Below are 72,089 nucleotides of genomic sequence, written 5' to 3'. Positions count from 1 at the left end.
CTAGGATGGATTCAATGGAGAAAGGACCCCTGAACTTTGTTTCGCATCCCGTCTTCAGGGGTTTGCAGAGTTGAGGGAAGGGGACGGTTGTGTCTTGCTTCCACCGTCTGGCCGCCGACTCCGTTTCCAGTTTGGAGGCCAACTCAGGGAAGCGGTGCAGGACTCCTCCGAAATGACGCCGCACCATGCTCGCTGTGATTTTACTGAGGTCTAATTTCCAATAGCACCTGTAGTTTGGCTTGTCTGCGCTCATCGGAATCTGAAAGAAAATTCAGCAGATTGTGGAAATCAGAGGTCAAGCAGGGACGGACGACTTCTCTCATTGACTACACGAAGGCGTGTGTCATTTATTCTTCCGTACGAAATCACAACGACAGCATCATGGCGCTGCATCAGACAATCTTGGTCGTAGCCCCGCCCTGTCAACCCGGACACTGTCTTAAAGGGCCCGTGTCCACGTAATGGGTTTCACACTAGAACCACCCGGATTTCACTCCCCTAGCATGTCTATTAGCAAACGACGGACCCCAAAATTTTAACAACTATGATACGAGTTTTACTTCAGAGAGACATGGCCGAACTTGAATAGCAAAGTGAAAATATAGCAAATTTGCAAAGTGAAAATATAAATGACAAAACGGAAAACACATATTGCTAATCTAACAAACGTAACAAGGCCTATAAAACGTGAAATGCAAAAAAATAAGAACTGAAAATAAATATGTAATAATAATAAACAACGATCGCAACGTAAATACTACTACTACGACCGTTAAACGCGGCGTATTCGATATGGGGTGTACTGCACCACAAGGCGACATCACTAACCGCTCGGCTAAAGGGTCGGACCGGTTAGCTAGGGGCTAACGTGTCTTATTAGTAGTTTACAGTAATAATCAGACTATGACTGCACTGGAGAACGCTGCTTGTTTCTAGGACAGAGCATGAACCTCGAAGGAAATGATGCGACCAACACACGTCGCAAATAGTGACATTTTTAAATGCAAAAATATACAATTTTAGGGGAATTTTAGGAGATTTTCCCCCCCACAAAGTTGTTAAATTTTGAAAATCCAAAACGGTCTTCAAACTGCTTCTCCTTCTGCATTTGCGACCCAAATCAATGCAAGTTTAATAATTTGGGTCTCATATCTACCTTTTTAAAGCACTCGTTCGTCGATAAGCAGACTCTGATGCTGTTCGTGATCACTCTTTGGTCTCGGGAGAGAAACGGGCACACACGGTCCCTCAACTGCAAACGAAAACGTAACCATCAGGATATACAAGTCATCAATTCACCACACAATGCAAGATAATAAAAGCAATTAAAAACTTCTCTGCACTGTCTCGTACCTCAGAGAACGTGAGCATTTTGGTCGGAGAGTCTTGCAGGATACAAGAGATCAATGCTAGGTAGGTGCCGCACTTTTTCTGGCTTCTACTCAGGTTAGCGCTGCGTTGAATGCAGAGAGACGGATCGGGTCTGGAGTCTGCCATCTTCTGTATAGGAGCTACTGCTGGCTGTGTAGAGTCAAGTCAGAGACGGAGACAAACCTGCGTTCTGGATCCAGAGTGGTAGTGGTCACCTCTGTAGTAGAGGGCTTATAAAAGGTCTGCTGGAACAATAGGACATGTTAACGTGGACCCTTCCTGTATTGAAGAAGTGCTAATGGTCGGGGTGGGGCAGATAGCCGTTAGAAGATATAATGTATACAGATCGTCCTCTGAACATTCATTGTCTGGATGAAATGAGTGTCTAACGTGCCTTTGATATTGGGCTATAGAAATGAAATTGACTTGACTTGTGCTTTGTTTTCCAAAGGTCAACATGTTACTTAGAGGATTAAGTATTAACTCTCAGATGTATGTCGCTTTGGATAAAAGTGTCGGCTAAACGAAATTGTAATATTGTAAATTCCCACATAGATATCAATTATTCGACATTGTGTTCTTACAACGAATTTTATTCATACAACGAAATTTGTTCTCTGCTTTTAACCCATCCTATTGGAAGGACCTGGGATGGCCTTGCGTTCGAACCCAGGACTTTCTTGTTCAACTAAGTCTCATCTTCCGTCTAAAGTGAAGATGAGACTGAAGATGACTGAAGATGTCACTTAGTTGGGTGATGAAATGTATCTGTCAATAAACGTTGTGTCCAGATGAACTGATTCAACCTTCTTTGACAGGTGATCGCCAAGGGCCCGGTGATAAGGACAACAGACTATTTCCAATCTGTGATTCTGGTCTGCTGCTTTATTTGTACAAAACTGAGTTGTAGTCTTCTTTTCTGTTATTAGAAATCACATTGTTTTGACTTCCTGAAAAATATATAAAAGTATAACTCTTGTGGTGACTTCATTGTAATGTGTATCACAAAGTATATGAAAATTCCTACCAAAGTAGGAGTAAACAACCGTTTTTGAGGTACACATTTAAATTTTTCAATGATTAAGACATGTTTTTCTTAGTGCCGGTCCCAAGCCCGCATTAATGGGGAGGGTTGTGTCAGGAAGGGCATCCAGCGTAAAATCTTTGCCAAATCAAATATGCGGATCATAAAAAAAATTTCCATACCGGATCGGTCGAGGCCCGGGTTACCAATGACCGCTACCGGTACTGTTAACCAGTAGGGTGGAAACTATGCTACTGTTGGGCAAAAGAGAAGGAGAGGGGGAAGGGTAGGAGTGTGGAGGTGAGAGTCGGAACTTTGAATGTTGGCACTATGACTGGTAAAGGGAGAGAGCTGGCTGATGTGATGAAAAGAAGAAAGGCAGGCATATCCAAAGGAATTGAATCAAGTGCAACTGGACTTGGTATATATCCGTGAAGACGTTTCGCCTCTCATGCAAGAGGCTTCATCAGTTCGTGCCTTTCTGACTAGACCAAGCTAGTCTGACTGGCTGGTGATGAATCTCAGATATTTATCCTCTTTGGAGTTGTTATCAGAGCTATTGATGTCCGCCCTTTGTGTTCCGATGTTTAGCAACGCCCGTCGTTATCAGAGGTATTGATATGCGTGGCTCTTTGTGACGGTCGTTGGGGGTGTTAGTTTCGACTTCGTTAGTGCTCCATTCAGTGGTCATGAGAGTCGTTGGAGCCGTTAGTGACCGACTGTTGTTCTTGGAGGCTAGGCTTCTTGAGTCTCCTGGGTAGAGATGAAAGGACGGCATTGTAAGTGGGAGATGGGTGGTGTCGCAGACCTCCTCCTCTGTTGAGGGATGGTTTTTCCAGTTTTGCATGGATGGCTTCCTTCACCCCTCTTTCAAACCCTCTATCTTCCCTGTCCAAAATGTGTACGTTGCTGTCCTCGAAGGAGTGTGTCTTCTCCTTTAGGTGTAGATAGACTGCTGAGTCTTGTCCTGAGGAGTTTGGCCTTCTGTGTTGGGCCATCCGTTTGTGTAGTGGTTGTTTGGTTTCTCCTATGTATAGGTCAGTGCAATCCTCATTGCATTGTACAGCATACACCAGATTGCTTTTTTGCGTGTGTGGTACACGGTCTTTGGGATGAACCAGTCTTTGTCGGAGTGTGTTGCTGGGTTTGAAGTATACCGGGATGCGGTGTTTGTTAAAAATTCTCCTGAGTTTCTCGGAGACCCCAGAAACATACGGGATAACTGTGCTATTCCTTCTGTTCCTTTTCTCCTCATCGCTCACCTGGTTGGTCTTTTTGGAACGTGTTGCAGTTTTCACAAAGGTCCAACTGGGGTAGCTGCAGGTTTTTAAAGCTCCCCTCAGGTGTTTGTGTTCTTCTCATTGGGCCTGAGTGCTGCTGGGCACATTGTCAGCTCTGTGTTGCAGAGTTCTGATGACGCTCAGTTTGTGTTCCAGCGGGTGGTGTGAGTCGAACAGTAGATATTGGTCTGTGTGTGTAGGTTTCCTGCCCCAATGTGGAGGCTCCTGTCTTCCCCAATGTTGACGTCACCGTCCAAGAAGGGCAAACTGTTGTTCTTTACATTTTCCCTTGTGAACTTAAGAAAGTTGTTGATGGTATTGTGAACCCACCAACTTACTTCTGCAACCTCTCTTTCAAAACTGGTACATTTCTTTACAAAATGAAAGTGTCCAAAGTCATCCCACTTTATAAAGAGTGCGATAGACATCAGTTTACCGATTACGGGCCTGTATCGTTACTTTCACAGTTTTCTAAAATTCTGGAAAAACTCTATGCTGGAAGGCTGGATAAATTTATTGAGAAACACAGACTGTTGTCAGACAGTCAGTGGGTTCCGATCAAACAGATCAACATCTATGGCATTGATGGAGCTGAAGGAAGATGTAACTAGCTGTATTGATAACAAGAAGCATGCAGTGGGTGTATTTATAGATTTGAAAAAATACTTGTATGTTGAAAATTCAAACGTGCCAGAATTTCACTGTTTTGGGCCTGTCGCCAACCAAGACTTTTTAACTTCCCCTCACTAATAAAGTAATAAAAATGGTTAAATTCATTAAAGCTTTACTTTGCATTTTCTCATAATAATCTAAAGACATTTCAAATTCATATGGATTCAGATTCAGACAACTTTATTTATCCCAGAAGGGCAATTCAATTCCACAGTCCACCCAGACATACACAAACTCACAGACAAGTGGCAATCATCACCATGTCAGAGACAACAGACAGATCAGTACACCCTCATGTGGCCCTGCATGCAGACTCACACCAAGACCAGGCGAGGGGCAAATATCCATATAAGTCAAAAGAACGGAACAATACATAAACAAATGAAGTATTCCAAGATGCATTGCACGCCACATTCCCCCACTACAGTCAGTGAACGCACAGGCCCACAAGCCATGCGAAAAACAGACAAGGTATAAACCAACTGTTGTGGTTTAAAACAATTGGATTCCTGATATGGTTTATATATGTGCAATTTGCACATTTTTATAGTTAAATATCGCTGTCCCTCGCACATCTGTCATTACCATCACACCGAACATTTTAGAGCAATAACGTTTTTTCAAACAACAACAATGTGGTTGTCATGGAAGTGAGAAGTGCCAGAGGCGCGTGACGAGTCATGGCAGAAGCATGACTTCTTCATGTCCACAAATGTCAGTAATTTGAAGATTCACATGTCCTGAGCTGAGAGTATGTTTATTAGGCGTCATTACCAAACAAGTTACTATTTGAGTATTTTAGTTCATAAATAAGAAAATTCACTTTATTCACGTATATTCATTGTACATTATATGATAACTAACAAGTCGGGTTAGCAAATCTAAGACTTAACCAACTTTTTCTACAAAAAGTGAAAATTGTCATTACAATCACATTTTTAAAAAAAGCATCGTAATATCAAACTTATTTTGTAGAATGATCAAAGCTTTGCTAAGATATTTGTTCCAGACCACTTAATAGAGCTTTTGAAAAAGAAAAAAAAACAGATTTTAAAGAAATTTATTTTTTATTTTTTCAAAATTTCAGAAGCCAAAAGTGCCCAAAATTGAATAAGAATCTCTCTCATATATATATATACTGCTGGGATAGGCTCCAGCATCCCATGACCCCGACTGGGATAAGAAACTTATAATGGAATATATATATATACTTTATATGTGTATTTTATATCAAAACATTATATCTATCTCTACTACTACTACTCCCGGCTGCTCCCGTTAGGGATCGCCACAGCGGATCATCCGTTTCCATTTCTTCCTGTCCTCTGCATCTTCCTCTGTCACACCAGCCACCTGCATGTCCTCCCTCACCACATCCATAAACCTCCTCTTTGGCCTTCCTCTTTTCCTCTTCCCTGGCAGCTCCATATTCAGCATCCTTCTCCCAATACCCAGCATCTCTCCTCCACACATGTCCAAGCCATCTCGATCTTGTCTCTCTTGCTTTGTTTCCAAACCTTCCAACTTGAGTGGTCCCTCTAATGTAATCATTCCTAATCCTGTCCTTCTTCATCACTCCCAGTGAAATAACAAAATGATCAAGTACGGTATCAGAGGGGTGGGGCTAAACTGGCTGAAAAGTTATATGGGGAAACAGACAACAATTTGTACAGATAAGTGATTACAAATCAAGATGCATGGATATTACTTGTGGTGTCCCCCAGGGGTCAGTATTAGGCCCTAAATTATTAAATTTATATATCAACGACATATGTAAGGTATCAAATCTACTGAAATTAATTCTATTTGCAGATGACGCAACAATTTTATGTTCTGGGGAGACGTTACAGGAGCTTTTGGAGTTGATCACAGCTGAAATGAAAAAGTTAAAAATGTAGTTTGACAGAAACAAATTATCTTTAAATCTGAACACAACCAAGTTTATGTTATTTGGAAATCGCAAAATAGACAAAAGTAGATATAATGATCGACAATATCAACATTGAAAGACTATATGAGAATAAATTTATGGGTGTGGTTCTTGATCACAAGATCTGCTGGAAACCTCATATAAGATTTGTGAGAACAAAAATGGCAAGGAGCATTGGAGTGCTGGGAAAGACAAGGCACATTCTGGATCATAAAACTTTGTACTTACTGTATTGTTCACTTGTACTGCCATATTTAGATTATGGATTGGAGGTATGGGGGAACACTTACAAAAGCAACCTACAACCGCTATGTGTACTGCAAAAAAAAAGAGCTATAAGGATAGTGAACAATGTAGGATATCAGGAACACACCAACAAACTGTTTTTAAATTCAAGGGCCATGAAGTTCATGGCCCTTGTAGAATACAAGACTGCACAAATGTTGTACGACGCAAGAAATAATCTACTTCCTAGCAAAATACAACAACTGTTCTCAGATAGAAAGGGTGGGTATAATTTAAGAGGAATATTAAAATAAAAAAAGCAACAAAGTATTCGCACCACTTGCAGAAAAAAGCATGTGTATTTCTTACTGTGGAGTTAGCCTGTGGAATGGTTTAGATCAAGAACTCAAGGATAGCACAAGTTTCAATAATTTCCAAAAAGGTACACAAAAAAAGAGGTATAAGGATGAAGAGGAGACCTTGCTTCTCTCATGACAATGGTACCTTGGTGGTGGCTATTATCGTTTTTGTTGTTGAGGATTTTTTTTCTCCCCCCCACCCCAGTATGTTATTGCTGTCACCGTTTCTTTTTTTCGGTATTTTTATTGCTTTAATTCCTTTGCTTACACACACACACACACACACACACACACACACACACACACACACACACACACACACACACACACACACAAACGCACACAAATCAATTTAATTTTTTCCACGATTTTTCTTATTTTTATTCCTTTTTTAATTTCCATCATTACTAATGTTTTTTGTTTTTTTGATTCTTTGACAAGGTAAATCACTGAGTAAGGCATACTCTGATGAGTAAATAAAAGTTTATTAATGAGATTGTATAGATTGAGCATCAGAGAGGGGGCCGGATATTATAAGTAGAAACTTCCTCCTGCTCCTTTTCGAACATGTAAGGTTTGTTTGTCTGCTGTGTTTAAAATAATTACATTTGCTTTCTATGTTCGAAATAAAGACCTACCTACCAATTTTTCAACGATTAAAAGATGTACTTTGAATGTAAGGTGGATATAAGTTATATATATATACACTCACGGTAATATATTATATAATATAAAATCATATAATATAATATATGTAATGTTAGTTTGAATATAAGGTGCCAGTGTGCATAAAAAGCATCAAAATAGAGCTTGTTTATAAAAATAAAAAAACAATTCCCCCGGAACCCCCCACAGAAGTGCGGGCTAAGCCCCGAATGTCTTCAAATCCGGGAAACGCCCCTGGTTCTCACACGTCATGTCAAAGCAGATCTTTAACGACGTCACACGACCATCCGCGATTTGGACGATAAAAGTAACACAACATAGACACTAGAAGTAAATGTTCATTGTTTGATCCTACCTGGCACGGGCTGAATCGTGCAAATGAAGTTTTACTTTGAGACATATCGAAGTGAAAACAGTGGAATACAGACAAAGACGTCAAGCACAGGAAGGGAAAAAAAACCACACTTCCAAAACAACCTTTCTGGACGTCTTGATGCTCAATAATCCAGGTAAGAAGATCAAAGAAAGTTGAATCAGTTCATCTGTGTACGTTTATTGACAGATACGGTTCATTACTCAGCTAAGTGACCTCTTCAGTCTCAGCTGACTGCATGTACCCCCCCCCTTATAAACAATACAGTGGCAGAACGACCGAAACAAACGATCGGTTTCATATGCAAATATGGACGTGAGCATTAACTAGAGTTACAATGGCCATGTGTACTGTTCACAGGGGATTGGAGAATAGTTGCAATCATTGCATTGTAAGACAAGACAAGACAAGACAAGACAAGATAAGATAAGATAAGACACTTTATTGTCATTGTGTACACACAACGACATTTCGTTTGGTGACTCCCAGACTAGCAACACTAGACAAGGTAAACGATTAAAAAAAACACGAAGAAACAACATTTAGTATAAATAAGTGAGGTAGTAAAAATAAGTGAGTTAGCAAAAAATGATGATGAGACAATAAAAGAGAGCAGCGGCTTTTAAAGTTCAAAATAGTGCATGGGGTTATTGCACACAGTTGTCCATACTGCAGCGGCTTTAGTACCAGTTAGTCCTCAGCAGCTATAGGTAGGAGTGTGTGTGTGTGTGTGTGGGGGGGGGGGGGGGGCTACAGCTCTGGGGAAGAAGCTGTTCCTCAGCCTGTTAGTCCGGGTTTTGATGGTGAGGTATCTTTTCCCCGATGGCAAGGGAACGAACAGACGGTGACCTGGGTGTGTTGTGTCACTGCTGATGTTGCTGGCTTTCCTCTGTAGGCGGCCAGCATACACAGCATCCAGGTCCGGGAGCACAGCTCCCACAATCCTCAGTGCTGTCTTTACCACCCGGGCCAAGTCCTTCCTATTCTCTGCTGTGCAGCTGGCATACCACACTGTGAAACATTGACAGAGGATGCTTTCTATTGTGCTTCTGTAAAAGTTGACCAGCAGCTGAGAAGGGAGGCCAGCTTGTTTAAGTTTCCTGAGGAAGAAAAGCCTCTGTTGTGCTTTCTTCACCAGGTGGGAGGTGTTGAGTGACCATGTGAGTTCTTTGGTTATGTGGATTCCCAGGAATTTGATGTTATCCACAATATGCACCTCTTCACCGTTTATGTGCAGTGGGGGTGGGGTGGTCTTCCTGGATCTCCTAAAGTCCACAATGATCTCCTTTGTTTTTACTGGCGTTCAGGACCAGGTTGTTGTCTGAACACCACCCAGCCAGATGTTGGACAGGCTCTCTGTAGTGTGTCTTCTCGTTGTTGGTTATGAGTCCCACTATAGTGGTGTCATCAGCAAACTTCGCTATAGTGTTGGAGGAGTGAATAGGGGTACAATCGTTGGTGAAAAGGGTGAAGAGGGCTGGACTGAGCACACAGCCCTGCGGCACACCTGTGTTCAGGATGATGGTTGAAGATGTATAGTTGCCTATCCTGACATTTTGTGGTCTGTGAGTGAGAAAGTTCATAATCCATGAACAGAGTGAGGTGGTTAATCCTAGGTTGCTGAGTTTGTGTACCAGTTTATGGGGGATTATTGTATTGAAAGCAGAGCTGAAGTGTGTTTGGATGCTTCAGGTGGGACAGGGCTGTATGAAGTGTAATTGAGACCGCGTGCTCTGTAGATCTGTTCCCCCGATAGGCAAATTGGTGGCTGTCCAGATCTGTGGGGATGATGTCCTTGATCTAAGAGAGTATAATCCTCTCAAAGCACTTCATAATAATTGGGGTCAGGGCAACTGGGCGATAGTCATTGAGGCATTTGACTGCTGTCTTCTTGGGTACAGGTACAATGGTGGTGGATTTAAGGCAGGTGAGGACAACAGCCTGTTGTAAGGAGAGGTTGAAGATGTTGGTGAACACCCCTGTTAGTTGGTCAGCGCATGTCTTCAGTGTGTGTAAGATGGTGACAGATGTACTCTTTGCTTTGAGATCTTCACAGTACACAAAAGGGAACAGGTGCATAAAATATATATAATATATATATAAATATATTATATATAATAAATAACATAATATTACAATAATATAATGTAATAAATAATATAAAAAAGAAAAAACATCACAGATAAGAGATTGAAATATCACATAAAACAATCATATCAAATCACATTCTTCTATTATACTAGAAAGTGTCACTGCATTCTTCTTTTTCATGAATTTCAGGGCTTTTATGGGAGAAATCTTCCAAGGATGAGCTTGGTGTTAACCAGAAGGTCATCTTCTTTGCTGTCCATGACATAATGTCCTTGCGAGAGAAGTTTCCAAGTTCAATCCCCTTTGGGAACTGCCAGTTATGTGTTATCAATCCATAAAGCTTCAGAATACATACAGTGGAAAAATAAATGATCAGTCGTTTCGATATCGCCGCCCCCTTCACATAGATGGCCTCTTTGACTCCCCGTTCAAACCAGCGTTCCTCCCTATCAAGGAAGTGCACATCCTCATCCTGGAAAGAGTGGCCCCTGGCCTGTAGGTGGGTGTGGAGTCCTGGCCTGTGTTGTGCCATCCTCTTGGCCAGTGTCCGTTTGGTTTCCTCAGTGTACACGTCACAACAATCCTCCTGGCTCTTCTTTTCCTTTCTGGCCGTTTCTCACTTATTTGTGGCGTAGGGCCATTTTAAGAAACGCTGTCACAAAGTTCATTTCACACATGTCCCACGAGATGGCGCCACTATATTTCACATCTCGGTGTGATGTCACGCCTGTCAGTTGCCCCATGTGCAACTTGGTTACGGTTTAATTTCATCCCGATGTATTATTTCATAACATCTCCTCAGTAACATATACAGAATTTTACCACAAAGACGTTTGTCACCCTTAATGCATTAGCACTTATTCAATTATGTACTTCCAATTCATTTCGTCTTGCTTGAGAAAGTATAATTCCAGTTGTCACCTTGATGATACCTTCAAATAGAAGATGGCAGGGGTTACTTGTGACAGGAATGATGTGTGTCTGGGTTTGATCAGCCCACGTGTATGATCATTTACCTATGTGCTGGATAAGGTGTAGCAGTCCTCCTGCTGTACTCCAGTGTGACCATTCACACAGTAGGCTGATCCAGACAACATGGTGCCGCGTTAATCCATGTCCCGGCCTGATGTGTCCCGATGTCTCAATGGTTACCAGAGGGGACGTCAGGGAACTCTGTTACCAAGTCAACTCACCAGCAGTATCACAAAGTTTGAGCAGGCAAGACAAAAGGAGACGGAGGCAAACCGGTGTTAAACGAGATTGACTAATTAGGGAGCTATATAGTAATTGCATTGTGGTGGTAGTGTGTGTTGGGGGTATGACTTGCTTTGTCTAACGCTGCAGCTCCCAACCGTGTGACCATGTGTCATCAAAGATGAGGGCATATGGGTTTGCAGATAGTGCAGCTGACTGACACACCACCCGACCTCACTTACTAGTGGCTCGCCCTCGTGATGTTTGAAAGGATTTGTGATTGGTGGGGAGGAAAACCTGCAGCTATTTCGCCCACCCTTCTAAATCATGATAAAAATAATGCAATTCGGAGGAGATTATGTGTTTCGAACTTTCATCCTTGGTCTCTTCTGCTCCAGTCACCCGATTTGGTGATATCATTCTGGGTTGACTGACCACTGTGAGATTAGGCTGAGCAAATATGTAGCAGCAGAAATCTGTTTACCTGTCTATTAACAGCATGTCCGGATGGTACATGATCTGAACTTTGTCCTACTGAGCCCCACGTGAACTCAGATGGGTAAAGCCAGCGCTTATACTTGTGACTTGTGGCTGACTAATTTGGAGATGTTTGAAAAAAAAATCAAAAGGTCGAAAGCAAATGGCTCTGAAGTCTAAAATTGGACTAATTTCACTGTCATATGTCAATGCAAAATACAGCACAGTGCCCTATGCATGTTCAAATGTTGAGATTTAGGGACTAAGTGGGATGAAAGTCACAAAATCTTGCTATTCAGAAAGAGTATTTGGTCAGGGTATCAAAGAGCCGGGAGTAAAGGCTAGTAGGAACTAAACATGCATCCCCACACAGCCACCAGACAATCCTTTGTACAAGAACAAACCTACACACCCTGAGACAACTCACCACCCATGCATACTAAATAAGTGGATAGGTTAGGACAGGCAAAGTGACAGGTTGTTGACAGAACAATTTATGAGCCACACAAGCAACTTGAGCAAACACAACTGCCTCACAGACCCATTAACGTGGTACCAAGAAAGAAAAGGAAATCAGCTAATGTTGTGCACTATAACGAAGCCATAGATATACGCATGGCACGGTGGCCCAGTGGTTAGCACTGTCGCCTCACAGCAAGAAGGTCCTGGGTTCGAACTCTAGGCCGCCCCAGGTCCTTTCTGTGTGGAGTTTGCATGTTCTCCCCGTGTCTACGTGGGTTTCGCTCCGGTTTCCTCCCACCATCAAAAAGACCCGCAAGTTAGGGTTAGCACTCCTGTCTGTGCCCCTGAGCAAGGCAATGGAAAGAAGAACGGGAGTTGGTCCCCGGGCGCTGCAGCTGCCCACTGCTACAGTAGGATGGGTTAAATGCAGAGAACACATTTCATTGTAACCTGTACAATAACAGAATAGAGTGGCTTTCTTCTAGATTCACTGTGATAGTTGTAAATCAAATCTGAAAAAGAGAATTCACACTTGGAGCAAGTGTGTGGTGATTGGTGGTGACCGAAGAGGACAGTCTTGAGGAGACCTTCTTCATGAAGAAGGGATGTCAAGCACTTGAGAGAGGTCAGGTTTTTCAGATTGATATATTGGCTATTACCCCGGTGCATGACACCCCCCCACCACCACCACCCCACCACCCTTATCATGACCAACAATTTGCAGGGCTGAGAGTGCAGTTATGTGAGACTGGAAGTCAGTAGTCTGTGGGAGGCTGGTCATGAGATGAGGATTTGGCTGGAGAGAGGGTGAGGAAGAGGAGTTTGGTGAGCTCAGCACTTGCCATCGAGTGCCCACGGCATACTTCCATTCTATGGGACTACTGATGGCCGACCTAGATTGTGACAGAGCCCTCCCTCCACCTCCCTCCATCCACTGGCTGCCCCACAGAGATTACAGCGAGCGAGAAGCCTGGCAGTCTGTCAGAATGGCGGAGCATGTGACTGAATGAGTGGCATGGAGCAAGGAGGTGAGGGACATAAAAAAAAAACACTTGTCTTTAACATTTTTTAACTGTTTGCTCATTTTCTTGTTTCCCCCATGATCTATATGTAAAGTTGTTTAATTCACTCATCCCCAAAGCGGGCTAAACTTGTTTTGCTTTTTTAACGGCGGCCCTGACACGCATAACCTTGCTAAATACAGTCCAGATTTTATAAGTGATGAAAAGGATTTGATATTTTGGTGTCAAAGCAGAAAAGTGAAGTGTTCACAAAATGAATATCAAGAGACTGAACTAAACAAAATTGGGTTCTTTCCTCTGTGTGAACAATGGGAGGAAATGGAAGTTTGTCTTCTATGTCCACTATAAAAAATTGCCTTGATTTCCTGGCTTGATCTTACTGTAATGGTGCAAACTAGTTTCGGTATTAATTCCCAGAATAATACTGGATACCATACAGGTCTTTACATAATGTAATCCTATCTCACTCTGTGCTGTGTGTGTGTATGTGTGTGTGTATGTGTGTGTGACTACTTCAGATTAAGTATTCCGATTAAACTCATTCCCTAACCTCAAATCTAAATCCAACCCTTGCATTTAAATTTGACCCTCTTGCCTTTTACTGTTGAATACCCCCTCACAATCAGCAAGACCATAGCGCGCAGGCAGAGAGAGAGAGAGAGAGAGAGAGAGAGAGAGAGAGAGAGAGAGAGAGAGAGAGAGAGAGAGAGAGAGAGACTTTGATGAAGTGTTTAGTGCCTTTACAGTGAATGTTACTACAGCCTGCGTCTGACTGGGCTAATCTGGGGTCAGCTGTTGTTCCTCATCTTGTTTACATGTTGTTGTTTACATGTAGGCCGCTGGTGACCACACGGGAGGCCGCGCTGTACTCGCGTCACACATACAATTATTTTGGGCACTGAATTATACTTCTATTACCACTCTTTTTACATTTATATGACCTCTTGAAGATGTTTCACGGGGGTTAAAAGGGTGACATCGATGGTTCCTACGATCAAACCTACTGTAACTACGTCTTCATTTGAGGCAGGCTTTGTAGAGACGTGTAAGGGGGGGGGGCTTTGATTTGAGGCACATCCGCTTCCGGGAGGCACGCCTCGCACATGCTCAGTGGGTGTCATCCAGACAGGCGTTGCGACAGGTTGTATGATGGTCTGTTTGAAGGACCGTATCGCTGTTTATGCGTTTTGTTTTAGCTCGCTTTCTACAATTAATTTTACATTACTTCAGGAGTTGTTGTTTTTTATCGCTTTATTAATTTTGGGTGTTTTTTCCCCCTCAGCCTTGCAGTGAACGTCGGGGCTAATCCATCACAGTGAACAGGTGGCCCGTTTTTTTTCTTCTTCTTGTCATAACTGCCTCGTTGTTGCGGTAAAACGCATCAGATGAATCCATCCTCTCAGCACCATCATCCCGCTACAATAACACGACTGTCCAAAAAGTAAAGGTGGTTAAATGTTCGCTGTGATGGATTACCTATCTCAAATAAGTTTCTAGTCTGTGAAAGATGAGTTCCGTACTGTCCCCGCACCAACATGGCTACCTGGAAGGTAAAGGGAAAAAGAAACCAGGGTCCGAAATTAACTTTTTGGCTTACCGACCAAGAGGACTGGTAGATGAAAGAATCTACCGGCCAGGTATCTTGTAGTGAATTCGGAGGGCAGTCTGGGAACCCGTGGCTCCCACTCCGCAAGCGTTAACTAGCCGACTAAAGGGTCCGCTCCGTTAGCCAAGGACCAACGTGTCTACTTATCCATGCACGTTACAATATTTTTTTTTTTACCGGCCAAAATAATTAGTAGCCTTTTTTGTGCCATACATACGTTTTCAGTACATATCAATGAGAGAACAAGGTATTGTGTTGGATAAGAGCTTTTAAAAATGTGCAGATTTGAAGCAAAAATATTTTTATGTAAAATTAGTCAATGGTTAAATGATAAAATGTTACAAGTATGATTTCATGTTTTATTTGCAGTATTATTGTAACTACTCGAGCGCTTCACATGCCCACCCCTAGCCCCAGAGTACTTCTCACTCTACAGCAGCCACTCTCTTTGCGCCGTCCATGAAGTCTGGCCTCCTGCTCCTGACAGAGTCTTGGTGCCACAGATCAACAGCACTGGTTGGGTCATACTCCCTGATCTCGGGAGATGACCGCTGCACCATCAGTAGATCCGAGAGTGTGACTGAGTTGAGTTTTTTTTTTTTACAACATTTTTATTTCTGATTTTCCCCCCCTCCCAATTTAGTGGCCAATCGATCGCCATTTTAGTTCAAACACCCACCTTTGTACTGCATGCGTTCGCCAACTGCATCTGTCCGGCCGGCAGTCTCGAAGGAGACGCCTCGCGGCGAATCAAGGCCGAACCACTGCTTTTTCCCCACACACACACAGACGCATTCATGTGACGAACACAAGCCGACTCCGCCCCCCTCCCGAAGACAGCGTCGGATCTGATGAGACCGGGGCGCAAACCCCAGTCCCCCAGTGGGCAACTGCATCGACACAAAGCCGATGCTTAGACTGCTACACCGCCGCGGACCCGCCATCCAGTTTTAACCTGTTTCATGGTGTTGAAGCTAGCACACAGCTAACGTTAGTGCAAGCTGGGTATCACATACTAGTGCTAGCTGGCTAACGTTAGCTACAGCCAGCACTTTGTTTACGCTGTATAAGGATATTTTGAGATGACAACTAAATTCACTTACTCGCACATCCTTTCGAAGTCGGAGGGATTTTCCTGCTGGTCTGCTCGGACATGGCTATTAGCGCCTTTACGGAGGATGTTGCGAGGACAGGCTCCGATTGAGCCGGAGGGACATTCACACGCTGCTGCCGTTGTTCCTCTCGAGTGTGTGCGTAATGCTACCCGCCAGTAGCGTATAGCAACATTCTGATGCACTTTGATTGGTTAGTTTCTGTTATTGTTGTTGCTATGTTATTGCTGTTGCTAAGGGGAGAGAGAGCGAGAGAGATGGGGGGGGGGGGGGATTAAGTGGTTGGGTGTCACTTTTTTTGTTACTCGCCATCTGGCGGGTAGGCTTCTGAGATTTACTCGCCAATCAGAAAATCTCGCCTTTGGCGGGTGGCGAGTGTTAATTTCGGCCCCCGAAAGAGAAACATTAAAAACATCTTAAAATGCACAGTCCTTTTGGAAAATGGTCAGTTCTGCAAAAAGGACATTTTTTTTAGGGAGTAGGAGGGACATGCTCGCCTAACATCATCTTAAAATGTAGCTATAATATCAACATTTTACACTATTTCTAAAAATTTTTTTTAAAGTAATCAAATAAATATGAATAAAATGTCTTCATTAAGTAGATAAATTAACAAGCCCTCATAATGAAGCTCCCTATCATTTAAAAAAAAACGTATCGACCGCTACTTAAAATATGATTCTCAAATTTAACATCACCCAGCACCTGAATTAACCTTATACTTCAAAATGTTTGCACACAAAATGTTTCAGGAAGACCCTTGCTATTCAAGAGTAATATTGTTGGAGTGATACTTTGACCCTATGACCTCGTTACAAATTAATAACTAAGTTAAAGGAATACATGTTAAGGAGAAAAAAAATAATTTACAGCTAGGCTATCTAGGTCAAAAACCAAGTCTGAAATAATTATTAACAAAGATAAAGCCAGTGATGAGCCAACCCTGGGAAAACAGAATATTACAGTGCTTGCCCCCCCCCCCTTGAATTCCCATGAACGATCTTTCTTTTAAGCACTGCATTGTGGTTTTGCTTTCAGCTGAATATTGGGTTTACAGTCAAATCATTAGTCTTCCTTTGGGTTTCACTGTTAAAATTAGGACAAGCTGAAGCTGAACTGTCCTTTAGGGCTTATGATTAAACACACATACAGCATGTTGGAAGGCCTGTAAATCCCCCTCTGCTGTATGTATTATCCCAGATATACCTTAATGTGAGTATTACAACTGCTGTAACAGGACACTCCTGCCAAAGATCCACATTTATGTGTCTCTGCTGTCTTTTTGAATGTGATGATTGGTGAGGTGCTGCCAAAAAAAAAAAATTAACTCTTGACGCTTTATTCCAACCCTGTGTCCCACACTCCCACTGGGTTCCCCCTTTGCATAGTTCTGATGACCTACCTCATCATGCGAACACTGTTCTAGCATGTGCCCCCTCTGCTCCTGCCAGCCTATAATATACCCCTCTGGTCTTCTAGTGGTCTGCTGGGGGCGTGCAACCCCTCCCCCCCGCTCATCCACTTCCCTCCTCTGACCAGCTGTGTCCAGTGTTTATATCAGAACTCTTGTTTTTCCACAGCCCATCAACTCACTTTCCTGTGTGAAGGATGAGTAAAAACAGTGTCCCACCTGCAGCACAGCGGGATCTATTATCAAAGTCTATCCTCTCTACGTCACAGTATGCAGACTGCCCCTTTAATTGATACAGGATGGGGCCCCATCTCACAGGATGAGCCTGTCTGCCCATAGATACATAATACTCTAATAATACTGAGGAGGTGGCCACTGATGTGAACTCTCAATCAGCAGTCAATCTGCAACTGGTTTTCAAAGCCACCCAGGTCATGCTTTTGCAAAATTATAATATTTTTTCAACATCTGCCATGTAGCTTTGGTTTCAGTTCAGTGTGGAATGAGCGAAGGGAGGTTCATCCGCTGGACCTTGAGCTTATCATCCCATCTTCAGATGTTTTCCATTTAGATGAAAACACAGTGTACTGAGCCTCAGCTCCCACTTGGTTAATTGGAAGGACCTTATCTGCGAGAATGTCAATGCTACTGACAGGTCAAGACTATTTATTCCTTCTCCAGTTTAATGAAAACAACCTTTTCTGGTGGGATTTATGGAAACATAATTTTAGTGGCATATAAATGCCCATTGGATGTGTTTTGTGTTGTGTAGAATTCATTCAAAAGGGGCGTCCGAGTAGTGTAGTGGTCTATTCCGTTGCCTACCAACACGGGGGTCATGGTTCGAATCCCCGTGTGGCCTCCGGCTTGGTCGGGCATCCCTACAGGCACAATTTTCCGTGTGGGAAGCCAGATGTGGATATGTTTCCTGGTCGCTGCACTAGCGCCTCCTCTGGTTAGTTGGAGCGCCTGTTCGGGGAGGGGGAACAGCGTGATCCTCCCACGTGCTGCGTCCCCCTGGTGAAACACCTCATTGTCAGGTGAAAAGAAGCGGCTGGCGACTCCACATGTATCGGAGGAGGCATGTGGTAGTCTGCAGCCCTCCGCAGAATGGCAGAGGTGGAGCAGCAACTGGGCAGCTTGGAAGAGTGGAGTAATTGGCCGGATACAATTCGGGAGAAAAGGGGAACCCCCCCCCCCCAAAAAAAATTTCATTCAACAACCTGCATAAAAAGAAGAGCGCGTGTCAGTTTGCTCTTTGCATCAAACGGGAAACTAAAGTTTATACATTAAAAGGTTTGCCAGTCAGCACCAATTCTCCATCTGTACCCAGCCACAGCACTCTTTTGGTTCTGTGTGCCACCGCTTTGCCTACCTGTGTCTTTGGCATGTTAGAAATTGGGACTAAAATTGGAGATGAGGAGGACATCAGCATCCAGATAGTAACAAGGGAGAACCCTATTTAACAGACTGTAAGCGCTGAGAGGATTAAGCTGGTGGATGTCCACGCACTGTTTGTTTACTCAGTTCTCTTATTAGGATGCCTTATGCAACACAGGGCTCACTATCGCTAAGCACGATGGCCGGTGATCACTCACAGAAACACCAAACCCCCTCGGTGTTTAACTCGGGAGAAGTATGTGAGCTCTCCTCCTGCCATTTTTGCATATTTGCTTTTCTCTTAACGATTAAGCTGACGTTACATCAGCATCCAGGGGTAACTCCTTATTAGGAAGTTGCATGACAGCTGCTGAAACAGGATCCAGGACCTCCCAGATTGGGACCGGCACCTCCTTTGTCACTATCAAAATATGTAAATAAATTTTGTGTGATATTTAATTTTATCTCTTCTGTCATTTATTTATTCCTCGTTGAAGTTACTCATAGATCGCTTGTTTGCCTATATGGATGCATTTTAAATCTGATTAAACAAAGGAGAGAGAGCAAGCCGTCAGGTCACTCAGTGATGCTGAAGCGTGAGTTTTATACACGTCACGTGAGCTAATGTCACTGCGATTTGAACTAGGATACACTCAGCAACAAGGAGGAAACTGGTAAAAGTTCAATTGGAAATCAAATTTGTTGAATTCCTTCAAACCAGTAGGTCAGTCGGACCCTAAGCAGGCTTGGATCGCCACCTTGCCGTGGTGGATAAGCTTGCGTGTACCAATGATCCCAAGAGCTATGGCGTCTGAAGCTTGGCTCCTGGTAGGGTCACCCAAGGTGGATAGGTCAAGGAGGAGGTTTCAGACGAAGCATAATCCAACAAAGACCTCAGCAGTGGAAATGGTGGAAGATGTCTCCAGGTCACAATGGCAGTGAAGGCGGATGAAGGCTACAACTGAGGGTGGTCCCCAATCGTCTTGGTTCTCCATGCCATTGGATTCTGGCCACCTCCTGCCAAGGACCGTGTGGTGGCTTCAGGCACATCAGCCACTCCGCGTAAAAAGCTGTCACGTGTCTGTGTCCTCCCATTATGCGGCTCCAGGATCAGCCTCTATGCCCACCTGAGGACCCAGAGGGAGGACGGTCATACTTGACCCTGAGTGACTGCCGATGATGATGAAGTAGGCCAAAATTGTTTCGGCGTATCAACAGGGTGGCGATAATGGCGCTGTCGATAGTATCAAAACGGAGTGACACAGACAAAGACCGACAGAGAGCGAAAGAGACAGACAGACAGAACGCGTCACTTAGTTTGGTTTCTTAGCCTGTTGCCTTTCGGGTTTGTCAATTGAACTTTTGGCCCTAACTCCATTTCCCCCCATTGTAGCAAGCCACAGACAGCAGGGAAACGAGAGAACGAGAGCGCTGCAATTGTGAATGCTCTGATTAATCAATGTAATTGAATAATGCTTTGTGAGGACAGTTTTTGTGTAGCTTTAATAGCTAGCACCTGGGCATTGTCCAGCATACCCCAGGCACTGTGGATTTTTTTGATGCCTTATGTGACTCCCTGCCTGACCGGGACCTCCTGATTTACAAATTAAGCACTGGTTGCATCAATACAACTGTTTGGGCTGTTGTAAACAAACAACCTCACATATAGAAATAGACATGGCTGCTGGGGGTAAATGAATGGACGCGCTTTGACACAACCCCATTCTTGTCAGCCCACTACTCCTGTCCAGTAAACGAAATGCTATTATACCCCCTCACAAAGAGGGCTTTAATAATTGGACAGAGATGTCATTCCCACTTTCTAGAGAATGTCTCAGCTGACTGGGTTAGGGGTAAGATGGTTATGAGATTTTTTTTGACGATATGGTTGTGATAGAATAGCATTCATGCAAAAAATAAATATGCTTTTGCCAACATGACAAATTTAGCGTTAGCGTGACTTTTGGAATCAATGTTATCCATCTCAATATCTGTATTAGATTAGGAAATGACTTAATGGAGTCAGTGAATTGGAAAGACTGGAGAAAAGCGGCCACACACTTCTGTGGGTGGGGCGGTATGTTATCTTGACCTTTGACTCCAGCAGCTCACAGACCACACAAATTGTTAAGACTTTACTGCTTATGAGTGTCATAAACTTGTAAAAAAAAAAAACATTTCCAGGGCCATCTCATCCACATGAATAGAAAAGAGGGCAATGCTATCACAGCTGCGGCGGCCTTTTGTTAAGGGGATCAATATCAGAAGCGGGTCAGCCAATTCAGACGCGGACCGGCAGCTAACACTAGGGCTAGAATAACCAGCTAGCATTAGCATTAACACTAGCATCGTGTATTTACTTTACTTAACTGTAAACGTGCTTCGATAACAAGATCTGGTTAAACGACACGGGCGCTGTTGCTGGGTGGAAGCAGCGACTCGTGTAAACTCTACATCCACTAAAATCCTTTGACATGCTGCCGGGGTGGGGGGATGGGGGGGTCTGTTAACCTATTAGGACAATATTTATGATCAACAGAGCAACATCAGACTCATATTAATTCTACAAAGCCTCACCACCCGAAGAGAAAACTGCCAAAAATATTGTGACGGTCAGTTTGTGCAGAAGTGCATCATTCACCATTAATGTCCTTATTGACCCACATAAAACCAAACCGGGCCGCAAACGGCATCTAATGATTTATCCGGAAACCAAAGGTGGTCTGGAAAATGACTGGTTCTCGCCGTTGGTACCTTTTGAACAAGGTCTACACAGATCTCTTGAAACAGGCCAACTTTTTTTTTTGGTTTTCTTCCCTGTGAGGGATTATTTACAGTGTCCTTGTAGGTGCAGCTATCAGCTCCTCACAAGGAACTGTTTTCAGGACAGCTTGACAGGCACGTACCGCAGTGGATTAATCACATCTAAAGCACTGCGAAAACATTTTACTACGTGATGCAGGGAGGCGTGTGTGTCATGAGGGTGTGAATCACCCTTTGTCATTACACCGCGTTGCATCATTACAACCAAACGGGGCCGGCCGAATCTAGTCTCACACCAGTGTGGTGTCAGGAAGCTTACTGTATGGGCTGGGCATGTTTACACGGTGATGCATGCTTGTGTGTGTGTGTTTTTGTTTTGGGTTTTTTTTCCACCGAGGAAAATAAATGGACTGTAAGAAATTACTGTCTTGTATAGATTGTATCGGTGTCCTATCTGGCCCCCTAGTTCACTTTAGTATAGGTAATGTTATCACTACTTATTTCATGTTGACATTGAATATCTTACTATGTTTCCTCAGACAGTAGGTCACGTTGATCAAATACACTTGCCTGGGTGGTCCCTCATTGAGAAAGATGCTCATAGAGGCAGAAGATGAAGAGGATAATGAATAAGTTAAACACACACAGGGATCAGGGTAGCAGTCGTGTACTTTATTGTTTGTCCGATTTAGTTCCAAGGAAATCTCAGTCGAGAGTGTAATGTTTACACAACCCACATGGCTTTCCAGCCAATATTCAAATGATGTATCACTCACTTAGTGCAAAGCTCTTCTGACTTCCACCGTTACTCTTATACAAACTTTTACACAGTCAACAAAAACAAAAAACAAAAACAAAACAAAAAACGTGTTATTATCACACACTTGGCCTACCTCTTTCCACTACACGCCAAGTTACCAGAAAATACGGCATGTGGGCTGTTGAGGAAAGGCCTGCACTTGATAAACTCTGGCCTTGTTTTCTAATGTGCCCTGCAGAAGCTGCACCATGAGCTAGGTATTGATAGCCTCCACCACAAACACTGTAATCAGCCAGAGGAAAGTCCACTGGCCTTATCAAGTATTGAGACACCCTGTGACCCACATCTGATGCACTAAAACTTCTGCAGCCCCCTAAGCCCACTTTAGCTATTCTGTACACTATCTCCCTCTCACAATGCAAGGCTGTGGAGCCTGGTGCACATGTGCACATATACATGTACATATGTGCATATGCACAAGCATACATATGGGGATGGATGCATTCCCAACAAACACACACACACCCCAAGTAAGTTAAAAATCCAAAGTGTATATTCCTTGTACTGAAGAATGTGCCCTGACAACTAAGGGCAGAGTTATTTACACCCTTCCCGTCAGCATTGGGCCCAGTGCTCTTATTCAGCTTGCATTGTACTTAGTGACTGTCTTGAAATTAGCATAGTGGCTATATTTTTCCTTTCCAATGCCTCCATTGTCAAATGTGTTCCTATTCAAGGCCTCACATTACAAGTGCACAGTGTGGCCATTGTATATTCACAAGGACCGCACACACACAAAGTCATTCCCAATACCAGGGCTCATTGGCAGATCAACAATGTGACCGTCAGTTTTATGACTATTGGAAAATTCCTTTCACGGTCCTGTATACAGTGATGCATGTGTGACTTGAAACACACTGGCGTCCACATTCATACACATAAACCTCAAAACGAAATCTTTTTTAATGGTGCTATGTGCTGTAAGGAGCAGGCAGGGCCACATGATATCCAATGAGATATCTGAAGTGACCTGTAAGTCAATAATGACTTGCATGTCAACTTGCACGTTCTCCCAGCTTTCAACCCACCCACTGGCGACACTCTCGGGTGAGAAACCTTTGTGTCGGCCCATTGATTGAAATCTGTTCAGGACACATGATGGATCAATAGATGTAAACAATCAAGGAAAGCCAGCAGATCAGAGAAGGAGATGGGAAGAGTGTCCCTTTGTACGGTCTCATCTGCCCTCGGAATCCAAACCAAGGTTGCAGGCCTGGCGGCATTCCTAGCCATGAACCCAATACGGCCTCAACCAAACTGTTGCAACTTATGAAATAAATAAATGGCTGTGTGATTATGAGTACTCCCATGACACTTTTCACCACGCTGAAGTTATATTTCGGCGTAGATTCATGTATAAAACACAACCTTGCCAAGACCCCAAGTGCACTCCCTCTCCGCAACACCCTGCTAAGAGTGAAGCTCTGTTGGAGCACAACAAACACCTCGTCACCATTAAGGGTAGAGAATGAAACGTGTCATCCGGTGAAGGATGCCACATTAGAGAAGCCCTCACCACTGACCCGTGCAAATCTATTATCTGTCTGTGCGTCGCACTAATTCGTTCCATCACACTTTCGAAGTGAAACGTGGTTATCTGCACACACAGACTATGTGTCACCTCTCTCTCTCTCTCTCTCTCTCTCTCTCTCTCTCTCTCTCTCTCTCTCTCTCTCTCTCTCTCTCTCTCTCTCTCTCTCTCTCTCTCTCTCTCTCTCTCTCTCTCTCTCTCTCTCTCTCTCTCTCTCTCTCTCTCTCTCTCTCTCTCTCTCTCTCTCTCTCGCCCCCCCCCAGCATGCAGAGACAGAATTACCCATGCAAGGCCTATTGCCCAATAGCGGCTGCAGAGAGGAGAGTGGGCCGGTCTTCACGCCCCAAGGGTTTATACATTTCCCACATGCATCCGCCTTTAGTTGCGAGTAATTAATAAAACAGGGCTTTTTCTCCGAAGACACTTGGTGGTTCGAGCTGCTGAGACCCGTCGAGTAGACCTTTTTGAGGACTTGGTGGCAGTTCAACTCGAGGACAATCAAAACGTCAAGCTAAAGGTAGGTCACCAGTTCAGATGAGGAAGTTGCATTCATTTATCTCCTTTTCCCAAACAGTGCTGCGGATTGGAATCGGTATGCCAGATTATTGACGTCTTTATTTATTCATTGTTTATTTATTTATTCGGTGGTTCATCAGTATTTCACCGCAAAAGTTTGTGTGGTTTAGAATTAAAGAATAAAAATCTCACTCATCAAAGAAGTTTAAACCACAAAAACCAACGTAAACTTGGGGCCAAGCAATCACTTCAGTCGTGTTTTTCGATGTGTGTGTGTGTGTGTGTGTGTGTGTGTGAGTGTAAAACCTAAATTGCATGTCTAAACACATGCGCTGCTCTACGCTGCCTGACAGACGGGCTCAAAACACGCGCGCGCACACGCGCTTTACACACGGCATGCTCTGCACGTGACTCCCGTGGCACTAACAGAGGCAGCGCTTCCACATAAACACAACACACAGCTGATCAACACACAGTTTTGAGGTGCTTAGCTGCACAACAACAATCTTCCTTTTGCCACCATCCTCGTGTGTTCTCGTTGTTCGCATTAAGAAAACAAACACAAACTTTCACAAACCATGTGGGGCGGGGGGGGCTGAGGGGGCGGGGGGGGCTCAGCATTAGCAATAGATCAGATTAAGTTGTAATAAAAATGTGTTGTTTATTCTCTAAAGGGTATTTTCCCCCCGCTGGTCTGGCAAATGTTGTTTATCTCCATCCGGCTGCTGAATACTAGTGAGACTGCACACACAACTACTTTACTCTGAGTGCAGCGTGGCTCTCAACACAGATATATAGTATTCAGTCATTTTATAGTGGAAAAAAAGGTATATATTTTAGATTAGATTCAAATCCATAGCAATAAATCATCCACAGGATTATGCTTTACTGTAGGCGAATAACCAAAACAACAACAACAGATGTTATTGTTCTGGTGTAAAATGATGAGCGGGAGTCCTCAGGACACGGAGACTCATCAAGCTGTAGAAGGAAAGCTTACGGTACCACTGCCAAAATATCAGCAATTGTGTGTGTGTGTGTGTGTGTGTGTGTGTGTGTGTGTGTGTGTGTGTGTGTGTGTGTGTGTGTGTGTGTGATATTGTTGGGGATGTTTTTGCAATTATGGCTCTCGTAAACTGCTTTAACTCCCCTCCTTCCTCCTCCTCCCCCTCCCCCAACACACACATGCACGCACACATGCACGCGTGCACACACACACACACACAGTTCAGGTTGTTTACTTGTGTATCAGACTTTATACCTACATTTTGATATCCTTTACAATGTGAAAATGTAGGTCTGCAGCAGCTTAGCGGAGCCGGCCTGTCCGCACCGCTGATATTTCACAACCAGGGATTTGACAGATTAAGCGAGTCTCCCAAAGATTAGGGAAGCAATCATTGTCTCTGCAGATGGATGCTGTGGGCCTGTGGGTTTAAACCTATACGGGAGAGAGGAGGAGGGTCCGGCCCCCAGCCTTAATTCCGGCCACCTAAAATGCCGAGTCTGCGTCCCGAAAATCTCCTCGGTACACACACGTTTCCCTCGCCGGCCAACAGAAAGACGTGGGGCCCGGTGTGAAGCAGAGGGTTTTAGTCCTGGTGGTTCAGATCTGAAGTAGTGTGTGATAATACACACCCCGATAACATGAAACTGCTTTGATGAAATGTTCCTGTGTCGGGTTTGAGTTTGACCCCCCTACAGCTAAAACCACATTTTATGGAGTTTGTCTTGCATGAAAACGTCTTTTCAAAAGTTAGTTTTTCAAAAACCAGACATGGATGATCCTCGTGTCATATTATATTATGTTTACTATTCCCATCGCAGTGGGTTGAAGTAGTCTGGCTGTGTTGCTGGGACTGGGGTTGCCGGGTAATTGTTCGGGTCAGTGACGACCTTGCCTTTTCATTTATTGACATTGTTGTTAGTGCAGCTTATTTTAGACTATATTTTGGTGTGGATCTTCCGAGTCACGTATCCTTCCAGTATTTCCTGTCTGTGATTGCATAACCCAGTTTCGCTTCTGCTACGCCAGGGCTGTTCCAGCAAGTCCGCTCTCCTCCCCACCCCGTGATAATCCCTGCAAACACTCAAGTGTAGATCAGGAACATACGTGCAGGAACTGGTTTGGCGTGGGCCTTGCATATGCGTGATGCATCACTGGTGCCTGTTTGCTATGTAGTCATTTTGAAAAAAAATTTTTTTGTGTGTGTCTGTGTGTAAGGGTCACAGAGGTAGGACAGGGGAGAGTTTCGTGACAGGTTTGAGCTTTAGGTGTTCTGGATGTGCTTGGGATCGGAAGAATGCAGAATTAAATAGAAACTGGTCCGAGCGCCAGGCGTCTTTCCCAGACACATTTAGATCAGCCCGAGGCATCCTGACCAACCCCACCGCGCACACACACACACACACACACACACACACACACACTTACCTACTTGAGTCAGCCAGGTAGAAGATTAGGCTAGAGACATGAACGGTAACAGGAGCAACACAATTGGTGTAAACAGGTGACCTAGTTGTCTCAGCCGCCAGCTTGCTAAGAGGTGTTACTGGCCAAGTGACAAGGAAGTCTGTCTGTTTCTTTAGTTTGATAATTAGTTGGTTAATTAGCGAGCCCTGCGGTCAGGTGTATGTGTCTGTGTTGGCCCACATGCTTGCAATGGTCCCTTTTATCGATGCATGATCAACCATTCAGATGTGGTTATCTGACACGCCCTTCCCCCTTTCATCCTTGGACGCCATTGTGGACATGGCCAATCTCACGTGGTGTTGGAATTTCAGCGGGGGGCTGATTTCTGGTCCTTCTCACCAAAGGTCCTGCATTGCAAAGGAGACCATTATTCTGAATGCCCCCAGCACAAAAATGAACCTGTTGTTTGATACTCCTCTTCTTTTGTGCTATTGTGTGCTCTGGCTAGCCCTGGCCTCTGTTCTCCCAGTGTGTGTGTGTGTGTGTGTCTGTGTGTGTCTGTGTGTGTCTGTGTGTGTGTGTGCGTGTGTGCGAGTGTGTGCGTGCAGGGTGTGTGCTAGAAAGATCTGAGGGCCCCGTTCAGATGTACGTCATGTTCACATTTGAACTCTGATGAGTCCCGTCCTTCTTAAAGACTGCTTTGCTCTCAGGGCTGCCCCTCGCAACACGGCAGGAGCGATGGGAAGTAGCGTCAAACGGAGCTCCGCCGTTTCCATAGAGCGTCGCGGAGTCGGAAGCGAAGGGGAAAGCACGCAGAAAGAGGGAGCCAAACAAACGCACAATACAGTGACAGATTGCCACCGAGAAAAACACCCGAAAGTGATGGACAGAACGATGCACAACCAGCCAGCTGGGGGGTGGGGGGCTTGTAAAGTCTTTGGGTGCCCTGGTGGGAAGCTATGGTGTCGGTATGTTGGATGTCTTGTGGGTCAGGGCCCGCTTTTGCAGAGCGGGGTGGGGTGGAGGGCTCGTCCCTTAGCTCTGGGAAGCTAGCAAGTCCAGTGGACAAAGAGCCCTTCTTAGCTGCTTGATTTGATTTGCATGCACAGCTGCAGCCCGCCTGCTCTTCTCCAAAACTGTACCATGATCCATGGCACAATCTGATGCCTGGTCTCTGTTTAGACGCCCTCTTCTCTTTCTTTATTTCTTTCTCTCTGAAGGCCGTTGGGGTCTCTCTCTCTCTCTCTCTCTCTCTCTCTCTCTCTCTCTCTCTCTCTCTCTCTCTCTCTCTCTGCAGACATGTTCGGTAGGGCTGAGAATGAGGCGTTTATCACATTACCTCCGGCTTCATTTTCATCCCTGTACCTCTCTGCCGGTCTCTTAAATCAAAGTGTCTGTTAGTCCACTTACCTGCACGTCTCTCTGCCTGCCCGTCTACCTACCCATCCCCCCTGTCTGGCTGTATGTCTTCAACAGTCTTCGGTCTTTTCCCGTCTTTCCATCATCCTTACCAGTGTGCGTTCCCGTCTGTCACTCAGTTCCTGTCGCCGGCGGTTACTGGGTGCGGCCCGATATTATTTGGTCACCGGTCTGTTTGCAGGATCAGAGTGCCAGTCTCTGCTTGCCCCTGCGCCGCTGTGCCTGTGTTTTGTGGAGCCAATATTGTCTGGTTTGGCAACTCGACTTGGGAGAGAAGCGAGGAGCGCGGCGCTCTCCTTTACTTCCACGTCGCCCGCATGTTTTCTTGTCTTGCATGTCAAGTTTTTATTCCCACGGACTCGCTTTGTAAAGTCAGTAAAACGGCTCCTCTCCATATAGTGTTAACTGAGTGTTGATCATTATTACATGAACTCTGAGATACTCTGCAGGAAGCATCCCGCCAAGGTCTGAAAATGATAATATCTCATACCTCAGGCTGTGTAGGAGGTCGGGGCCAGAAGTCCTGGAATTTGTTGCAAAACATGGTATTAAAACAGCTTTTTCCACAGCCACAATGTGTGTTGTTTCTTGTGAGTAACCTGATATGGCCTCTATATTGGAGGGCTGTTAGGAAACAATGGTGAAATGCCTCGCCACTGCTGGACCAACCTGTCTGGCTTTGCATTGTCAGTCGCTTTCTAACACTACCCTGCATTCTCTCTCTTTTTTTTTCTTCTTCTCTTCACCCCCTAGGCTTTCTCAGCTCATTGAAATGGATGACATCCAGGTTGTCGAGTCCAAGCCCCTGCTGGTGGACAGGGAGCTGCCGGTATGTGGAGCTCTTTTGTTTTCTGGAGGCTTTCAGAACAGATGAGAAGTATTTACGAGTTCCTATCAGTTTGTTAGAACGCGCCTCTCTCGCCACACGGGGAGGGGTTCCCATCAGGAATGGTGTCGGGTGGCTTTTGATGGCCAAAAATGATACCGTGATAGTCCAACACTTCCCATTCATGGTTTTGTTGCCATGTGACAAACATTTAGTTCTACACAATAAACCTTACCTATCTGGTACCTACAGTCTGGATAAAACCAGTGATGATCTATACTTACAAATCAGATCTGATCCAGGACAGATTGGTGATATAACCAGACCTAAAAACACTCATGGCTTTCTTTGGAAACGATATAATTTTGGGTATTGTTAACTGGGTGGCTTTCTCTATCGAGATCGCTCATTTCTGTGCACCAAAAACATAATAAAGGGACAGTTGAACTTTGCCACAAAACTGACAGGAACTATTCCCATCATATGTCATTGTGGACCAGTGTAAATAACACCGCCGTGTCAACACCGATGCCTCCATAATAAGCGAATTGTGCAGTTAAATGTAGGTTGGCTGCACCTTGCCGCCGCAGTCATGCAGCAAGATGGATATTGGATTAGCCCGTGTTGAACTGTAATTGAGTTGGCGTTACATTTTCATCACACTGTCGTTTTGTCTTTCAGGGCTTGAGAGAAGCTGTGCAGCAGCTAGTGATGAAGGTGAGTGTGTGATGAATCGGCCCACTGTACTCTTCATCATCAAAAGCACATTTTGTGATTTGGCCTTACTGTTTTTAATATGGTCTGGTACCATCTAGTGGTTGACGGGAAGACCGTCTGAGTCCAGCATGGTTGCTGCGGTGCCTGTTTGCTTTTTCTTAGTGATGACCTGTTGACCGCTGTGATGTTATTAGATCAGGAGTCTAATTCTGGTTCCACTGACTCGTTTAACTACTGAGAATGATGAAGCGCATTTTCAATTGGGTCTGCCGTACAGTTGCAGCAGTCCTGTGTGCCCTCCATCCCCATCACATGTCCTTCCATCCATTATCCAAACCGCGCATCCTGCTCTCAGGGTTGCGGGGATGCTGGAGCCTATCCCAGCAGTCACTGGGCGGCAGGCGGGGAGACACCCTGGACAGGCCGCCAGTCCATCACAGGGCCCACACACACACACACACACACACCTAGGGACAATTTAGTACGGCCGATTCTCCTGATCTACATGTCTTTGGACTGTGGGAGGAAACCGGAGCACCCGGAGGAAACCCACGCAGACACGGGGAGAACAGGCAAACTCCACACAGAGGACGACCCGGGACGACCCCCAAGGTTGGACTACCCCGGGGCTCGAACCCAAGACCCTCTTGCTGTGAGGCGACCGCGCTAACCACTGCGGCACCGTGCCGCCGCCCCCAACCCTCCATCACACAAACGCATGTAAAAACACATTTGTTAAACCACATCCTCTTCACTGCTCTGCATCCATGTGTGCACTCGGGCCGGGGGCGGTGAAGCCAACATGGACTTGGCAGCACTCCTGAACCTCACCCGCATGGCCGAAGCATACCGGCTGGCCAACAACCTAAATCCATTTCATGTTTCCTACCTGGGAATTTTGGTTTTAAGAGTATAATATATGCTCCCAAACCCTAAGCGTGTATTTAGCACAGTGAACATGATGAACTTGACCTCAAATACCAGGAGCGCCCTGCGAGGGTAAACGCCGCTGTGGGCCAGATGGTCAGGCAGTCAGTGGGTCACTCTCTTCAGCCAAGTTGTCAGTCACATCAGCGGGCTGACCTGCCTCTTATTTTATCTTACTGTACTGTCGCGCTGGCGATTAAGTCGGACTCCCGGTTTCCAGGACGAGTGTTTGGATATCGACGAGGCACCGTGCGGCTTAAAAGCCGCCGGTGACATCGGTTTCGTCGAGGGGCACGCCGGCCATCTGCTCACCTTGGCCGTGCTCCCGACGTTCACAGTGAACATACACAGGCGCCCAAAAACCCCCCCCCCAAAAAACACATCTTGTTCCCACCCAGCTCGTGCACCCACAAACCAACCCACACACACACGTGCTGGCCTCGATGTCTAGCCTTACAGGATTAGCCTGCCTGTCGAGACGAGGTGCTTCGAGTGTGTACGTGTGTGTGTAAAGGCATGCATGAAACGAGAGAGAGAGGGAGACGTTACAATGTTGTGTTGATGTTCATTATTAGTGTTATTGTGTAACATCCAAACTCCATTTTTGATGCTTTGGCAACATTGTTGTAAAACTTTAATGCCAACAAAGCCCATTGAATTGAATTTGAGAGAGAGAGAGAGAGAGAGAGAGAGAGAGAGAGAGAGAGACCCTGAGATGCTTACCTGGACATCATGTCCAGTAAGTAGGTCACATGACACCTGGCCCTGAGCGGAGCTCTGGAGAACACCTCTGGCGGCTGAAACTGCCTTTGACTCGGTCTGCGTCTTTGCAGCCCTGGAGAGGTCTTCTCTCCTCCGTGTGCTCCTTCACCCAGGGGGGTCGCCTTGGAGCGTACCAGCCTTTACCGGGCTGCCGTGGGTGTAGTTTATAAGGCGTTTGATATTTATGGTATGTGTTGTTCTTCCGGAACAATTCCACTCCCAATACAGATACAGAGATGGAGGGTTGTGTGAACTGCAGTCCACCAAATTAAAAAAGAAAAGAAAAGAAAACGGAAGCGACTCCATCCTTGTAAAATGTTAAGCAAGGAAAGGTTTTACAGTAGCCTTTTGTTTTTGTGTCTCTACTGACTTCTCTTTTCAGCATTCTGACACGTAAACAATAATACACCTGCAGTATATAAGTGTATATGTGAATCTTATGACATGCTGGCATCTACAGACGAGCCTTGCTCCACGGCACCGCTGCCTTCACTCTTCCTCTCCGATTCACGCCGGCTGTGATGAAGCTCTCAGTCGCACGGTAGAAAACATGGCTGAGTGATGCCTGCCATTCATCAGCTCGCCTGTTATTACTTTGGTGTGTTTTTCCACAAGTCAGATGACTGCGCTAACTCCTCACACTCCTAAATTACCCCCCCCCCCCCGTCCGACATTCGCTGATCCAATTTAGGGATCTCTTCATCTAGAATTAGCTTGTTTTGACCAGCCTGCAAAGCACCATGGGAGGCTGGGAGCTTAGGCCAAGCGGTAAGCAGCGGGGGTATAAAACGCGGCTCCCAGACCAAGCTGGACTAAACGACTCCAGAGGCTTACCAACAACGGGATCTGTACGCTAGAGAGCCGCTACTTCTGCCGTGCTAGCTGGCAGCGCTGAGCCACTCCCCTGCAAACATGGTTCTGGAGGACTCCGACGTGGAGATGGTTGTCACTGAGATTGAAGTCAGCGTGAGTAGGCTACTGGCTTCCTCTTGACCCCGCCGCTGTGGAATTTTGTGTGCGTGTGTAGCGGGAATTTTGTGAGAGCACTATAAATGCTGGATAGAGGCTTCTGGGATGGAAGCGCTTGCTGCATTGGTATTTATGTTAAGCAGAGAATCATGTCTTTGTGTGGTGGTTCTGTTGAGTAGTGTCACTCATGATGAGTTCAATGGTTTGGCATCTGTCTTAATTTGCCGGGGGGGGGGATGCACAGCTGGAAAAAAAAGAAGAAGAAACTCCGCAACAGAGAACAATGAGCCGTAATTGTCTGCGAGCATGAAAAGGTTTTCAATTACTCGATGGAAAAGCGTCTGAATGGAAAGTTGGATGAATGGTTTATTTCAGTTAACTGCTGTGATTAGGACGGGTGATTCGCTCGCCCTTTTCATGTGATGTATTTTCCAAAAGACTAAATATAAAGCTGATTGCATTTCTTTCTTTCTTTTTTTTTTTATCCCTTAGTATTAAGCTGAAAGGCAAGAGTGAATGAATTCCTTGGGGATTCGGTCTGATTTAACCTGAACTGTGCTCCAGTGCTCTTTGGCTGAACTTGCAAGATGAAGCAACGCCTTCATCTCTAAAACAAAAAAAATTTAAAAAAAATTCTCATCCTTTGGAGCTTTCACCTTTACCTCTCAGGTTTACATGATACCCTGCTCACGGCTGCCGAGTTTCTATACGTTCGGTATCTGGCTATGGCGTTAAGCATGGCGTTCCCTTTGTCTCCTCAGGAGCACGATGTGGAGACTCCTCATGGAAGGGTCCACTGTACTATGAAGGGGGTGCCCAAAGGAGACCGACCAGTCATCCTTACCTTCCATGACGTTGGGCTGAACTGTAAGCATTGCTCCGTCTCCATCACCACTGAATTTTGGCATGAATCGCTGCCGTTTCATGAGGCGCATGTTATTATAGAGCTCAGTGTTTTTTTTTTTTTTACATATATCAGGTTTATTTATGGTCCCATTCAGCCTGTCCTGACAAGCTTCAGCTCACAAATGTTACACATGTTCTGAGGTTACATTGGGGCATAGTTACTCATCAGTCAAGCGAGTAACCCACCACCGTCTTCCTTCCTTTCACCGTCTCTAGACAAAACCTGCTGGGACAAGCTCTTCGAGCACGAGGACATGCAGGAGATCATGCAGCACTTTGCCGTGTGCCACGTCAATGCCCCCGGCCAGCACGAGGGCACAAACACCTTCTCCACCGGGTGAGTCACATGCATGGAGACACACACACACACACACACACACACACACACACACACACACACACACACACGCACACACACACACGCACGCACATGAGCCAATGTAGGCCAAGTCGAGTTGTCTCTGACCTCTTGAGATGATGGGTTGATCATTACTGGTGTTTTTTGATGACCCAGTTGTCTACGGGTTGATAAGTACAAGGAATCTCAGGACATTAGACACAGGTGGAGGGTGTTTGTGGTGTTCACAACATTCCTTTTGTTTTTTTTTGACGGCGGGACTTTGTGCCCAATCAACTCTACCTTGACCTGAATTTAAGGGCTAGGCTCATACGAAAGTAGATATAGGCACGGGCCGCTATCTGCAGGATAATTAAGACCCAAGGCTGATTGATATGAGTGTTGAAACTCCCAAGTATGAATACATACGAATGCATATGATACATGCATGTAGACATCAGGATGGATGGATTGCTTTTATATAGCGCTTTTCTAGCTGCAACACCCACTCAAAGCGCACAATAATAATAACAATAAAATAATAATATAAAATGTATTATATTATGTTATATTATATATGTATATATATAATAATAATAGAATATATATTATACATAATAATGTGATAATATAATATATACATTATCCATATAATATAACATAATAATATAGTATATATAATAAAATAATATATATTATCTATATAATAATATATATATAATATATAATAATTAAAAACAAGGTACATATGATAAAATGAATGAGCATTTATTTGTTCTTTTTGCAGATATGAGTACCCTTCAATGGACCTAGTTTCTGAGACTCTCCCCCATGTCTTAAAGCACTTTGGGTAGGTGGCGCTGTGATTGGGACGATGTGCAAATGTTTGTGTGGCAAATGTTTTCATCTGGATCATGGTGTCCAAGTAACGTCCTCATATCTTTCCCTTTTTTTTCTTCTTCCCTTGTGCACCCCAGGCTGAGAAGCGTGATTGGCATGGGCATTGGCGCGGGAGCCTACATCCTGACCAGATTCGCGGTGAGTTGGTCGCCCGGGAACCTCTCCATCAAGCTTAATGGTTACGGGTTTTAATCAATCTAGGATTTGCAGAACTAATGGGCTAATGTGCTTCTACTTTGTGCTGATTTTGGCACCACGGCGCTTCTTATTCCTTTGGCCCGCTGAGCCATGAAAGCCTCTGGAATGTTCTAGATCAGCTCAACACTAACACTGTGCTCAGTGGGAAGTCTCACTTTGTTGATAGAAGGCTGACGGAGATATAACTTTTAACCCCTCGCTGAAGCCTTCGTCAAACCAGGTCTTTTTCCATAAACTGAAATTGCAAAAAGAAAAAAAAAAAGGAAAAAAAGCTTAAAATAGTTTCTAATTCTTGCAGGATCGTCATCATCATACTCTAAACCAAATCAATTTCAACAAATGATTAATCAAGTTTTTTTTTCTACTTTAGCTGGACTACCCAAACATGGTGGAAGGCCTTTTGCTGATAAACATCAACCCATGTGCCGAAGGCTGGATGGACTGGGCCGCACACAAGGTACACACACGCATCTCATATGCACGTACAGCAAATAAAAAAAAAAAATCGGTTTATTTCGTCGTCGCTGGACAAATCTAGCTGTCTAGCAGCGGCCTGTTGCAACACAGAATCCACACGAGCAGATGCACTTCGGGTTTGCTTTTGGCCTTCCTTGCCAAATTTGTTTTCACATCGCACAGAAATGATATGGCAGGGCGTCTGGGTAGTGTGGCGGTCTATTCCGTTGCCTACCAACACGGGGATCGCCGGTTCGAATCCCCGTGTTACCGCCAGCTTGGTCGGGCGTCCCTACAGACACAGTTGGCCGTGTGTGGGTGGGAAGCCGGATGTTGGTGTGCATCCTGGTCACAGCACTAGACCCTCCTCTCATCGGTCGGGGCACCTGTTCGGGGTGAGAGGGGGAACTGGGGGGAATAGCGTGACCCTCCCACGTGCTACGTCCCCCTGGTGAAACTCCTCACTGTCAGGTGAAAAGAAGCGGCTGGCGACTCCACATGTATCGGAGGAGGCATGTGGTAATCTGCAGCCCTCCCCCGGATCGGCAGAGGGGGTGGAGCAGCGACCGGGGCGGCTCGGAAGAGTGGGGTTATTTGCTGGATACAATTGAGGAGGAAAAAAAAGGGGGGGGGATGATATGGCTGACTAAATCGTGGTATATGGCCACTAAACTCTATCTCTGTAATCTCGTTACAGATCTCAGGCTGGGCCCACGCCTTGCCCGACATGATCATCACCCACCTCTTCGGAAAGGTATGCTGGTTGACAAAGAGAGAGAGAGAGAGCAATGCCTGTAGCAAACTAGACCCTTGAGCTTTAGTAACCCCTGCATAAATAACTTAAAGATCAGCAGTCGTCCTGTACGCTGCTAGTAATCCGGTCTGTTGGATGGCAAGAGGAGGTCAGCTCATTGTTACGCTGCCTTTCTGGGTCTTTAGGTCACTGTGGGTTAAACGGCTCAGTGCTTGTTTGTTCCCCATAGGAGGAGATCCACAACAACCCCGACCTGATTGCAAAATACCGCCACCACATCATGAACGACATGAACCAGTTTAACCTGCAGCTCTTCGTCAAGGCGTACAACAGGTGAGACAAACGCATCCCAAGTCGGCGTGTCCACGAAGTGCCGGGTTGGTTTGCTCGACTGACCTCGGCCGGGGATAACGGTCAAACGCAGCTAATGAGGCTCGTCTTAACGTTTTGTTTATTTCTGCAGCCGGAGGGATCTAGAGATCGAGAGGCCGGTCCCCGGGAGTGGCATCAATGTCAGAACCCTCAAGTAAGTTTTTAAACGGTGACCAACCGGATGTAACCCGGCTTTGTAGCGTGTTTGCAGAGCTGATGTTCGACCTGCATTTTCATGCCATCTCACCTGTGCCCCTCTTTCCAGGTGCCCTTCCCTCCTGGTGGTCGGGGACAGCTCTCCTGCCGTGGAGGCCGTGGTGAGTTAAAGGCCACACGCTGACGCCCACTCGGCCATTTAACTGAAACGCCAGCGATGCTAATGATTACACGTCTTAACCGACTTACATGTGTCGGACGTGTGCTGCACTTGTTTCCATCCAGTCTGTCACCTATTTAAGCTGCGGAGATACTCAAGATTAACCGCTCGAGGATAACACTTTAACAGGACTCGGGCAGGACCCAAGTAGGGAATACAGATGAAATACCACAAAACAAGTGATGCAGAGGGTTTTGACTCCACTAAGGGCAAAAAACTTTTGCGACTTATTACACTTAGCGGTATGAAGGGGGATGATGCAAATCCCAGAGAGGGCATGAACAGTTTCACATGAAGTAAATGGCAAAAACATCGTTTACATTGACTTCCAACTGAAAATGGATGTATTTATGTTTCACTGTCTAAACTTGCAGGATGTAGGATGTCGTACTTAACAGACTTGTCTCTGTGTGCCACAGGTTGAGTGCAACACCAAACTGGACCCAACAAAGACCACACTGCTGAAGGTGCGAGGCCCGTCTATCTCTTATCTCCCTCCATCCTCCTACCCCCCTCCCCCCACCCCCACAGCCCCGTTTGGATATTAATAGTCTCAATGGCAAGACGTGGGCTGATAAGATTCCAGCAGCTCAGCATTTACCTGGTGATATATTAACTAGAAGTAGGGCAGCTGATGCATACACAGATTGCCCCAGAGAACGCAATCTGCCACAATCGATCTGCTCTAATTTTTGCCAGTGGCTCTATTTCTCATTACCCGCAGCAGCTGAAAATAAATGGGGCCTGTTATAGCCGAAATGGCCACGTTTTATTGGGAATAGCTGTCTCGGGGCTAGTGGAACACCGGTTGGAGGGACTAGGTAGTGGGGGGGGGGGGGGCGAGCTGCTCGGGGCGTTAAAGTGGAAGTAGGAGTGTAATGGAGGGGTAATGGCGTGTGGCCATCTCTGTGCAAACAGGTGAACGCTAACCCCCTAAATGCTAATCGGCTCTTCTTTTTTTTCCCTCACCTTTCCAGATGGCTGACTGTGGAGGCCTGCCCCAAGTTGATCAGGTTTGTGTGTATATCTTTGTGTGTGTGTGTGTGTGTGTGTGTGTGTGTGTGTGTGTGTGTGTGTGTGTGTGTGTGTGTGTGTGTGTGTGAGAGAGAGAGAGAGAGAGAGAGAGAGAGAAATGGAGAGAAAGATGGCTCTCAAGATCCATTAATGTTTTACGAGCAGGTTGGGCATTGGGAGATAATCGGTGGGGGGGGGGGCACTGTAAGAAAGCTGCTTTTAAGAGCATTAGCTAGTAGCAGCCGTGAGCTACAGTTGGCAGACTATAATCCACTACCCTGCACACATAGCACCTGTTCATAGCAGCTGTCATGTTGCAGGCCTTCATAGTAAGCTGTTGGACAGAACATGAGGCCTGTCAGTAATATGTAAACAAGTGCCATAATTGGCGACAGGAGAACTGATTCTCTCTCTCTCTCTCTCTCTCTCTCTCTCTCTCTCTCTCTCTCTCTCTCCAGCCTGGCAAACTGACAGAAGCTTTCAAGTATTTCATTCAGGGCATGGGATACAGTAAGTATTCTTGACACGCGCACACACCAGACGCGTACGCAAACCTCTCGAGAGCCGTGTTATTCATTAACACTTCACATAATCATGTGTTTAAACAAACTAAAGAAAAACAATCCCTTCTAAACTCTTGCCTCTACACGAGCGCTTGCCAAATGTGCTCTGAAAAAGAGGAGTAGTTTGCCATCTAGCGGCAACGTTGCTCCTGGGTTACACATTGACCTCTGGTCGTTTCAAACTGTGCCACTTGGTGTTTGTTAATGAATACTGAAAAAGACTTGACTTCTGACTTATGTGAGCACCCCCCCACACACGCACACACATTCATTATGTACTACACATGTTGCTACTATATTGCTCATATTGCACATACCACTATATATCCTGCGACTTGACCAACATTGCACAGTTTGGGTCACTTTGTCTCCTTTATTGCTTGTCTTGTATATCAAAGAAAGTTGATTCAGTTCATCTGCACACGACGTTTATTGACCGATACGTTTCATCACTCATCTAAGTGACCTCTTCAGTCTAAGTTGACTACAGGTACCCCCCCCCCCTTATAAACAATAAAGTTGCATAATGACTGAAACCAACGACTAGTTTCATATGCAAATATGGGTGTGAACATTAACTAGAGTTATAATGGCCATGTGTACTATTCACAGAGGATTGGGGAATAGTTGCAATCACAGCATTGTAAGATGGTGACAGATGTACTCTTAGGCTCCCCCTTGGTTCAGGGATGGTCATTTCCTCTTAACATAAACGGCCTCTTTGACTCCCCGTTCAAACCAGCGTTCCTCCCCATCAAGGATGTGCACACCCTCATCCCTGAAAGAGCGGCCACTGGCCTGTAGATGGGTGTAGACTGTTGAGTCCTGGCCTGACGCATTAGCTCTCCTGTGTTGTGCCATCCTGTTGGCCAGTGACCGTTTGCTTCTGTCGCCATCTTACAATGCTTTGATTGCAAACATTCCCAAATCCTCTGTGAATAGTCTTGATGCATGCTCAATAATCCTGGTAATAAAATCAAAGAAGGTTGCGTCAGTTCATCTGGATACAATGTTTATTGATGGATACATTCCGTCACTCATCTTAGATGTGACAGAATGTATCCGTCACTCATGTATCTGTCAATAAACATTGTATCCAGATGAACTGATTCACCCTTCTTTAATCATCTGTGAATAGTACACATGGCCATTGAAACTGTAGTTAATGGTCACGCCCATATTTGCATAAGAAACTGATCGTTGGTTTCGGTCATTATGCCACTGTATTGTTTATAAGGGTGGGGATACCTGCAGTGTCAACAAGCGTTGTGTCCAGACGAACGGATTCAACCTTCTTTGATTTTCTTACCTGGATTATTGAGCATGCATAAAGACACTTGTCTTTGTATATATTTTGCTTTTATTTATTGAACTTTCATGTTGCATGCTGCTGAAGAGCTGCTAAACAGATTTTCATTGTTCTGAGCACAATGACAATAGAGATCTATTCTAAATGACCCATGTCCTACATTTTGGTGTACCAGGTTAACAGTGTTCAGAGTAGGGCTTATACCGGGTGGCTATTATACCACAGGTTGCATGCACGTCAACCATCAATTGACACTCAATCAAAATAACAAATTTTCACATGCGAGTTCTCCAACATCTATTAATCCATGTTTTTCCCCATCGCTCAGTGCCCTCTGCCAGCATGACCAGGCTGGTTCGCTCCCGTACCGCCTCGGGCTCCAGTGTCACCTCCTTCGATGGCAACCGCTCCCGCTCGCACACCAACGAGGGCAACCGCTCCCGCTCGCACACCAATGAGGGGAGCCGCGGCCGCAGTCACACGGCCGACGCCCAGCATGGCCGCTCCCACACAGATGCCTCCATGGATGGCACAACCAACAGCAACATGGACCAAGCCGTGCTCAAGTCCACTGAAGTGTCCTGCTAGGCTGACCTCAACCCTTTACCAATGATACCCATGACACCCCCCACCCCAAATCCCACCCACCAGCCCCTCCTTGAGGTCCCATCGGGTCTTGCTGTGTTACCTCTAACTGCTAGCTAGCACACAGACGCGCAGACACACATGTTTGCAGACAGAAACACAGATATGGAGAAGGATAGTGAGGCATACTTGGGAAAAGTATGAAAACGCACAATGCACCACTTGTCTGTACGCTTCCAAATTGTTGAGTGCATTTGGGATGCCCCCACCCCAGCATGTCCTCTATGCTGAAGGCATAGGGATTTGCTATGCTGCATGCCTACATTGTCATCCTCACTCAATTTCGAGTGCAAGCTCTCAATCGAACCCTCGTACATGCCGATTAATTCCCATCGCTTTTGGTGCTGTTAGTGACTAGTTAGGGGCAACGCAGCATGGAGAAACCCAAACGGAGAATGTCAGCGAAAGCTGTGGCTATGAGTATATACCAGCTTGTACATTTATCTCTTTTAATCTCTCATAAATGGTTTTAATTACTGTCCATACCCCCCACATGTTTTCTTGTCTATAGTTTTTTATCATATTGACACAGCTTTCTTAAATGTACCTGTATCTTGACTGCAAATGACTTTTTTTTTCTTTTTCTGTTGATTCTTTGATTGTTATAACTCATGTTCCACGTCCGAAGTGTCGTCGTCTGTACATAGGAGCCAAGTTGTGGAGCGGAGGAAGGATATGTTGCAGGGAGGCGTTTAGATAAACCACATGTGAGAATTTCCTCACTAATTCCTCTCCACTGCTGAAAGTAAGGGACCGAATTTTAAGTATCATGCATGTACAGTGTACACAAATGGCAGCACGGTGGCGCAGTGGTTCGCCTCACAGCAAGAAGGTCCTGGGTTCGAGCCCTGGGGTAGTTCAACCTTTGGGTGTCGTCTTGGGTCGTCCTCTGTGTGGAGTTGGCATGTTCTCCCCGTGTCTGTGTGGGTTTCCTCCAGGTGCTCCAGTTTCCTCCCACAGTCCAAAGACATGTAGGTCAGGTGACTCGGCTGTACTAAATTGTCCCAAGCTGTGTGTGTGTGTGTGTGTGTGTGTGTGTGTGTGTGTGTGTGTGTGTGTGTGTGTGTGTGTGTGTGTGTGTGTTGGCCCTGTGATGGCCTGGCGGCCTGTCCAGGGTGTCTCCCTGCCTGCTACCAGATGACTGCTGGGATAGGCTCCAGACACCCTGAGAGCAGGAGAAGCGGTTCGGATAGTGGATGGATGGATGCACAAGTGTGTCATATTCTCCTAAGGACTCCTGTGTTTTGGGATCTTGTCAATGGGCATTTTTCCTCCCCCCCCCCTTCTCTGGAACATGTAACTGTCTTTTTACTAACGATACTCTGATTCACACATCTACAAACTCAACTCCTGCGTGGATTCAGACGGTTGTAGACGTTTCATGTTGAACACTTCCAACGAGACGTGATTCCTCATATCGGTGTAAAATAAACATGGGAAAAAAACAAAAACAAAAAAAAAACAATCCATTAAGAAACACAAATGAAATCGCTTTTGCATCGTATGCTTTATTAACTGATCATGGCTTCAGACAATTTTTTTTCCTTTTTTTTATTTTTAATGATTTCTATGCAATCAAGCACAACGGAACAAAGCTGTGCCATGGAACGGCTCGCGTTCTTACACGTGACGCTCCCGTGCGGTTGTGGATTCTGGGCGAAAAGGTCCACGTGAGGAAGGCCGCGCAACCCCCCCCCCCTCCCCCGCAGCCCTGTTTCACCGGCGGTGCAGCGACATCATGCTTTGTAGAAGGACATACATAGCTTTGTAAAGATGCACAACTTTGTATTGCTGTAGAGGAAAAAAAAGCATTAAAATGGCATAACAGTTTGTATTTATTAAAAAAGGACAATAAAAAACAACAACAGCAACGTGTAACTGAGCATTCTGTGTGTTGCATCGTCATTTTATCTGCAAAGTGTGTATGGGAGCACGTGAAAACCGGAAATCGGAGTTACGCGGTAGGTCCTCGACTGTCTCGTGCGTCTCTATCCATCTGTTGCTTGTCGTCACCGTGTTATTACTTGCGTAGTAAACAAGAATAAGATTCGTCCGTGTATAAATATCAAGAGCAAACCCCCCCCCCATCTTACCCCTGCCGGCTGGCAGCTGGCCGACACGCTGATAACAAGGGTTTCACTCTGCTTATAAACCTAAACATATCCATTTTTTTTTGGTCATTTCCTTTGCAAAGATCAACATAAATAAATTAAGCCTTTGGTATTTCACACTTTCTAGCGGGCTATCACTTTCAAAGCAAGTCTTATTTTTTCTTTGAAACACGATATGCCTTGGAAATCCAGTCTGGCAACAAATATATATATTTTTTATATATACACAACATTTTCCAATAGGAAAAAATTCACCGGAAAAAAACTCCTCGTACAAAAAAACACATTTATATTACAGGTTGAAAACGACGTATGAAAAGGAATCACTGCCAAACCAGATCTGAAACAAAACGGGGGGCATCGGGTAAACGGGCCGCGGGCGTTGCTAAGAGGAAGAGGCTGCGGGCGTTGCCATGGAGCTGTTAGTTCATGATCTCTGGGTAGCTGTAGTAACTGTCGAGCTCGGCGAAGATGTCGTTGGGGTTCTTGCAGCTGAGGTTGCAGAAGCAAGCTTGAACCCACATCACCTGCAGGGTGAAGGTCGACCCGTTGGGACACACGAACTCTACGTCCAGGGTCTTGGACTTGTAGGGGATGCAGCAACGGTCGTCCGTGCAGACGCCGCAGTACTTGGGCCTGTACTGCTTCTTACTGATGCAGCCAGACATGGTGAGGTTACCTGGCTGCTCCTCTCTGTAGATGTTAAGACATTTCTTCCCTGGCTGAGGTAAGGAGGAGGGGGGGGGAAAGGTTAGGTTTTGGGGTTATTGGCAACAATCACGTTTGTTTTTTTTGTGTGGGGTTTTTCCCCCTTTTTCTCCCCAGTTGTACTTGGCCAATTACACCACTCTTCCTATCCGTACCGGTCGCTGCTCCACCCCCTCTGCCAACCCAGGGAGGGCTGCAGACTACCACATGCCTCCTCCGATACATGTGGACTCGCCAGCCGCCTCTTTTCACCTGACAGTGAGGAGTTTCGCCAGGGGGACGTAGCACGTGGGAGGATCCCGCTATTCCCCCCAGTTCCCCCGACCGACCAGAGGAGGCGCTAGTGCAGCGACCAGGACACATACCCACATCCGGCTTCCCACCCGCAGACACGGCCAATTGCGTCTGTAGGGACGCCCAACCAAGCCGGAGGCAACACGGGGATTTGAACCGGCGATCCCCGTGTTGGTAGGCAACAGAATAGACCAGCTGGCCTGCAATAAGCTGAGGTAATCACAGTCAAAGCCCTGGTTGAGCTTTGTGACATGGAAACTGTAACGATGTCATACTCCTTCTGCCCCGTAGCACCACCATTGCGAGTATGTGTGTGTGTGTGTGTGTGTGTGTGTGTGTGTGTGTGTGTGTGTGTGTGTGTGTGTATGTGTGTGTGTGTGTGTGTGTGTGTGTGTATTGGTGTGTTTAGAGTGCACTTCTACATATGTATGTATATAAGCAAAAAGTGTGTCCACATGCTGGCTGGATCATGGGGTAGCAGGAAGGTCACAACCGAATCCTGCTAATAGCCATGTGTCCTGTTTTCACTGACTGCCCACCAACGTACTGCACATGTGAACAGTGCAGCCCCATTTACCTTGATGTGCTTGGTAATGTCGACCTCGCAGGGGCGGAGGTTGCAGAGGCGGGACTCCTTGATCATCTCACACTGATCGTTGGCGTTGGAGATCCTCAAGGACACTCCCTGGCCACAGGTCTTGGAGCAGGGGGACCATGAGGTGGTCTGGGTAATGCAGTTCTTATGCCAACTCCTGGTCTCAGCTGGGAGAGCTGGGCCAAAGCGGAAAGAGAGAGAGAGAGAGAAAGAACGTCCATCCATTATCTATATCCACGTAATCCAATATGGGTCATGGGGGGCTGGAGTCTGTCCCAGCAGGCAACTGGAGAGGTCAACAGTCCATCACAGGGCCAAGCCACACAGTCACTCTCACACCGATCACACCTATAGGCAACTTCAGGGCTCCTTTTCATCCAACATGAATGTTTTTGGACTGTGGTTGGAAACCCAAACAAACACAAGAACGTGTAAACTTTACACAGATGGGCTGGAATTGAATCCAGGTTCCTGTACGTGTGAGGCGACAGCGGTAACCACCAAGCCACCACGAGGCCTGGCGGAGAGCAGTAAGGCTGACAGCCGAACTTTAATCTGTTATACTGTGTATGATACAGAAGCTGGTACATCTTGTTAACAATTTTCAACAAGTCCTCAAACCCACACGACCACACAGGTTGTTTGTTCCTCCCCTGCAACGCTGCTGCTGATGAAGTACTCGTTTGAGGACACTGGGACATTATTATTGTTCATGCAAAGTGAAGTTGTAACAGTCAGCAAACATGGCTTGGCAAGATTTGTGAAGAAACCAACAGTTTACGAGAGCATAAATAGTTCTTGCACTCCCCCATCTCTTGGCTCGTCGCTTTTTGATTAGTAACGAAGGCCAAAGGTCATATGATGACGAGGCACCCGAGACACCAGATTTTCGTTATTTCCACGACCACTAGAGGTCGCTTAGCTTTAAAACGTAACTGTAGGTCATAATATGACCTATGGGGTCGTTTTTTGGTGGAGGTTAGTCTCCAGTTTGGAGCACTGGTAACCTATGAGTTAAAACGACGTCACATTGTTGGTGCTTCACAGGCTCCTTTGGGTGCACATTTTTCACAACATCGGGTTACTGGTGATGGTAAAGCCGCTGAAAGCTGAACATGTGACAGGATGCATGTAACTAATGAGAAATAGACAGAAACAGCACTTTAAAGGCAATTTTTAAGTGTCTATTCTACTGGTTGATAATAACAATAAGCATCCATCAGCCCCACAGCCTCCATCAAAGTCTGCCCTCCACCCCCTTTTCACAGTGTTACTGAAGACCAATTTGACAAAACAGCACACTTTTAACTCATCAACATGAGAAGCTCAACAACATGTGGCCTCTTGTACTGTTGTAACCCCCCCCCCAACTTTTTTGTTTTGTCCCCCAGTTGTACCCGTCCAATTACCCCACTCTTCCGAGCCGACCCGGTCTCTGCTCCACCCCCTCTGCCGATCTGGGGAGGGCTGCAGACTACCACAAACCTCCTCCAATACATGTGGAGTCGCCAGCTGCTTCTTTTCACCTGACAGTGAGGAGTTTCACCAGAGGGACGTAGCGCGTGGGAGGATCACGCCATTCCCCGAGTTCCCCCCCCCCCGAACAGACGCCCCAACCGACCAGAGGAGGCGCTAGTGCAGCAACCAAGGCACATACCCACATCCGGCTTCCCACCCGCAGACACGGCCAATTGTGTCAGTAGGGACGCCCGACCAAGCCGGAGGTAACACGGGGATTCGAACCGGAGATCCCCGTGTTGGTAGGCAAGGGAATAGACCGCTACACTCTCGGTTTTTTATTTTTTAATCATTCTCTAAAAACCGGTTTTGGTGACATGCCCATCAAACCCATCAAAAAGACATGCATGTTAGGGTTAATACTCCTGTCTGTGCCCCTGACCGAGGCATGGCGAGGCGAACCGGAGTTGGTCCCCGGGCGCTGCACGGCGGCTGCCCGCTGCTCCTAGCTACACAGCTAGGATGGGTTAAACGCAGAGGAAGAACTGCCTCACAGGGATTAATAAAGAAGTAAAAAAACAAAAAGTATGCCTGGTTATATTTTGCATCTTCAAGCAAAATGAACAAAGAGGCCTTTGTACACACCCCCCTTTCTCTGGCTCCATCCACCACTGGCCTAAACAACTGGAGATTGAAGATGACCCAAAAATCAGTGTGAGGTCTTTCACATGGACGGACTGTCCCGTCCGTCCTCACACACCCTCACCTCCTGCTCGTGCGGTACTAAACGTTATGCTCACAGGGCGAGGGAGAACTCGCTGACCAATTTCGAAATACAGCTGTTGCGTTGCTCCTGCAAATACTGAAATACCATGCACCCTGTCCTCTATATATCACACACATCAAAACCCGTTTTTTATTCAAAACCCATCATGAAGATGAAAAAAACATCAAATTCCAGTACATCAGCGAGTCAGATTGATCTAACGCTGAAAGTCAACCGAGACGGCTCCATTTTCTCCACATCTGTCAGAAGGAATACCCAGTCCCACTGCCGGGGAGCTGAGGCCAACAGGAGATATAACATTAAAGGGAAATTTCGCCAATTTTTATGTGGCTGTCCAATCAGTGTTGAGCACAAATGGAGTCAGCTGAAGCAATAAGTTCCTCGGTGCGTGCTATATTAACCGAGAAATCTGAATTTTCCTGGTCGTGGAGCCATGCCGGCAGGGCCTACACGTACCAGGATGCATTGCATGTGATTTTCTGACTCTCGAACCACAAATCCTTCCAAAGCCTGCCCAGCCCGTGGAGGCACGGTAATGAAAATCATCAGATGGTCCGTTTTCTGTGTCCAACTTAACGTTACACTCGGGTCCCGAAAGCGCTTCTCCTCCAAATATGAATTGGTAGCATCATGCCCACAACCTTAAAACAGGCATTTCAGATTAGATTGGAAGTCTCGGGACAAGTCATGAAAACGCCACACAACGTGCACTGGAGGTTGCCTACCTTCGACTGCGTGGCGCAGGGCTGTCTTGCGCCCCCTCTTGGGTTCATCACAGATCCACTGCTCGCAGCACTGTCCCCGGACTTTGACCCGGCGTGGGGTCTGGCACCACACCCGTGGCGGCTGGGACTCTGTGCAAAGTCCAACACAGCCGATGGCACCATTCACACACACACACTGGTATTTACAGCTTGGCTTGAAGCTCTGCCCGTTACGATAGATGACACCGTCATGCTCACAGCCAGTGCCCACCATATCTGACAGGGAGGAACGACAGGCAACCACACGTGATGAAAATATACAGGGTGAATGACAAAAAGCTGCATTAATGATCTAAGTATGACTGAAAAGGTTCTTTTAAAAGCCTCCATATCCTTTATCCTTATTACAAGGTACAACCAAAAAACATGTTTATGTGATCTGACGCGATTTAATTCGAACTGAATGTGCTGTTTGCATCGCAGAATATGATTCATGTGACAATTGTTCTGATTCATCTCTTAACTTTCAGCTTTGTTTGGTTGTTAGTTGGTTTCGGTGAGTGACACTTACATGCACACACTCCTTTTTCGTACCTAGGCTTGTCCGAGCTGTAGTCACAGTACAATCCCTTGTGATAGTCGCAGGTATCCGCCTCATTGCAAACCTCGCCCACCTGCCTGGCGCAGGCCTTGCAGCAGTCGCAGCCGTCCATGAGAAGGCTCACCCCCGGGGGACAGCTAGGGGGCACTTTGGGACACTCGCAAGGCCACTTGCAGTACTGTGTCCGGTTGTACAGCTCCAGAGTTGTGGTTTGGGCGGCCACGGTAGGCGGCATGGCAGTGGAATTCTGGGAGGAGGCCTGGAGAGCAGAGGACGGACCGAGCGTGAGTGCACTTTGCTCAATAGCAATATTGTATAACAATATAATATAATTTCAAAAAATGTTCAAGCATTTCAGACTTCTATCAGGTACGTCTATGGGGACACCTTGTTAATTCATATTGCAGGGTAACCAGTGACTACTTTGTCAGCAGTGGCGCTGATATTATATGGATTCCTCTGCAGCAAAGAGTGCCGCACAGCAGGCCACACAGGTCACATTCCTATGTGCCTCTATGTGTGGAAAGCATCAAAAAAACCAGCAGCTACTGCATTAGAAAGATTTGACCCCTGCGGCAAGGCAATATTCTTAATGTCCCTAATCTCAAATCCTTTCATATTCAACCTGTTGCCCCTGTCTCGGTTAATCACGGGCCTAAAGCCCCAAATCCCATCCCGGCTTCACGCCGCCTCGACGGTAGCAGACACGGCAGGCCGGCTACCGTCTTGTGTAAATGTGGACGGGTGTGCGGAGAAACTGAATCGGAGCATAAAACGGAGACTGTAACGGCATGAATATGCAGCAAGGTTGGAGAACCCATGGAGATAATCTCCTCACATCAGGGACAATGTCTTGTCCGTCTTGTATTGACATAACATTTAAGCAGTGGGAACTATGTCGTTAACTGCAACCACAAAAGCAGGAGTTCATCCATGTTTAGCGGTTACACAATCCCCTCACTAGAACTCGCATGACACACACACACATGCACATATTTGTGTTACTCTGAACGAGCTGTTGCGCCTCCAGAGCCGAGATCACAAAAGAAAACAGTTTTGCAGCGCTTCAGAACAGATGTGTTGGCTGAACGGGCCACAAGGGGGACATTAACAGTCGGTACTGATGAGGTTGCTGTAGGGCTGTTGGCTGCAAGATCCCGACTGAGAAAACTGGCCGGTCTTTCACCTCAGACAACAAACACCACTGTTTACAGGTTTCTGGGCCTGTTATGAGGACACAGTGTGCTCGAGAAAAGTGCCGGGATTGTCCCGGGTTTAACGTCGTTCGGGGAATTTATAGCTCAGTAACCAGCACACAGAACTGCGGTCCTACGGGACAGGATGCTCGCTCTACAGTGACATGTTGGCCTTAAATCTGGAGTCATGCTGAGACCACGACAGCCTGCGGCTGAACCCAATGGTGACGAGTGAGGAATCGTTTTGTCTACGTTTGAAGGTTTGAATGCAAACCCGAGGCAATGGACGCATACTTTAAACATATAATAGCTTTAAGATGCACTGAACTCAAAAGGGAAGAAATGTGGGACGTTGTAATTACACATTTAGGGCTTCCGACTCTTCTATGCCTGAGGAAGGTCGAGTGACCGAAATGTCACAAAAATAAACCATTGTTGTTTGGAAGTTACACGGTGTGTGGCGAGTTCTCATGTCCTTATCATGGGTCATCTTTTTCTCCTATGCACCATAGCAGAGGTAGCTTAGTTTTTGTTTTTTTCTGGATTTACACCCCGCCCTCCCTTTTCTCCCCAATTGTACCTTGCCAATTACCCCAACTCTTCTGAGCTGTCCCGGTCGTTGCTCCACCCTCCACCACCCACACCGACCCGGGGAGGGCTGCAGACTACCACATGCCTCCTCCGATACATATGGAGTCGCCAGCCGCTTCTTTTCACCTGACAGTGAGGAGTTTCACCAGGGGGACGTAGTTCATGGGAGAATCCCGCTACTCCCCCCAGTTCCCCCTCCCCTCTGAAGAGGCGCCCCGACTGACCAGAGGAGGCGCTAGTGCAGTGACCAGGACACATACCCACATCTGCCTTCCCACCCACAGACACGGCCAATTGTGTCTGTAGGGACGCCCGACCAAGCCGGAGGTAACATGGGGACTCGAACCGACGATCCCCATGTTGGTAGGTAATGTAATAGACCACTATGCTACTGGGACGCCCCCGAAGTAGCTTTGTTTTTTTTGTGTGTGTGACAAAACCCAAATTGCAAAGATTACAGTTGTTGGACAGATCATATGCAGCCACCATGTCTGACATGAAACCCAACACTGCAGATGGTCTGGTCCTGGAGAGGGTTGACGTCTTATTGAGGGCCTAACAGTCTCTGTACAAATGCATTAAACATGTCTTGAGAACAGACTGAGAACAACACACACACACACACACACACACACACACACACACACACACACACACACACACACACACACACAGAATCCATAATTAATTGCAGAACAAACAAAGCAGCATAATCATCCTCTTGTGTTCGGTGTGTCCTCCGTCGTTGCCCTCAGTTCGTTAATGCAAGCTTAATGGAGTTATGATCATAATAACAACAGTGTGCTACACAGGGAGCTGATACGGATAAATGAGCGCAATCACGGCCATGCCACTAAGCCATTCTTCAAAAGAGTTGGTTCAGCCTGCAGCGATCAGACATTAGGCTAATGATGTAAAAACAGTATCAGCAGAGAACCTGTCCGTCACCCTGACAGGAAACAGAGCCGAGTGCGGTGGGAGTTCCCCAACTTAATTATGCCAAATGCAATCACCATACTTGATGTGGTGATTTATCTTGAACAAATTCAGCCTGATCTCATCATTACCTGATGTTGAATTTTTTTTTATCATTGCCATGCAGGTGGCGGTGCAATACATCATTTATGTTAATCTGCACAAAAGACTATCTTAGAAAACCTAAGCTCCTTAACGTATGCCGCCGTAAGTGGGCCAAGAGGTCACAATTATCCGATGATGTCGGAATATCCGGATATCTTGAAGTTGGGCTAAATTGCACATCGAAGCAGCCCATAAACTTCACGTTTGGTTAACTGATGGTCTCCATTCTGACCTGAAATAGCAGCCATACTTTCAGCTAATAAACTCGGTGTTTACTCTGCACAGGGATTGATGGTCCCTTCTTCTCTTGCCAGTTTGATCTTTGCACCCTGTCCGTCCCTGGTCAGATCGGTCGGCCTACGTAAGCATGCTGCTTTTCCTCGGTTCAATTTGTGCTTGCATGGACAGACTTTCCCAGGGCCAGGGGGCAAATATTTGGGGAGGAGCACCCCCATAATGTTCAGCGGTTCTGGGGAAACTCTCGTGAGAAACGAAGATCAAAAATCCTTTCAGATGTTACCAGCTCTCAAAATAAGTGATATGACGTAAAACGTCTTATAAAACTCTTCCCAAATATGGACCTTTAACAGTAGCATGCCCTGCCACAGGGTATTGTTATTTAAGCATCCTCCTGATGGACAGCGATCTCGACAGCGTGCAAGTCAAAAGGCTGAGAGTTTAAATGTATTTTGAAGATGTAAATGTCCACTGTTCAAGTAAAATAGATGTGCATGCATGATAATGGTGCATGAGCAAAATCACAGTTTTTTTGTGTCTGCAGGCCACGGACGACCATTAAAGAGTCCATGTGAGTCCGTCCCAATTCACACCCTGCAAGAACTCAAGGCAGCCTTAGAAATTCGTGAAAACTTCTGTCAAAATCAAGAGTACACTTAAGCCATGTTATTTGAAGAAAAGGAATTCTCTGAAATATAACCGAGGCACAGTTTGTGGAGTAAAGGAAAAAAGAAAAGAAAAGAAAAGAAAAGAAAAGTGAGAAGACCTAATTAAGGAGCCTAATGATAGTTTCAGTCTACATCCTCCTAGCATGGGTTCTCACTGGTAGAGGCAGGCACTGATATCTATTTTAATCATCTAAAGCCCTGTTTTTCAAAGAGCGATTTTTGGACATAATAAGTCACGCTAGCATTTAACTTTGCAGTTATCGTTTATTGTTTTGTTGTTGTTTTATCTTTCAGATTGTGTTTGCTGTTGTTATCTACAATCACAAATACTTCCCCAGTTAAGGCAAAGAGCTGTCAAGCATCAAGGGCTGAACTGTCATCTCTGATGCTGCACCAGCAGACAGACAGACAGACAGACAGACAGACAGACAGACAGATAGACAGATAGATAGATAGATAGATAGATAGATAGATAGATAGATAGATAGATAGATAGATAGATAGATAGATAGATAGATAGATAGATAGATAGATAGATAGATAGATAGATAGATAGATAGATGGATAGATAGATGGACGGACGGACGGACGGACGGACAGATAGATGGACATAGACAGACAGACAGACAGATAGACATAAAGACAGACAGATAGATAGATAGATAGATAGATAGATAGATAGATAGATAGATAGATAGATAGATAGATAGATAGATAGATAGATAGATAGATAGATAGATAGATAGATATGAATGGATGTTAGATATTGAGGCATTTCCTAAACAACCACACGGTGGCAGTAAAACATAATGAACAACGACCCAGTGAGTTGCGGCTGCCAGCATCACACGCAGTCCCGAAGCAGTTGGATGGCGATATTCTTTCCCTCTGAGATAATCCAGTCAGAGATCAACAACAAACGATGGACGCCTGCACTTTTACAGAAACACCTTTGTCTAAAGTTCTTTGTTTAATAAACAAAGTTACTTGTTGCTACAATCTAACCACAGGTGCTGATCCTGGAATATTATCTCGCAACCAGAAGGTATTTCATGAATCAAACAGCCACTAAAATCCGTTCCTTTCAAACGACCTCCCTCCGAACCGAGCCATATCCGTCCCGCAGCCTACGTTAGCGCCAGATAAACGCGCAGCCGCCTCAACTTTTTAACCGCATTGTGCGTCTCACCTGTTGAATCCCGGCTGCTATCAGAATCCATGACAGGAGCCAACTCATCACTGGTGACGAATAGCAAATTCATTGAATCCAGAATGAATTCCGTTTTAAAACCAAAACAGGTCGCCTCCCGAAAGCCTCCCGCATCCTTCTCCTGCCGCTGTCATCTGCGCGCATCGCCGCCTCCCCGGCCGGAGACGACATTAAGAAGACGGTGGTGACGTCATCGGGGACGAGCCTCGTCTATCCCGCTTTCAACTGTGTTGACGGAATTTGTATCCCCAAGACAATTGTGTGGCCCAGCGGGCCCGATATGATCCGTGGCGTCGCGGGAATGCGCATGCGTTCATTTAAGGCGGACCTTGATATTACATTTCCATTTCGCTTGAGGAAATGAAAAAAAAGAAAGAAGAAAAAGACAAAAGAAATAGTACCATGCAGGTGGTCTAAATCGATTTTATTTATCATTATTTTTTAGATTATCACCATGTTTTTACAAACAAAGCAGCATACCGGAAGCACGCTAGTAGCAAATCCCTCGCTCGCTGTGTGCTACTTTGTAACCGTATTGATGATGTAAAATTAGTTGGAATAAAAAGTAGTCGGATAATCTCAAAAAAGCGGTGGGGGGGGGGGGGGGGAACAATCGCGTTCCCGCGACGCCACAGATTCTATGGGGAACATAGTCTTTTAGAGGATACAAAAATTTGCGCAACATGGCCTGGAAGGACCGGCAACTCTGGTGGTTTAGGCGTGTCTGCAAACCAAGGACTTCCAATAAGCCATCATCGCCATCAAACCTTAGTGGCAACGGTTCTTACAGTCTTATATCGTTACTGAGCTGAGCTGCCACAGGTTCCAAGAAATGATAGAAGTAGAAATAAACACTTCCATAAATCCAGCAAAGTAAATCACTGAAGATAAAAGATAAAATCTTCATAAAAGTGATTGAATCCGTAGTTTGGGTAATTTCCTCTCGAACTGTCTGGTCTACAGATGGAAGATTTAAAAAGGAATGATGCTGTCTGTATTAAAGTCTGTGACTTTGTGTTCCTTGAGATTTCCCGGAAAATTAAATAGTTTTCTGGTTCGCGAGCACATACACAGAGGGCCCCTCTCTTTCTCACACGTGTCAGGTCTGCTGGTGAGAACATTAGCTATTCAGCTTAAACACGGCACTTTTAAAATGCTCTTACGTTTGAGAGCTTGTATTAAATAAGCATTGTGTGGTTTGAATGTTTTATTGTCCCAGAGTGCAAGTGAGACTGCAAACACACACACACACACACACACACACACACACACACACACACACACACACACACACACACACACACACACACACACACACACACACACACACAGAGTGCTCACCATCCTAAGAGTCAGGGAGCCCTGGCCCATTTTCTCTCAAACACTCAAGACAATGCTCCCCATCTATTGTCTCAAAACTGGCAAGGTGTGGGATTAAGCCAGATCCATTCGACCGTGGGCCGTGACAGAGACAGCTCCAGTATCACCAGGTTTCAGTCCTGGTTCAGTCCACGACGTCGCTGCACGCATAGTTAAAGGCAGACTACTTCCAGCCCTAATGGGCTCGATTGTGTGTGTTATTTTCAGGAACGTCTTCGTCGTGCCTGTGAGCTAACCAAGACCACATGGAAAGAATCCTTAGTCTGCAACGAAAGATCAATCTGAGAAGCATGCTGCAATTCAACATAGACTGCAACCAACAGATTCAGCTCCCCTATCTGCTGAGCTGTTGTCATGCACACCATATTGGAAATGAAAAACACGTGTGTGTCATGCTAATATGCTGAAGCCTTGTTTTGTGTGGTCTAGTTAGCTGGCCACATCTACCTCAGCTGATGTACTGCCTGTTGCCTCAGTCTGACTGTTGTCCCCCAATTGTCCTGCAGAGGATGATTTGGTGATGTTGCACGTTTGACTACAAGGTCCTCCAAGTGCTGTGTGACTCAGAGGAATGACTTGTATCATCTGGCCAGGTCCTATTGGAGGGATGTAGTTGTGTTGATTGAAAACCATATTGCTCTTTTCTCTGATGTAGCAATTCAGACCACCGTACTGCAACACAATAGTTGACATGGGTGACTGTCCTCCTATTATATATGCTTTCTGCTTCCGGTGTGGGAAGACTGTGGCGCGAATTCACATTTGCAGCGGCCTCACCCAGTGCTGGTGTGGGAAGATGGCAGCGCGAACTTGCGTTTGCAGCGACGTCACCCAGTACATCCATCCATGCAGTGTCCTTGTCCACGTCTGCGTCTTCGTTTGATGGCTGGGGAGAGCTGGCATGGATTGGCTGGGGGAGCTTGGTCTGCTGTGTCCTGTGGGCCCAGGGACCACGGCCCTGCCCGGAGCTGTGCCGAAGAAGAAACACCAAGGGCGGTCTGACAGGAGACAGAAGCGGGGCAGGCTAAGCTAACTGCTAGCCCATGCACACTGGCAGTTACGATAACACCGAGGGCGGTCTGGCGGTGGCCTCGCCTAGCGTTGACTGTGTTTTTGGCGTCGTCGGTTGGAGTGTGGGGAGGTGTGTCGAAGGTGTCTGGCTGGGAGAGCTGATGTTGGTTCAGCTGGGGTAGCCTGGCCTGCTGCATCCAGTGGGCCCAGGGCCCTGCCTGGAGCTGCACCCGAGGAGGAAACACCGAAGGCGGTCTGATAACTGCTAGCCCATGCAGACCGGCAGTTTCAACAGTCATCCTATGTTCGTTCTCTTGGACCGTGATTTTTTTTGTAGCTTGATATGTGTTTTCATCTTTGTGTTGCACTGCTGTGAGCTGGGGGAAACGATATTTCATTTCATGTACACAAGAACATGAAATGAAACAACAAATAAAGTGTTCCTGATTCCTGATTCTGGTGTGAACCTCACAAAAAGGGCTGTTATGCAGAGAGAGGCTGAGTATTCAGAACAACACGGCCTTGCCATATCTAGTTCCAGTTTGTGGACTTCACCCTTCTTGTCGGCGCCAAAAGCGGATGACATGCCATGTGTTTTCACAGATTAAATAAATTAAACAGTTAAACAGCCGAGTCAGATTCAAGTCCTCTTTTTCGGATGGAAGATTGTCTTGACAGGGTTGGGGCTGATTTCTCCGTTACCGAGTCAGAGCTGCTCAAGAGTTCCAGGCAAGTTCTCTTGACCCCGCAAGCTTCTGAAGTTTCTGCATTTGCTATTCCAGACAGCTTCCTTCAGAAAGGTGCCATTTCGGGAGTGCAATGCTCTTGCCATTTTCCAACAGCTAATGCATCCGGTGCCGTCTGGAGCGGCAAACTGGCGGGCCTATTTGGATGATGCTGTGGTGTGCTCCTGGGATTGGAAAAACCATACGGAAACTTTGCCTGCTGTGTTTCAGCGCTTAAGAGATGCCTCTTTTTAACCCGTAATCTTGCAAAACGTTAATTTGCAAAGGCAACCGTTACTTATCATTATCAAATAGGTTGATCGATTCAGGGGTTATGGCAATTGTTGAGCTGCCCATCTCCACCAGCTAAACGTGAATTGCACCGTTTCCTCGGTCCTCGGTTACTGTGGACTCTGCAAGAACTTTGTGTTCCTTATCTGACCTCCTGCAATATCACCGCCTAACTTCACTTTGCTATTTAAGCTTGACGTAGATGCAAGGGGTAGGCCATATTAAAAAAATACAGTGCAGTTCTTATTTGGCCAGCATGTTAAGTTGTCATGCTTTCCTCATATAATTCTTGCATAACAGTGTATACCGTATATATTTTGCTTCTTATTTGTTGAGCACTTTCCCTACCATTGAGTGTTTCTTTTAACAAAGTTTTGTTTTGTTTTTTTTCTCTGGGATAGGCTCCAGCATCCCTGCAACCTGAGAGCAGGATAAGCGGTTCGGGTAATGGATGGATGGATACTATAATGATCCCCGTAGGGAAATCCTCCTCTGCATTTAACCCATCCTAGCTGTGTGGCTAGGAGCAGTGGGCAGCCTCTGTACAGCACCGGGGGACCAACTCCAGTCCATCTTGCAATGCGTCGGTCAGGGACACAGACAGGAGTACTAATCCTAACATACATGTCCATTCGATGGTGGGGGAAACCGGAGCACCCAGAGAAAAACATGCAAACGACACACAGAGGACGACCTGGGATGACCCCAAGGTTGAAAAACCCCGGGGTTCGAACACAGGACCTTCGTGCTGTGAGGCGACAGCACTAACCACTGGGCCACCGTATATATATATATATATGTGTGTGTGTGTGTGTGTGTGTGTGTGTGTGTGTGTGTGTGTGTGTGTGTGTGTGTGTGTGTGTGTGTGTGTGTGTGTGTGTGTGTGTGTGTGTGTGTGTGTGTGTATATATATTGTGTGTTTATTTTCCCCCTTATCTTTCTTGTCTTATGAAAACTATAAGCCATATCACATGAGTGTATGTTCTTAGTCTGTCAGTGATAGTTTGTGTATACTTGCCTGTATCATGAATGGATGTTCTTGATGTGTGTGTGTGTGTGTGTGTGTGTGTGTGTGTGTGTGTGGATGTGTGTCTTGTGACTGTGACTGACTCATTGTACTTGTGTAAAGTGGGTGTTTATGGGACGCATTGTTGTGCTGTGCTGAACTGTGTCTCTGTCTCTTGCCATGTCTGGAATTATTTATAGAGACGTCCAAACTGTCCACACCACATTGCTGTGATTGGTTCCTGTAGTAGGCTGCCTGGAGAATTTTCAAGCCCCTGGAGGGTTTTTAGGCCATTGTCCTTCAAATTCTCTAATTTTTTTATACGTGTAAATAAAGAAAAGAAACGAAACGTTTTCTATACTTTGTTCACATTAGGTTATGCAGTGTTTAAAGTCATGTGTGTTTACTTGTGCGATTATGGGCCCTTTCTTACTAAAAAGCACACAGGAATTTCATAGGGGATATTTATGGATGGTGGCACAGTGGTTAGCGCGGTCGCCTCACAGCCAGAAGGTCCTGGGTTCGAGCCCTGGGGTAGTCAAACCTTGGAGGTTGTCCCGGGTCGTCCTCTGTGTGGAGTTTGCATGTTCTCCCTGTGTCTGCGTGGGTTTCCTCCGGGGGCTCCGGTTTCCTCCCACAGTCCAAAGACATGTAGGTCAGGTGAATCGGCCGTACTAAATTGCCCCTAGGTGTGACTGTGTGTGTGTGCGTGTGTGTGTGTATGTGTGTGTGTGTGTTGGCCCTGTGATGGCCTGGCGGCCCGTCCAGGGTGTGTCCCCACCTGCCGCCCAGTGACTGCTGGGATAGGCTGCAACATCCCTGCGACCCTGACAGCAGGATAAGGGGTTTGGATAGTGGATGGATGGATGTTTGTGCATGAAGAAACCATGTTGTATGAGCTTTATAACCCAACTGGTACAGACCATCATAATACTTCACCATGAAACCTGGCTGTTTCATATTCAGTAAATATGTGTTTCAAGGTAAATTCATATATTACACTGAAGAAGGTCATGTATGATTTTTATAGCCTGGCCACATTATCCTAATACTTACCTATTCCACCCTCTGTACGGCACATGTATGTTGTCGATATGACACTTGAGTCTGTGCCACTGCAAATGTTGTATGTTTTCTATGTCAGCCCCTTTTTTAGGTTTTTTAATACACTGTGGGTGCACTTTTAATTTGAAAGTTCAATGTTTGCTTTGCAATTCTTCCATCGCTTCAAGTAAATATAGATTTCTCCAAATCAAACCACGGGCAATTTATGACACTACACTGCAACACACACACAATTACACAGACCTACTTTGTTATAGCGTTACACGTGTTTCACATCTTACGACACCAAGTAAGCTCATTATTTCAGCTAAAAACACACAAAGCAGCTATTTCCCAAGTCAACCAGTTAAAATTATTACTGACTTCTCCAAATATTTACTTTTACAAAAAAAAAAGGAAAACAGGTGTGGTAAATCTCAGCCACGGCCGGCACAGAGACCCACACTACCATGGTGACGGCCTGGATTAAAATAAAGGACAAAAACAAACCATTTAAAAGACAAAACAAAGGACACTGATGCTAAAAGTCTGCTCTGTGTGTGTGTGTGTGTGTGTGTGTGTGTGTGTGTGTGTGTGTGTGTGTGTGTATGTCTGTGTGTTTGGGTTGTGGACCTGCTGTCCTGAGTGCGTCTAATGAGCTCAGGATGGATAAATTGGCTCCACACCACAAAGACACAAGCCACCACAATACAAAGAAGAAGAAAACCCCCACGACAGCATGCCGAGTAATCCCGGACATGAACAGAATGTTTAAAGCTAAAACGTCTGCGGTAACCAAAACAACCAATTTTTTTTTCAACACGAGAGCACGAGAGTACTATTACCCTTCGAGCTTTCTCTTCGGCTATGTCTTCCCATTCATCCCTGCCGCTCCTTAAAGAGACGCCAGCTAGTTGTTGAATGTGTGAGTGTGTTTTGGTCTGCATATTGCACGGCTTTGGGCTGGGGGAAATTACATTTCGTTTCACATCACGTGTGCAAGTGAAACAACAGATAAAGTGTTCCTGATTCCTGATATTAGTCATTCGTACTTACATACAATGACATTTACTCTCTGCATTCAACCCATCCTGGCTGTGCAGGAGCAGTAGGCAGCCGCCGTGCAGCACCCGGGGACCAACTCCAGTTCTTCTTTCCATTGCCTTGCTCAGGGGCACAGGTAGGAGTATTAACCCTAACATGCATTTCTTTTTCTTTCTTTTTTTACCCCCCTTTTCTCCCCAATTATACTTGGCCAATTACCCCACTCTTCCGAGCCGTCCCGGTCGCTGCTCCACCCCCTCTGCCGATCCGGAGAGGGCTGTAGACCACCACATGCCTCCTCCCATGCATGTGGAGTCACCAGCCGCTTCTTTTCACCTGACAGTGAGGAGTTTCACCAGGGGGGATGTAGCGTGTGGGAGGACCACGTTATTCCCCCCAGTTCCCCACCCCACCCCGGGCAGGCTCCCCGACCGACCAGATGAGGCACTAGTGTAGCAACCAGGACACATACCCACATCCGCCTTCCACCTGCAAACACGGCCAATTGTGCCTTGTAGAGATGCCCAACCAAGCCGGGGGTAACACGGGGATTCGAACCGGTGATCTCTGTATTGGTAGGCAATGGAATAGACCGCCACGCCACCCAGACACCCCATGCAAGTCTTTTTGATGGTGGGTGGAAACCGGAGCACCTGGAGGAAACCCACGCAGACACGGGGAGAACATGCAAACTCCACACAGAAAGGACCTGGGATGGCCTGGGGGTTCGAACCCAGGACCTCCTTACTGTGAGGCAACAGCGCTAACCACTGGGCCTTAAACCAGATGATGCTGACCATGCACATGAAGCTCTAGTGTTTTTTCTTGGATCATTTCTGGGTCTGCAGGTCTTCAGGATCTGCATGGTTAAGAGCACATGGCGTACAGCGATCCCTCACCTCTGCATCTGACTCAATGTATGGTAAATTATGGCCTGTTGTGGGTCCTCTCTGGATTCACGTCTGGCAGCGTTCATGGAAATTTGCCCAAGGAGGTTTGTTAAAGACTAACCCTGTCTCGTGCACTGCCCCGTGCATGGCTAAAGGTTATTTATGAAGTGCCTCTCCCAAAGAGAAAGCATTCGCCAAGGAAATGACTAATTGCAGACACGCACTCTTTCCTAGATAACAACGGGGCGACTGCCCAGGGACAGCCAAAGATGAGAGCGCTACCTAAAAATGATAGCGATGCCCTCCACGTTGTGCACAATGTGCCTTCAGACGTGGCTGTAAATGGAGGGATAATTAACTAAAACTTAATTGAACTCCAACAGCGATGAAAAGAAACGACTCTGCCGTGCTCTTGGAAGCTGCGAGGGGTTCAAATTTCTCTGCATAGATGACAAGCAGCAGAGCGTGTCTGCAGTTGGAAAATGTGGAAATTGCACAGTATAAAAAGTTGGTCTGAGGAAGTGCTGTCAAGACATTACTTTGGTTTACGAAGTCGGTACATTTTCCTACAGGGTTCGACAGTGACAGCAATGGAATTTGTGTGTGTGTGTGTGTGTGTGTGTGTGTGTGTGTGTGTGTGTGTGTGTGTGTGTGTGTGTGTGTGTGTGTGTGTGAGACATATTAATATTGATTAATTTGGCTGTTGTTGATGTTTGAGTATAGCAATTTTGTCTTCATTTAGAAGATTACCTTTTCCACAACCTATCTATCACCGCTATGTCTTCATATATGTTTTATATACTGCTACAATCTGTACTTCATAAGTGTCAGAATTGTGTAGGACCGGTAAGTTTGACCGTGCTGTGTGTTGGTTACCATTACTTCTGTGTTGTATAACGTGTATGTCTGCATGTACTTCTACTATGTTTCTACTAATCTGTAATTCATTAGTCTCAACTCTATGGAGGACGTACACGTGTTACCATACCTGAACTTAACGCACTGCATATGTGTGTTGGATTCATCATTCCATCCATTTGGGGGGGGGGGGTTGCTAGAGCCGATCCCAGCATGCATTGGTGCAAGTGCGGCTCTACCCCTGGACAGGGGGGCCCACTCCGTGGCAGCCTAATTGATTCAGACAGAACAGATAGACATGTGTGATTTTACCACAACACTTCCATATGAGCTGTGTCATTAAGACGCCTCTGCTGGTATCGATCACACGGTACGTTACGTTTCCGGAAAGTTTGGGACCCGTCAGCGTTATATTTTTGGCACTATAGAGAAGGAAAGCCTCCAGCTGTTGCGGGTCCTCCAGCGCTTTGAAGTCCTCTTTACGTCTTCCTCTCTTCCAGTAAAGGTACTTACTGATCACAACCCCCCCGGTGTTACCTGAGCCGCACGCACAGCAGCAAAGCAGCGTGTGACGCCCTTGGTTCGTGTTGCTAATGGCGCCACTTTGGAGATCAAACGCAAAACAGTCTTGACGACAATATCCGCCGTCGTGATAACGGTGGTCACAAAATAGGTTAATAAATGCATGCAACCGGGCTACGTATGTGGGGCTGAAGTAGCGCTGCACGATTTGGTGAAAAAGTCATGTTGCGGGTGTTGCGGGCAATATCGCGATTTGCGATCGCGATATATAGTGTAACGTGCACGGATAAGTGGACACGCTGGCCGCTGCCTGGCGGGTCTGACCCTTTAGTCTAGCGGGTAGCGAGGCCTCCTGCGGTGCGGGCGATACGGGTTCGCGTCCCGGCCGCGGCAGTTCCTGCGGTTGCGTTGTCCCCCGAATTCGCTACAACGATAAACAAACTTACACATATACAAATAATGCACATTTGTCGTGTTGCCGTGACATGTAGTGACTTTCATGTTGCGTGTTTTACACAGTGCCTCTCTCTGCTCGGTGTCGCTGAGCTCGAATCCGAAACATCGCCATATAATAGAGGACGTGTTTGTTGTCGTTTTTTGCAGCCATTCTCATCAGCGTTAACCTGCTCGTTGTCGTCGGTATCCATTTCCTCCTTCTTTCCGGTCCGCACACAGCACACCGGATAGTCATGTGACCGTAGACTGCACGCGCTTCACTGCCTAAAGAGAGGCTGATTGATCAGCTCTTAATTACGGGCGTAGACATGCAGACTGCACACAAACAGACGTTCACACACGCACATGCTATTATTTAATTAAAATGGCAGCCTTTTGCGGTTATATAACTGCACAGGTTGACATCGCGATTGTGATTAGATTAATCATGCAGCACTAGTTTGAAGATGTTTCACCATTCATCAGATGGTAGGTAATGGTAGTGGTAGGTAATAGTAGTAGTAATGGTAGTGGTAGGTAATGGTAGTGGTAGGTAATAGTAGTAGTAATGGTAGTGGTAGGTAATCGTAGGTAATGGTAATAGTAGTGGTAGTGGTAGGTAGTCGTGGGTAATCGTAGGTAATGGTAGTGGTAGTGGTAGGTAATCGTAGGTAATGGTAGGTAATGGTAATAGTAGTGGTAGTGGTAGGTAATGTAATAGTAGTGGTAGTGGTAGGTAATGGTAGTGGTAATGGTAGGTAATGGTAGATAATTGTAGTGGTAGGTAATGGTAATAGTAGTGGTAGTGGTAGGTAATGGTAGTGGTAGATAATGGTAATAGTAGTGGTAGTGGTAGGTAATGGTAGTGGTAATGGTAGGTAATGGTTGTGGTAGTGATAGGTAATGGTAGTGGTAGGTAATCGTAGGTAATAGTAGTGGTAGGTAATCGTAGGTAATAGTAGTGGTAGTGGTAGGTAATGGTAGTGGTAATGGTAGGTAATGGTAGGTAATGGTTGTGGTAGTGATAGGTAATGGTAGTGGTAGGTAATCGTAGGTAATGGTAATAGTAGTGGTAGTGGTGGGTAGTCGTGGGTAATGGTAGGTAATGGTAGTGGTAGGTAATGGTAGTGGTAAGTAATGGTAATGGTAGTGGTAGGTAATGGTAATGGTAGTGGTAGGTAATGGTAATAGTAGTGGTAGTGGTAGGTAATGGTAGTGGTAGTGGTAGGTAATGGTAATAGTAGTGGTAGTGGTAGGTAATGGTAGTGGTAGTGGTAGGTAATGGTAATAGTAGTGGTAGTGGTAGGTAATCGTAGGTAATGGTAGTGGTAGTGATAGGTAATGGTAGTGGTAGGTAATGGTAGGTAATGGTAATAGTAGTGGTAGTGGTAGGTAATGGTAGTGGTAATGGTAGGTAATGGTTGTGGTAGTGATAGGTAATGGTAGTGGTAGGTAATCGTAGGTAATGGTAATAGTAGTGGTAGTGGTAGGTAGTCGTGGGTAATGGTAGTTAATGGTAGGTAATGGTAGTGGTAGGTAATGGTAGTGGTAAGTAATGGTAATGGTAGTGGTAGGTAATGGTAATAGTAGTGGTAGTGGTAGGTAATGGTAGGTAATGGTAGTGGTAGTGATAGGTAATGGTAATAGTAGTGGTAGTGGTAGGTAATCGTAGGTAATGGTAGTGGTAGTGATAGGTAATGGTAATAGTAGTGGTAGTGGTAGGTAACCGTAGGTAATGGTAGGTAATGGTAGGTAATGGTAGTGGTAGGTAATGGTAGTGGTAAGTAATGGTAATGGTAGGTAATGGTAATAGTAGTGGTAGTGGTAGGTAATGGTAGTGGTAGGTAATGGTAGGTAATGGTAATAGTAGTGGTAGTGGTAGGTAATGGTAGTGGTAATGGTAGGTAATGGTTGTGGTAGTGATAGGTAATGGTAGTGGTAGGTAATGGTAGGTAATGGTAATAGTAGTGGTAGTGGTAGGTAGTCGTGGGTAATGGTAGGTAATGGTAGGTAATGGTAGTGGTAGGTAATGGTAGTGGTAAGTAATGGTAATGGTAGTGGTAGGTAATGGTAATAGTAGTGGTAGTGGTAGGTAATGGTAGGTAATGGTAGTGGTAGTGATAGGTAATGGTAATAGTAGTGGTAGTGGTAGGTAACCGTAGGTAATGGTAGTGGTAGGTAATGGTAACAGTAGTGGCTGATGCATTGTTGTGTACATATGGCTTAAGGTGCAACATTAGGTGCAGTGTATTTGTCGCAGTTTAGCTGAGCTCCGGCTGTTGTGATACTCCAGTGTGAGTGTTATTATAAGGGAGGGAGTGCGGCGCCTCGTACTTGTATGGGCCTCTGTCTTTTCTGGACGGTGCCGCTGGGCCTCCTGTCTGCCTGTGCATGTGTTTTCTTTTCAGGAACAGTTCACTTCGGTGGGAAGCTGATTGGAGGCACCTGTGTGGGTTTAGGCAGAGCATATAAAAAACACATTGGCTGTGTCCAGAATCGTTCCCTTGTTCACTATGAAACACCCAATAGGGACTCTATAGGGGATGATAATAAATAGAGATTTCAGACGCTACCGACTCACCCGTGCACGAGCAGAGGCGAAGCACTGCATGGTGGTACTGTCAGCATATGGTGGTGCACATCCATTGGACGCTACATTTTCAGTTGCACTGTGGGAAAATTTGATGCCAGTAAACGGAATAAATTTCACAGAATTGCTTGTTTTGTTACACGTTGCTCCCTGGCGTCGTTTCCCTGTTTGTATTGTGTGTATTGTATGCCTTTGCTCTCTTGTTATTGACGTATTTTGTGCTTGTGGGGTTTTTTTTTTAGCCTCTGTTTACTTTCCCTTCAAGTGGTTCCTGTCGCCCTCCAAGCAGCTGCTGTGAATAAAAAAATGTTCTTTAATGACTTGCCTCATAAAAATATAGTTTAAATAAATAAATAAATAAAATGTGGACGCTCAAACAGAATGGAGGAACACACACACACACACACACACACACACACACACACACACATACACACATACACACACGCACCATGTTCTTTATTCGCTTTGTGCTGTGACTCAGGAGCCGCAATGAGTATTCTGTAATTCTTTTAACCTTATTTGATACAGTTGTTTTACGGCTTCAGAAATACTGTGTCCAATAATCATGCCGTTGAAGCTAATTGAATTGAAATGAAGACAGACAGAGAGAGAGAGAGAGAGAGAGAGAGAGAGAGAGAGAGAGAGAGAGAGAGAGAGAGAGAGAGAGAGAGAGAGAGAGAGAAATAAAGAAAGAGAGAGAGAGATTAGAGCAGGAAAGAGAGAAAGATGAGAAATGAGCACATTGTCAAGGATCAAGGTGCCCCTGGTCTGAACCCTGACTATTTACTGACACTCCTCTAATCCCTGTCAGAGAGCTGTCATCCTCACAAGTGATCTGAGCTGTTCTCTCTCTCCACTGCTCAGGATGACCTGACCCTGCACAATGTGCCTGTCTGACTGACTCACTGTCTGACTGTTTGTCTGTCTGTCTGTCTATCTGACTCACTGTCTGTTTGTCTGTCGCTCTGTCTGTTTATCTGATTGACTGTCTTTCTGTCTGTCTGTCTCTCCTCCTGTCTGTTTCTCTCTCTCTCACGTACACACACACACACACACACACACACACACACACACACACACACACACACACACATTCATGTACTTCTATCTTTGAGGACCCCTCATTGACTACATTTATTTCCTAGCCATTAATCCTAACCTTTACCATCAAAACTACAACCCTAACCTTAACCCTTACCTTAACCTTATCATAATTCTAATCCTAAACTCAAGTCCTAACCCTAAAATAAACCCTTGAAGAAGTGAGAACCAGCCAAAATATCCTCACTTTGCAAAAATGTCCTCACTCTGATGATTAAAATAACTCAAATTGTTCTTCACAAAAGTGGAAGTTCAAGCACACACACACACACACACACACACACACACACACACACACACACACACACACACACACACAGACACACACGGCGCAGGGCTTTTAACTCTTCATTAAAACAATGCAGAAACGGGGAAAACACGCGTCGGGCTCCAGATGGTTTCACTCATCTCCAGATGCGTCTGTCGTTCATTTGCTGCTGCGACACAATGGAGGCCGTGAGTGTCAACCCAGCAGAGCTTCGCGTGGACCGACGCATCCTTCCGCAGCGAGACCGGATGATGCCACGCGGGCCCAGTTGTCTGTGGGAAACACAACACGTGTTGCGAGGCAGCGCGAGGCAGCGCGTGCTTGTTGTGGTCGCCGTGCATGTGGTGAGAAGATCCCAGGGATCTTAAAGAGACCCCGTCATGAGGCTCGGCCCCAAGGCCCCGAGTCTGCTCTGATGACGTGAAAGCGGTGCAGTCAATGGCTCCAGGATAAAGGCTGACCCGAGATCGGTTGTAAGGTGAGATCTATTGCATTAAAAAGGGCGTTTTTCACAGCGCTCAGCGAGGCGGAGAGGGACGTTTGACAACTCAGATGTTAAACTGATAGTGATCTTGTGGTGTGTTTCCTTTGTGGTTTCCACTCACGATGGTTCAAATGGCGACGTCCCTTATCACTGTAGTCCCTTCAGCCTGCGCTGGCATAGCCAGAGTTAGCTGGCGGTGGGTATCAACGTTTTATTTTGCTTTGCACGGTGAGAATTTGCACTCGCACCCGGTAAATCTTGAGAGGCTGATCTATTCCTCTGGAGTGTCTGGACACCTGAGGGACAAGGACGTGAAAGTCAAGTCAATTTTATTTGTATAGCCTAATATCACAAATTCGCCTTAGTGGGCTTTACAGCATCCTGTCCTTAGACCCTCGCATCGGATAAGGAACAACTCCCTAAAAACCCTTTAACAGGGAGAAACCTCAGGGAGAGCAACAGAGGAGGGACCTCTCTCCCAAGACGGACAACTTGCAATGGATGTTGTGTGTACACAGTTTACAGAATACACCACTGAGAGAGGATAACAGGGCGCCCGGGTGGCGTAGTGGTCTATTCCGTTGCCTATGGGGATCGCCTGTTTGAATCTCCGTGTTACCTCCGGATTGGTTGGCGTCCTTACAGACACAATTGGCCGTGTCTGCGGGTGGGAAGCCGGATGTGGGTATGTGTCCTGGTCGCTGCACTAGCGCCTCCTCTGGTCGGTCGGGGTGCCTGTTGGGGGGGGATTGGGGGGAATAGCGTGATCCTCCCACGCGGTGCATCCCCCTGGCGAAACTGCTCACTGTCGGGTGAAAAGAAGCGGCTGGTGACTCCACATGTATGGGAGGAGGCATGTGGTAGTCTGCAGCCCTCCCCGGATCAGCAGAGGGGGTGGAGCAGCGACCGGGACGGCTCGGAAGAGTCGGGGTAACTGGCTGGATACAACTGGGGGGGGGGGGGCGGGGATTAAAAAAAAGGAAAGAGGATAAAAGAATTATAATTGAATTATAAAATATATGAGGAATATGAGGAGGATGCCAAGCAGTGTCCAGACACCGCCGGAACTGCCCAGGACCTGAGCCACGTGACCAGCATCACCACGTTAAAAAAACAAAACATTGTCACACATCTTAGTGAGAGAAGGATATACCATTAAAACAGGATAACAAAGTTATATGGATTTATAAGTCATATAAAAAGAAAACGTGATGAGGGGGATGCCAAGCAGTGTCCAGGTGGCGACCACCATCACCATGGAGACCTGGGAGGAGGACAGACTGCACGTGCACACAAGGGAGACTCGCATCACACCAATCACACACACAGAAGAAGAGTAAGGAGAAGTCATCATTCAGAAAGAGAGAGAGAGAAGAGAACAGTTTACAGTAAACAATAATCTATACTCTATAATCTCGTCGGCAGAACAGTGGTTGGTAAATCCACTGAGACAGAAACTGACCCGCCATGCAGTACAGGTTGGGAAGGCAACAACTAGTTTGTTTTGTTTTTGTTTTTTTTGAAAATTTTCCCCTTTTTTTCTTCCCAATTGTATCCGACCAATTACCCCACTCTTCCGAGCCAACCCGGTCTCTGCTCCACCCCCCCCCCCTCTGCTGATCCGGGGAGGGCTGCAGACTACCACATGCCTCTTCCGATACATGTGGAGTCACCAGCCGCTTCTTTTCACCTGACAGTGAGCAGTTTCACCAGGGGGGATGTAGCACGTGGGACGATCACGCTATTCCCCCCAGTTCCCCCCCGCCCGACCAGAGGAGGCGCTAGTGCAGCGACCAGGACACATACCCGCATCCGGCTTCCAAACCGCAGACACGGCCAATTGTGTCTGTAGGGACGCCCGACCAAGCCGGAGGTAACACGGGGACTCGATCCGGCAGTTCCCGTGTTGGTAGGCAACGGAGTAGACCGCCACGCTACCCGGACGCCGCAACTACTATTTGGTGGCCAATCGGTCCCTATTTTAGTTTAGACACCCACCCTCGTACTGCGTGCGTTCGCCAACTGCATCTCTCCGGCCGGCAGTCTCGAAGGAGACGCCTCCCCCACTTTCGTGACAAGGCGAAAACACATTCATGTGACGAACACAAGCCGACTCCGCCCCCCTCCCGAAGAGGGCGCTGCCAATTATTGCTGTTTCATCGAGCCCGGCCATAGTCGGATCTGACGAGACCGGGACGCGAACCCCGTCCCCAGTGGGCAACTGCGTCGACACAAATGCTTGGACCGCTACACCACCGCGGACCCGCCGCAGCTACTAGTTTGAAGTTTGGATTTAAAGGACTCTAACAGACTCTGATTGTCTGATGGCAGCAGGCAGGCTATTCCACAAGAACTGGGCCCGGTAGCAAAAGGCCCTGCCACCCGCTGACTTCTTTTTAACTTTGGGTACACACAGGAGCCCGGTATTTTGAGCGCCAGATTAGGGAGGTTTGACCATCAATGAGCGAAGCCTTTGCGACGTCTCGATGGGACTGGAAATCCCCCTCATTAAAACCTGCTCGGCAAACAGAAGTCAAACCATGTTTTGAAAATCTTCAAGCCCCAACGTCAAGTGGAGTTGCTAATCCTCTTTAAGGCGGGAGGCCCAGTTTACAACACCTAGACGTAGCAGGGAAACTGCTGAGGTGATGCAAAACAACGTCCCTTTGCAGCACACCACGACTGTGGGAAAGCCTTTTCAACACCATCACGCCTCTCTCTCGGTAAAACTCATTTGGGAGTGTGCAAAAGACCCGGAAATTATCAGCCGAAACGGCCCCATAAGCTGACATGCGACTTTGTGTTTTCATCACAATCATTATACGTGTTTCCTGGTAGTTTGCAGCCATAAACTACCCTTAAGGGTACAGTTTTATGTGAGTACAGCGGAGTCACAACCTGGAAAGAGGTTCCAGATCAAAGTGACGGTTTGCAGTTTTATCGCTGGCTGTAAAGAGAATGTGCCCATGATTATAAAGCTGTAAAGTTTTAAAGTTAGAGCCAACGTGTAATGAATAGTGTTCGTACGCCAAAATATCTTGGACATCTCTCAATCCTGCAGTTTATATGTCAGAATGAAAAACAAGCTTGAAAAATATGCTTTTGTGAGCCTTTATGAATTAGAGATTGCACCGCGTCGAAGGAAACTGGCTGTAACGTGCTAATAATGGCTTTATGTTTCCACCGGTTCTGCCATGGTCCTGCTTGGCCGAACAAATCAGACCTGCTGAAAACCTCCCCGCTTGAGCCATATACATGGCTTACTGAATCAGGACATGCTGAACTGTGTAGAGTGTGTACGCGTGTGTGTGCGTGTGCATGCATGCATATGTGTGTGTGAGACAGAGAGGTGGGAGGGGGGCATGGTGTGCTTTGCTCAGACCAGTCCAGTAATTATGCTAGCTTTATATAGCCGTGGTCTGGTCTGGGATTCATGGTGTAAGGAAAACATCTGCTGCTCTCTCCATAGCTCGGCGAAATCCTCCAGCTGCGCTTGAACCCGGAGCGCCGTTTCCCCCGCGCCGTCCTCCTCCTCCGCGGGGTTCGAGGGACCTGCCAAACAAGGGAAACTTGATGTACTTGCACAACTTCGCCGGTGAGGCTGGGCGGGCCGGGCGGGGCCGAGGCGCACGTAAACAAACATAACCTCAACGTAAACACAACGTCGGGGGAAATCTCACGGTTTGGTCACGTGACTGATCGGGTGAAATTAGCCATGAGCGCTTTCAAAACGTCTCCTGTAAGAAAAGAGGCGGGGTCTACCGGTCGGCGCTCCGTGCCAAATGGAAACACTTGTTAACGAGCGACTGATTAATTGCCTGCGATTACACGTTCAGCAGACCCTCTAAATTGTCCTTCTTTGTTAGTACAGGCAAGCATGTGGATGGGGGGAAGGAAAATCAAGTTGTTTTTGCCATCCGTGCCAAAGCGGGCTGATAAATGGGAAAGTGCTCGTGCATATGTTTAGCACGCGGCGGCGCTGCCAAACACAACTGTTGTGTTGCTGAAGGGACGCTATCGGCTCGGTGCCCCGAGAGTCGAGACTGAGCCAGGCCGACCATCTCAGAGCACCTCTGTGATCATGCGGAGGCACATTTCCACGCACGCAATAACACTTGTCCAAACACACAGTGATAAGCATAAGCAGTCACCCACACAAACACCCACACAAACACCACGGACCGAAGGAGATGATTTAATCTATTTGTGATAAGATGCCGCGTTCCAGTTGTTTGGGATATTTCTCATTCTTCTCTCCCAGCAGTAGATTTCCATCCCTCCCACATCCAGCTCGCCTGGACGGTGGTACGACATTTTCGGTCTCCCCCCCGTCAAGCAGCTGTAAACTTGTTTGTTGTGTAACCTTCTGCTTGACGGGGGGGGGGGGGGGGTTGATCAGGTGAAATCCGTATCAGGAGTGTGCAGGGGCTGATGGAGGCAGCCCTCAGAGTGCAAACATCGTGGCCCTGCTGATGGGATCCTTGACAAACTGTTCCCTGTTCAGGAATCAGGAACATTTATTTGTCATTTCACTTCATGCACTTGCACACATGAAATGAAACGAAACATCGTTTCCACCAGCCCACAGCAGTGCAACACAAAGACAAACACATACAAACTACAAGAACACAAATATCCAAACTACAAAAAAAAAACCCTACAAAAACTATAAAACTACCAAAACATATATATCCAACATCCATCCATCCATCCATTATCCAAACTGCTTACCCTGCTCTCAGGGTCTCGGGGATGCTGGAGCCTAGCCCAGCAGTCATTGGGTGGCAGGCGGGGAGACACCCTGGACAGGCCGCCAGGCCATCACAGAAGAAAAAGATTTTTTTCCCCCACTGTCCAAGAGAGCAAACGCCGGCCAGGAGGACTGTCGGAACTGCCGGTCTGCATGGGCTAGCAGTTAGCTTAGCCTGCCCCGCTTCTGTGTCCTGTCAGACCGCCCTCGGTGCTTCCTATTCAGGCGCGGCTCCGGGCAGGGGTGTGGTCCTTGGGCCCACTGGACACAGCAGACTCCCCCAGCCGATCCAACGCTAGCTCTCTCAGCCAGGCACCCTCGACACACCTCCCTGCACAACGACACCAAAAACACAGTCAATGCCAGGCGAGGCCGCCGCCAGACCGCCCTCGGTGTTATCGGAACTGCCGGTCTGCATGGGCTAGCAGTTAGCTTAGCCTGCCCTGCTTCCGTGTCCTGTCAGACCGCTCTTGGTGCTTCCTTTTCGGGTGCAGCTCCGGGCAGGGCCGTGGTTCCTGGGCCAATAGGACACAACAGACCAAGCTCCCTCAGCTGATCCAGCGCCAGCTCTCCCAGCAATCAAACGAAAACAACTTAGACACAGACATGGACAAAGACACTGCATGGACGGTACTGGATCAGGCCGCCGCAAACGTAAGTTCGCGCCGCCATCTTCCTACACCAGTACTGGGTGAGGCCGCTGCAAACATGAGTTCGCGCCGCCATCTCCCCACACTGGAAGCGGAAGTTCCTTTGTCATCTGGCAAAAAAGTATCCCCTTCATTGTTGATGCTGTCCACCATGATGGGACCTAACATCATGGAATTTATGGAATATCTAGAAACGATGTGTGGTGAATTTGAAAAAGAAGTTTCTCTATCAAAATCATTTATTTTGTACATATGAAGTACATTTTCATTGCTAGATTTCAACAACAAAAAGTGAATCATCTCGGGGAATTCAGCACTCAGGTTTGTTATTTGAAAAAGTGTTATTAGTACAAATCCAGTGATTTGACTTCACCACAAATTTGTTTTGCGCTTTTGCTCATATCGCAAGTGTTTTAGCCCCAGGCTCAGACATGCATGTATGCTAGTTTCTGGTGCCATGCCAGCTGAGATGCAGTATAGCACAACCAGGCTGCCCGCCTTTCCAGGCTGGGAACATGGAGGTGTCTGTGTTTAGGTGTGTGTGCATGCATGTGTGAAAGACAGAGACAGGAGAGGGAATAAGTGCGCATGAATTGGCAAGAATGTGCATGTGAGCTGCCTAGTGTGTTGGTGAGTTGAGTGCACATAA

At 46.2% G+C, this 72,089-nt stretch overlaps 2 protein-coding genes across 3 annotated transcripts; one reads left to right on the top strand and one right to left on the bottom strand.

The window, feature by feature from the left end:
- The first annotated feature begins 24,143 nt into the window (after nt 1–24,143).
- Nucleotides 24,144–42,019, top strand: ndrg1a (N-myc downstream regulated 1a). Of its 2 annotated transcripts, XM_056298508.1 has the most exons (16): nt 24,144–24,286; nt 28,871–28,946; nt 29,625–29,660; nt 33,080–33,185; nt 33,441–33,561; nt 34,349–34,411; nt 34,539–34,599; nt 35,030–35,116; nt 35,813–35,869; nt 36,099–36,202; nt 36,333–36,395; nt 36,507–36,558; nt 37,037–37,084; nt 37,595–37,630; nt 38,090–38,141; nt 39,832–42,019. In XM_056298508.1, the coding sequence occupies exons 2-16, from the start codon at nt 28,890–28,892 to the stop codon at nt 40,089–40,091; spliced, it is 1,203 nt and encodes a 400-aa protein (XP_056154483.1). In that variant the 5' UTR covers nt 24,144–24,286; nt 28,871–28,889; the 3' UTR covers nt 40,092–42,019. The 2 variants fall into 2 exon arrangements, with proteins under 2 accessions (XP_056154483.1, XP_056154484.1); XM_056298509.1 differs by lacking the exons at nt 28,871–28,946; nt 29,625–29,660 and having other exon boundaries at nt 24,193–24,286.
- ccn4a (cellular communication network factor 4a) lies at nt 41,966–52,620 on the bottom strand. Its single transcript, XM_056298510.1, has 5 exons — nt 52,368–52,620; nt 47,377–47,665; nt 46,827–47,081; nt 43,839–44,032; nt 41,966–42,981 (listed from the first exon to the last, which is right to left on the bottom strand). The coding sequence occupies exons 1-5, from the start codon at nt 52,413–52,415 to the stop codon at nt 42,682–42,684; spliced, it is 1,086 nt and encodes a 361-aa protein (XP_056154485.1). The 5' UTR covers nt 52,416–52,620; the 3' UTR covers nt 41,966–42,681.
- Between the last annotated feature and the right edge of the window lie 19,469 nt (nt 52,621–72,089).

This window comes from Lampris incognitus, chromosome 18, assembly GCF_029633865.1.
Source record: "Lampris incognitus isolate fLamInc1 chromosome 18, fLamInc1.hap2, whole genome shotgun sequence".
NCBI classification, from domain to species: domain Eukaryota; kingdom Metazoa; phylum Chordata; class Actinopteri; order Lampriformes; family Lampridae; genus Lampris; species Lampris incognitus.
This window is presented reverse-complemented; position numbering and strand designations above follow the sequence as displayed.

Bases quoted from the DNA above. Each gene is read 5' to 3' on its own strand.
- ndrg1a (XM_056298508.1), top strand. From the start codon at position 28,890: ATGGATGACATCCAGGTTGTCGAGTCCAAGCCCCTGCTGGTGGACAGG. The intron at 29,661-33,079 runs GTGAGTGTGTGA...TTGTCTCCTCAG, and splicing joins TGCAGCAGCTAGTGATGAAG to GAGCACGATGTGGAGACTCC. The intron at 34,600-35,029 runs GTGAGTTGGTCG...TTTCTACTTTAG, and splicing joins ACATCCTGACCAGATTCGCG to CTGGACTACCCAAACATGGT.
- ccn4a (XM_056298510.1), bottom strand. From the start codon at position 52,415: ATGAGTTGGCTCCTGTCATGGATTCTGATAGCAGCCGGGATTCAACAG. The intron at 47,666-52,367 runs GTGAGACGCACA...TCTGCTCTCCAG, and splicing joins TAGCAGCCGGGATTCAACAG to GCCTCCTCCCAGAATTCCAC. The intron at 44,033-46,826 runs GTAGGCAACCTC...GCTTTGGCCCAG, and splicing joins CCTGCGCCACGCAGTCGAAG to CTCTCCCAGCTGAGACCAGG.